At 37.7% G+C, this 60948-nt stretch overlaps 1 protein-coding gene and 2 long non-coding RNA genes across 3 annotated transcripts; all 3 read left to right on the plus strand.

The window, feature by feature from the left end:
- The first annotated feature begins 8750 nt into the window (after nucleotides 1-8750).
- On the plus strand, nucleotides 8751-10462 carry LOC124880067. The gene is made up of 6 exons (XM_047384959.1): nucleotides 8751-8875; nucleotides 8964-9107; nucleotides 9224-9274; nucleotides 9379-9456; nucleotides 9577-9630; nucleotides 9743-10462. The coding sequence occupies exons 2-6, from the start codon at nucleotides 8985-8987 to the stop codon at nucleotides 10085-10087; spliced, it is 651 nt and encodes a 216-aa protein (XP_047240915.1). The 5' UTR covers nucleotides 8751-8875; nucleotides 8964-8984; the 3' UTR covers nucleotides 10088-10462.
- Nucleotides 10463-34213: 23751 nt separating this feature from the next.
- LOC124880187 lies at nucleotides 34214-35360 on the plus strand. Its single transcript, XR_007041260.1, has 3 exons — nucleotides 34214-34311; nucleotides 34484-34537; nucleotides 34654-35360. It is a non-coding gene; the product is annotated as an uncharacterized LOC124880187 (long non-coding RNA).
- Nucleotides 35361-38419: 3059 nt separating this feature from the next.
- LOC124881374 lies at nucleotides 38420-39177 on the plus strand. Its single transcript, XR_007041636.1, has 3 exons — nucleotides 38420-38531; nucleotides 38679-38732; nucleotides 39088-39177. It is a non-coding gene; the product is annotated as an uncharacterized LOC124881374 (long non-coding RNA).
- The last annotated feature ends 21771 nt before the right edge of the window (nucleotides 39178-60948 follow it).

A 60948-nucleotide genomic window follows, 5' to 3' on the forward strand; every position in this document is an offset into this window, starting at 1 on the left:
TAGACCAGTTCATCCTGACAGAACTGGTGTAACTGAATCCAGTTTTGCTTTCTCTGAGTCTAGGATCAGGATTTTTTGTAATGGCCGCTCCAAAAGATTGACTTTATGGTCCTTGAGCCATTTTTTTGGCACTTACAAACTGTTGTCTGGCTTTTTTTGTTGTTGTGCTTGGAGTAATAGCTTTTTTCTCTCTAAGTGGGACATCGACCCTGTCTCCTTCTTAAATGTTTCAGTGTCTGGACATTTCCTTAGTGAGCTAGTGCATCTTATTACACTTCAATAATAATTATTTGAACATGGCAGCTTTGGGTGTCAGGACATTCTCCTCGGGGATAAACCAGATATATGGAGGTCCACAATTCAATTCTTTACCTGTATTCTTCTAATTGTCCATGTTGTCACACACACACACACAATGTTTGAAGTGTTGTGTTAAGATACATCCACAGGTATGCCTCTAGTCAACTCAAATGTTGTTATTACCTAGAAGATCACAAAACTTTCCCAATTTCCCAAAGGTTTTAGTGTATGTAAACTTTACACCTTGCAGAATGTAACTATACAAATGATCTCTCTCTCTCTCTCTCACTCTCACTCTCACGTATTTTGTAAATAGAAATTTTGTTAATCCTAACTTACTTAAAGCAGGAAAAGTCTTGTCTGGTTGGGCCATCTTTACAAGCATTTATCGCAAGAGCATAGAGCTCTTCCCTACTGGCTATACAGAAACTGCACAAAAAACAAGACTTTTTGATCCTCTGGTAAAATGGCAAAATAAAAATCTATGACAACAAAATGTCATCTTTGCATGAAAAAATAAATCCAAAAATATTTGTCTCAGTTGTTTCTGTTCCACATTTAGAAGACAGTAACTTGTTATAAAGTAATAAAGAAAATATGTGCAAATTTGGTGGAAGGTTTTGCAGCCAGTTTGTTGTGGTTTGTATCACAGCATCATCATGTGTCATTGCATGTTTACCACTTAAATTCCACTTAAATTCTAAAACCTCACTGAGTTACAGCGTTTTTCATTAGTTTGTAATGGAGCTTCCATCCTCTCATATACAGCTCTTTATATGCACATTTCAGAAAATAATTCAGGAATACTATGAGGGTGGACTGGAGGATGCAGCTGACAAGAAGGTTGGTTTTTAAGGTTGGTTTATGATTAAATGTTTTAACCCAAATCCTATTTAAAGTTTAATGATAGCTTGACTAATACTCTTAGAATTAGAAATGGTGACAGGATGCTGTGTAGATGGAGGGAAATTAAACATATAAACAAAGTGTAAGGATATCTAATAAAGATATTTATGTTTATTGTTTTTCCCAATAAAAGAAAGAATTTGAGAACAGGATTAAACTTGCCTCAATCATCTCTGAAGAAAACCTTAAGGAGTTCCATCCTGCATTGAAGCAACTGAAAGAAGCAACTTCAAACTCTTCATCACTAAAAAGATTCTCAAATGATGTCACAGATCTTTTGGTCAAAACAAGAAAAGACTTTGCTGAAAATGTAAAGGCACATCAGAAGGAAATTGATGATATCTGGTGTTTTTCTGATTTTTCCTATTATCTTTTTATTGTCTAAATATATCTTCAGACACACATATTTATTGTAATGGTTTCTCTAGGTATCAGTGTGTGTGCATGGCTGTATGTCCTTTGAGTCTCTATAGGCGAATTTTCAAGTCTAAAATTACAATTGATTAAATTATTTTCAGTCAATCAAGAAGTTTCTGATAAAACAACTAAACTTTAAGATTACATCCAGTCAGAAGAAACATTGCTAACATTAAATAATTACTTTAAACTTTATTCTGCCAGAGGTATTAACATTGGGCTTAATTTAAGGTATATGTCTATTCTTGTTTATTCTAAATCCATCACTTCCTCTTTTGAACATTTTAATAATAGAATGGGACATAAACGTTTGTATTTCATTCTGTAGAATTGATATTAGGCTAATATTGTGAGAAAATATTTACTCTTACAGATTTCTTAATATTTTTCTTATCACATTCACCAACTTGGCCATATGTGAAAAGCGCTTTCACTATAAAGCTAAAAACTGTTGCGGCAATCGCCATATACAATTTTTTACCAGCAGTGGTTTAGGCCCTGTTGTTTTCTCACTGTTAAATCATAAACACCAACATTAACAGAGGCGTGACCACCTGGATGAAGTTTTGTTCGTCCCTGGGAACGTTCACTGCTGTTTCATGTTTCCTCCATATGTAGAGAATGACTCTCAATGTGGTTCACTGGTAATTCAAAGCCTTAGAAATGACTTTGTAACCCCTTTCATTCAGGACAAATCACTTTTCACCCACTAGGGTCCTCTGGGATTATCCGCAGACGCTCCCAAGTAGACAAGAATAGAAAAATTTCATTCATTTACTGGTAAAAAATACCTTTATTCTTTCTTTATAGTTCTTTTATTCTCCTCCTCTGAGTACAGCTACCTTGGGTATCGGATGACATTCGGAAGTTAATGAAAAAGAGAGACTATGCCCTAAAATATTTTCTTAAAAACAAAAGGACCACAAATTGCCTGCTTTTTAAAAGTTTCAGGAACAGAGTAGTTAAAGAAATGTTAAAATTTAAAGCTAAATATTGCATAAATGTTTTGTTACAAGCAGGAGGGAATGGTAAGATGATCTGGAAACAATTAAAAAGTTTACTGAATCCCAATGCATGCACTAAGCACAAATATGAACTTGTGGTAGCAGGAAAAATCATAACTGATCCTGCTCAGCTAGCAACAATGTTTAATAATTTTTTCCTCTCTTCAGTTAAAGACTTGGCATCAAAGTTCTTACCACCTCCAATGGATATACATGGTACAAAACAAACAAAAAAGTGTTCTGATTTGTTTGAGATAAAGGAAATTAATTATTCTGATGTTCAAAAAGCTATCAATAGCTTAAGCAATTATTACGCAAAGGATATGTATAATTTAGATGCTATGTTTTAAAAGAAAATACAGTAATATTCTAGTAGAACCTTTAACTCACATAGTTAATATTTCCATCAGAACAGGGCAATTCCCCAATGCATGGAAAAAAGCTTTGGTGAAACCGATTTTTAAATCAGGAAGTCCCCAGGAAATCAGCAACTACAGGCCAATAAGTTTCGTTCTGGTCATGTCAAAAGTGCTGGAGAAAATTATTCTAGAACAACTATTATTGTATTTAGAAAGTAACAATCTTTTGCATCCTCTTCAGTTTGGCTTCAGACATAATCATTCAACAGAGACGGCTATAAGTCTGCTGCTTGAAAAGGTTAAACAATCACTTGACAGGGGACAAATTACTGGTGCAGTTTTCCTTGACCGGAAAAAGGCTTTTGATACGGTGAATCATAATTTACTGATCTCAAGGCTTTCATTATTTAATTTCTCAGAATGCTCATTGTCTTGGTTTCAATCATATTTGAAAGATTGTGAACAATGTGTTGTCATTAATAATAGTAAGTCTTCCTGAAATTTGTTCTGAAGTTAACCTGCAAATGTGTGCTGATGACACCATTGTTTACACATCGGACAAGAACAGTATTGTAGTTAGTGAAAAACTTCAGGACAGCCTGCGGAGATTATCATCATGGCTAAATGATTCTTGTTTAACTCTCAATACAAAGAAAACAAAGTCTATTTGCTTTTCAATCAAGAAAACGTCATTACAGTCCTTAAATATCCAGATCAATGGGGATCCTATCGAGCAAGTATCACAAGAAAAATATTTAGGAATAATTCTGGATGCTCAGTTAAATTTTAGGAGCCATGTTGATAAAATCAGCAAAACTGTTAGATCAAATATAAACTGTTACAAAATTATTAGAAATTGTTTAACACTTCACTGTGCAGAGATGTTTTTGAACTCAATGATTCTCTCACATTTTTCATATGGAGCTACTGTCTGGTCTCAGACTGGTTAAACTATACTCAAACCATTAGCAAGTCTCTATAATCGGGCTTTAAAGGTTTTGTATCAAAAGCCAATCAGATTCCATCATTGTCACATTTTGGTCAGTTTCAGTACATTAAAAAAACAAACAAAACTCTGGTTATGTCAAAGACAGAATTGTACCCATTTTTTGATGTTTTATGTTTCACTGTTTGTTTGTTTGTAGATGTTGTCAACATTATGTTGTGCTTTTTTAAATGATTATTACTTCAATTTTTAGAGGTACTTTTTAAAAAGCCCATCTAGGGACAAGAGCTGCAAATTAGCTGTTGCTATTGCACTATGATGTAAACATGGGACTGCTGTTTTGTTCAGTTGGTCTATGTCAATGCGTGTCTGTCCCTATCAAATAAACTTAAATAAATAAATAAATATTATCATAAAATGTACTCGTACTCATACTCGTACTCGTCGTCTTCTGCTTTATCTGGGACCCGGTCGTGGGGGCAGCAGACTCAGCAGAGACACCCAGACATCCCTCTCCCTCGGGCTCCCCCAGCGCCTCCGGGGGGAGCCCAAAGCATTCCCAGCCCAGCCAAGAGACATAGTCCCCCCCAGCGTGTCCTGGGCCGTCCCCTGGGCCTCCTTCCGGTGGGATGTGCCTGGAACACTTCCCGAGGAAGGTGTCCAGGAGGCATCCGGTATTGATGCCTGAGCCACCTCAACTGGCTCCTCTCGATGTGGAGGAGCAGCGGCTCTACGAGTTCCTCCCGGATGGCCAAGCTCCTCATCCTATCTCTAAGGGAGTGCCAGGCTCATTTCAGCTGCTTGTATCCGGGATCTCGTTCTTTCGGTCATGACCCAAAGTTCATGGCCATAGGTGATGGTAGGAATGTAGACTGACTGGTAAATCGAGAGCTTCACTTTTCGGCTCAGCTCTCTCTTCACCACAACGGACCGGCACAGCGCCCCCATTTCTGCAGCAGCCGCACCGATCCATCCGTCGATCTCCCGCTCCATTCTTCCCCTACTCGTGAACAAGACCCCGAGATACTTGAACTCCTCCACTTGAGGCAGGAACTCCACTCAAACCTGAAGAGGACATGCCACCCTTTTCCAGTCAAGAACGATGGCCTCGGACTAGGAGGAGCTGAACTGCATCCCAGCCACTTCAGGACAACGTCATCTGCAAAAACAAGAGACAAAATTCACTGGTCCCCAAACCAGGCCCCCTCTGGCCCTTGGCTGCGCCTAGAAATCCTGTCCATAAAAGTTATGAAAAGGACCGCCCTGCCACCACGAAGCTTTTTAACCACCTCAGTGACTTCAGCCTGGGTGATGAAAGAGTCTAACCCCGAGTCCCCAGCCTATGTTTCCACCAGGGAATGCATGATGGCAGGATTGAGGAAATCCTCGAAGTACTCCTTCCACCGCCAGATAATGACCAGTCGAGGTCAGCAGCCTCTCACCCCCACTGTAAACAGTGTTGGCGAAGCACTGCTTCCCCCTCCTGAGGTGTCGGACGGTTTGCCAGAATTGCTTTGAGGCCAACCGGTAGTCCTTCTCCATGGCCTCCTAGGCCCAAGTTTTTGCCTCTGCCACAGCCCGGGCCGCGGGACGCTTGGCCTGACGGTACCCATCAGCTGCCTCAAGATTCCCATAAGCCAACCACAGCCGATAGGACTTCTTCTTCAGCTGGACAGCGTCCCTTACTGCCGGGTGGTGTGACAACAACGGAGTTCGGGGATTGCCTGCCGCTACAGGCACCGCAGACCTTACAGCCACAGCTACGGGCAGCAGCATTGACAATAGAACATGGTCCACTTGGACTCTATGTCTCAAACATCCCCCGGAATCTGGTCAAAGCTCTTCTGGAGGTGGGAGTTGAATACATCCCTGGCCGAGGTCTCTGCCAGACGTTCCCAGCAGACCCTCACTATGCACTTGGTCCTGTCAAGTCTGTCCAGCTTTCTCCTCTTCCAGCGGATCCAACTCACCACCAGGTGGTGATCAGTGGACAGCTCAGCACCTCTCTTCACCCGAGTGTCCAAAACATGCGGCCGAAGGTCTGACGATACGACAACAAAGTTGCTCATCAACCTCCTGTCTATCATAAAATGTCATGTTTTAAAAACCCATAATAGTTCTAACATTATAATCACAAAAAGGCTCAGATATTTATTCCCAGCAATGACATTTTGTGTGGCAATAAAAAGACTGCAAAGCCTAATTCGCTTTGCTATCTTCTGATCATATATATAGGCACATAAACGAAAATGGCTAAAACTACAAACTAAGCGAACCATGTAAGATAAACCAGACGAATCCCTTCAACACTGAAGGAAATTGGAAATATAATAAAAAAAATAGGACAACAGATGTAATATGTTTTGATAATGTTGTCTTCTCTGGGTTTCTGCTCATTCTGTCTGATAAAGGTACTTGTACTCGTCATATTCCGCATATCTGGGACTGGGTCGTGGGGCAGCAGACTAAGCAAAGATGCCCAGACTTCCCCTTCCTCAGACACCTCCTCCAGCTCCTTTGGGGAAAAGCTTTCGGCTCAACTCTCTCTTCACCACAGAGACAAAATCCACTGGTCCCTAAAGCAGAGCCCCTCCGGCCCTTGGCTGCACCTTGAAATCCTGTTCATGAAGGTTATGAACAGGACTGGTGACAAAGGGCAGCCCCACCGGAGTCCAACTGGTCCAACTTAATGCCGGCAATGCAAACCAAACTCCTGTTCCACTTGTACCCAACCAGGATGATGAACGAATCCAGCTAACTTTTTTAAAGAGGCCAAAAGTAAAGTAGATGACTGGACAAAAAATTTTTGAAAAGGCAAGAAATTAACAATACAAAGCCGCAAAAAAGTCATACTCCCAGAAAGGAGAGAAATAGTAATTAGAGGTACTTCAAACTATATATTCCTTGTGCTTTCTGCTTCTTTTTTTGCTATTTTAATTTCACTGTCTCTTTACTCATCTGCTCTAACAGCAGTAAATGTTCATGGTTTTCATGCTGATGACAAAACCTCAGACCTCTTAAATGTTAAATGTTAAGTTAAAGCAGCTTAGGCTAGCTGTTAGTGCAGCGAGAAGGAAACCTTTTCTCCACCATCAGCCGCATCTCTGACGGACAAATAAAGCCCACTGATAATAACTTGACCAATGAGCCAAGACACTGAAAACAACAACGGACCCGCAGGTACTCGGTGTTGCGCACGTTGTGCCGCATTTGTGCATAATGGAGTTTTGACAAAAATTCAATCTGGAAGACTCAACCCCTCCTCTGCTTCGTCCAATGACTCCACCATGCGTCCCCGCTCCAGCCAATCACCATCGAGTCCACATTTCCTCTTCAGCCAATGACCGTCCAAGGCTCCGCTTTGAAGATCTTCACTCACGGACTTCCTCACTCTTCAAGCTGAGCTGCGACCCTCCTCCTCCCCTTCTCCATCATCTGGCTTCCTAGACCCTCCAGATTCCCCTACCTCCTCAGGCCTCCACTCCACCACCAGTCAGATCCCAGGGGGAAGACATCTCTAATTCCATTCATAGTCATGTCATTCTCAGCGTTCGTGTCTTCCTCTGGGTTCCGAGTGCCAAAGAAATAAATATTTGTAAATAAACTTATATAATCGCCACCTATGTGTCTTTTCATTGTGAGTCTTATAGCATTGAATTACCTGCTAAACAAACTTGCTTGCTTTCTTAAGTTAACATGTAGAATTTTAATGGTATTTTAGACACCTAGTGCGGGTCTTAATAGATATTTTAAATGTCTTCCCCAATGAGATAGACGACTATACAAAAAGCATCACGGGGCTTATGGCCTTCATGCCCAGTTCTACTATGCTTTAGGTTATAGAAAGATAAGATGTTTTCTTTGCTGTGTGATTTAATTTCCCTATTTTGCTGGTGTATAATGGTAATTTCAACCTGAAAAGACTCACAATAAGAAACACAAAGATAGCGATTAGAGAGGGTTTTTGACAAAAGTTGATATCTTTGGCGCTCGGACCCCGGAGGAGGACATGAATGCTGAGAATGACATGAGCTTGAATGAACGTCTTAGGCTTACAATTATATGAGTCTTCCCCCCCTTTGGGATCCGATAGTGGTGGTGGAGTGAAGGCCTAAGAAAGTAAGGGAGCCGGGAGGAGTATGGAAGGGAGATGGTGGAGGTGGGCCGGAGGAGGGTCGAAGCACAGCTGAAGAGCGGGAACTCCATGATTGAAGGTCCTTAAAAGCGAAGCCTTGGAGGATCATTGATTGAAGACACATGCATATCCGACACTGATTAGATGGAGGAGAGACGCACGGTGGAGTCACAGGACGGCCGAGGGGTGGAGGTGAGTCTTTCAGTTTGAATTTTCAGCAAAACTCTATTTCCTGACGGAGGAACAAATAAAGGATAATTTTATTGTATTATATGAGGAATAATTATTGGAAGGGGAAGGTGTGTGTGTGTGTTTACCATAAAATAACTCTGGAAATAAAAATAAATGCTCTCTTTGTGAGTTTATTGGTAATTTTCACTAGTGTGAATGTTATTTTGTGCTTTATCATTTTCATCGGCCAAAAACTGATGGTGACACTGATTTTTACTTTTTTCTTATTTATTTATTTATTCTTTTCTAATTATGGGATGTCCAATAAAACATTGTTAGTTATTATCTAAACGTCCTCTGTGTTTCCACCTGGTTAGTGGCCAGTCGGTGTTTTACACAAGTTTTGCTTTTGGTTTTGATTCTGGATCTTACATAAAATGAACCGTCAACATACTAAAATTTGTCTGTGTCAACACTAAATGTGACCAAGCTGGTTGTGGCTGTCAGTATTTGTTTTTTCACACTGAAAGCATTTCACACAAAGTGAGCTGTAACACGAGAAGGGGAAGCCATCTGGAAGAAAAACATTTGTGTTGTGTCTCCTTATCCACCCAGTTCATCTTTGATTCCTGCACAGGTAAGATATTTAAGACTGGAAAACTATCCATTTTAAGTAAGTTTTTAATTGTATCCATAATGGTTTGTAGTTTCTCTTGACCTTTCAGATTATTTTAATCACAGACATAATGACACAACCTGGAAGCAGAAGACCGGCTGCTCTGAGATGCAACAAAAACATTTTCTGTGTCGTCTCTCTGCTGCTTCTAGTTTACACTGGACAATCACTGGCTTTTGAAGATGAGCCACTGGTAAACTTTTTCACAAAAAAACCAAACATGTTCAAATGTGTAATTGGACTTCTTACATGCCTTAGTTTATTACAATACATATGTAATTGTGCTACTGTCGTTCTTGTAAATTTCAGAACCGTTTGGTGAAAGGCTTAACCCAAATAAAAGAAGGAGTCAGACTCCTGGTAAGACTCGTTTTTGTTTACATGCAGAATAATAAATTCTTCACATTCTACACACTAACAGTAAATAGAAATCAATTGCAAGAAAAGTTTCTTTTCTACATCAGAGAGATGACCAAACTGGTACCGAAATGATCTTATTGTTTTTGAGCATGGGAAACTCTACGGCAAACAAGAAGCAGCTTGTAAGTGATTCCTTTATTATGTCAGATGTTAAAAACTGACAATAATATTTACCATATGAACAGTCTTATATCAAATATCTTACCAGTTGTTACATTCACTATTTCTCTGGTGAATTACAGAAAATATTTCAGCAATATCTTCAAGAAGCTGTAGATGAAGCATATCGACAGAAGGTGGGTCTGCCCTTCATCATACTCAGATGCTAGTTAGTTGTAGGTGGTTGACAAGATACTTATTAAAATGTGAACTCTAAAACTATCTAAATGTTTTTATCTTTCCCTACAGGTAGAAAGGGCGTCTGAATTTGCAGTGGCAATGCAACAGTTTAACGTAATGATGTTGGAGAATTATCCTAAACTGCGACAGCTGGAAAGATCACCATATCCAAAGATTAAAAGGTTGCATGAAGTCTATGAGCAGATGATTGAGGTATTTAGGAGTTACATGGCACTGAAGAAGGAGGTGTTTACTGGAAAAACAAAGGAGACTGAAAGAAAGCTGGAGTATACTTTGAAGAATTTATGTTTCTGGCGGAAGTTTTATGCTCTAGTTGAAATAGCATCAGTTTTCATCACTATGTTGCTTTGTGCGGGAGCACTGTATTGGGTATGCTGTCCTATTTTTACTTAGATATGTTCACACTAACAAAATGTTTTATAATTAATACACACTGTTTATACTGTAATGATGGTGTCATAGGGTGTGGGTTGTTTGTAGGACCAAAGCACATAGAAGAGCCTGGAAGGGAAGTGGTGAGTCGAATGTCTTCTAAACACAACAATTGTGACAGTTTATATCTTTTTTAACTTAAATTATTTATTTTGTATGTCCGGGAACTGAGGAAGAAGGTTGGGTTTGTCTGTGTAGATTTTGTCATATGTGTTGCATCACTTTCCTACTGAAAAATCACCAACCTGCATTTTCATGTTTTCTGGAAGAGGTAAAGTTCATAAAATATATGCTTTATGTAAATTTTGTAGTGTCTGTTTCTTCTTATCTTTTAACATTATGAGCCTACAATTGAAATAACTCCAGCCATGAAGTTTTTCACCACCGGATTTTCCTCAGTCAACTGTTAGTCATATCACGAGGGTCAGGGGATCTAGAGATGCAGATAACCAAGTCTTGTTTTTTTGATCATGCCATTCCTGTCTTGCCTGCCCGTTTGTTTTGTTCCTGCCTCCTGCTGTGAGTGAGTTTTTGTTATTAAACCTTTTTTTTCATTTACAAAAAAAACAAAAACAAAACAAGACTTGGTTTGAGAATGTTTCCAACCAGAACAACTGAACAGGAGTGTTTATATGGAAAGTAAACCAGGTGGAGCTAGGAGACAGATTAGTTTGGGCAGGTGAACTGAATAAACTTCATTGACAGACAGAACGAAACGTGGCTGCGGCAAAAACAGACTCTTGAACACAAACTAACAGAAACTTTAAAAAACATAAAGCAAAAGCATAACCAGATCCAAAAACCAAACTTGACAAAACATGAACAAGATGACAAAACTAAAGCATGACCAGCAAAATAACAGAAGCATGATTCAAAATCTAAGAAGAATAATAAAAACAAAAGAATGAGTCAAAACCTTAACTGTGAAAAACATAAGAAAAAACCAGAAACCAAAAACCAAACAACCCCAAATCATAACATAGTAAGTGTGACCTCATTTTCCTTGATTTTCTTGGCTTCATTTTCAAAGTTTTTATTCATAAAATCCTGGCTTTCCACCAGAAATACCTTCATGTCCTTTAATTGCTGAAGGGGAAATGGACGATTTGGCGACATCCCCATTAGAATTTCAGTCACAATGTGTATAGCATATGTAACGTCTTCAAGCAGCACAAGAATTAAGGCCTGGTCCACCTTGTTGTCAAGCTGAAATAAATAAATGAATGAATGAATAAATAACCAATAAATAAAGAAATGAATCACTGAATTCCATGACTGCATAATGATCTGTGTTGTGAATCTTATTTACCCTTCTCATTGCTGCATCTTCTTGTAGCTTCTGAATGTTTTCCTTGATGTTTTGCTGGAAATCCCCCCAAAAAAAACTCAAGAAAAACTCAAGAATATTTATTGTCATTATGTCACCATAATGAAGTTTGTTGAGGTTCCAAAAATATACACGTATTGCACAAACAATTAAATAAAAACACTTGTGGAATTTAAAAACACAAAATTAAAAATTCTGTAACAAAAGAAAGAATATAGAACATTTTATGTTTGTGTTTCTGTTTCTAAACCTGCTCTACCTTACTAAATAGAGTAAGAGTTCAAAAAATCCTCTTGTATTCTTGAAAATTGCTAGCAGCATTAAATTTGTTGAACCCATGTCAAGTTTCCTGTTTTCTTAACCACAACTAAACAATCCCAATGCAACCATAACTCACTATAACCCACATGCTACAAAGTAGTATTTAAAGCTGAAACTTGCTTACAAATTGAGATGTCTGTAAGCAGGGTTTTTAGGGTCTCAAAGATTGGGTCTAAAATATTTGGATCCAATATTTGGATCCAAAATATTTAGATTTCAATAAGACAATTTATAGCTAATTTAAAATTAAAATAATAGAGGATATATTGTACCAGTTCTCTGTCTCGGCTGGTTTTAGACTGAATGTAAATTATTGTGAATCAAACAAAAAGGTTTGCAATAATTTTACTTTTTATTTTTGTTAGAAGCTGAATGAAGGACACGGAGAAACAGAGTTTAGGTCTGATGAAAAACCATTTTGCTGAAGCAAATAATGACACATTTTGAGGTATTTAGAAAATAACTTAATCTGAATTTTTGCTGACAAAGGTTTTTCTTAAACTCAGAGATGTTTACTTTGGGCCAGATAAATGTGCTTCTTTTGTCATCTGCATAAATTACCTTTTAAATGGTACATTCTCATCAAAGTGTTCCACTCCTGAGCCTCCATTGTCTTTATTCATATATTTCAAAAAAGGAAAGTGGTATAAAGTTGATTTTCCTAAATCTTAGTCAAATGGTAAAATCCTAAAACACATTTATTTTATTATGCCAAGAGCTTTGGAAACATTTTATTAAAATTGTTCCTTCTTTTATGAACCTGTTCTCTTTAATCGCCATCTTTTCAGTCCTTCATTCCACTTCTGAAGAAATCTGGCCTGCCAAAAATAATAAATGAAACATTTTACAACACAGTCTTTTGTTCGGCACTGAGCATGTGAGACATTAGTGCAGTTCTTACTATTAAACACTTTGAGAGGAAAGGGTGGTAAGTTGTAGTGTTTTAAATATAGCATAGAGCCTCATCCTGGACCTTATCAGTACTAATATTAGTTATTAATAACTGTATACATATGGTATGTATGTCTCACCCTCAGTAAAACTGTATCCTTGTTTAATTAGTTGAGTTTATATAATATTACATGTGTAATTCAGAAAAATAATATAGTTAACTAATCAATGGTCCACCTGTGATTAATTGCTATGATTTATTTCTTAATTTTACTGCATCTTTAAAGCCAGAGCTTTATGTTTAGAATCAGCACAGAAGATATGAAAGAGAAGAGGTAGGCTTACTTTTGAACTTTCTACGTCTTACTGGCACTATGAGATATTTTCCTGGTTTATTGAGCAACACTTTTTCTGTCTACATGTAGAACTAGAATATAAGACTGGCTGCAGCCATGAGATGCAATGTGATGATCTGAAGAACTTTTAATGTGTTCAGCTACGATAGGATTAAATGCTTTTATTTTGACTGAAGTAAAGGACCAGATATTTTCACATTATGATGCAAATCCAGCTAGAAGCTCACAGAGAAGGTTGCTACTGTTTTCTATCACAGATCATTTAACTTCACCTGTAGCTCAGGTGAAAGTCCCTCATCCTGACCCTGAAGATGGTCATTAGAGTGAACCTCCACCTCATGTCTTGCTGCGTCAATCAGTGATTAGCCGTAACTTACAATTAGCCCATTCTGAGCATTTAGGTTTTACCGCTATCTTCTTCTGGGTTATACCACTCGGCATCCACCTGTTCCTGAACACACACCCACCAGGCTCCCACTCTTTGTTTGCTCTGAAATAATCCCTGTTTGAGCCGCTCAGTGTAACTTTTCAGGTAATGAAGGAGGCAGGTCAACTGGTAGTAGCCTAAACTGGTGCTGTTTAGGCTGGTGCTGCGAGTGCGCAAATAGCTATTTTTTGTCTTCTCCTTTTAACTCATTGTCAGGTTAGGTGGAGCGGGATGTGATTATATGGAAAAAGTCTGATTGTTTTTAAATAAAAATATGAATTCATATACTATTTTGTGGCTGCATCTTTTTAATACTTCTAAATTTCTTCTATCAAGACGTCCGGGGCCATTCAGCCCCGCCCCGGATGTTTAACTACGCACCTGTCTGTAAGTTAGAAAAACTACAATTTTGTTCCTGTCTTGAAATTGGGAGATAAACAGAGTTATATTTTCAAATTTACATAAATACTTTTGGTTCTAAACATAAGGCCCTCTTCATATCAAACTAAAAATCAGACAACAAATCCATCAGTTTTGTACTCTAACATATGATGGTAGCTCAGCCAACATGTGAGCAAAATGAAGACCCACCTTCATTCTGACTGCGTCCTCTAATAATGCCTGAATACCTTCCTTCAGCATGTCCTTAAATGAGCCACAAAATACAAACATGTCACCTGAAGCATTACATATCAACACAATGGATAAAAAATTATTATGTGCATTTAAACTTTAGGAGGAAAAGCAAAAAGCTGTTTACCAGAGGGTTGTTAAATATAAGTAACTTTCCGATGTAAAGAAGAGAGAGCAGAGAATGGATGAAGAACAGGTGTTTGATGGCTCTTACAGCAGTCCTTCCTCTGCTTCTAGGTTCTGTCATGATTTCTGTTAAAAGACTCGATGATCATAAAAGAACTTATACACCACAATGTTTCAAATATGACTAAAGGTTTTGTGGCTTTTGTTAAACATATAATTGTACAGTTTTAAAGAGCTTACCTGTTGGTAGGTGATTGATAAGACATCCAGCACAGAAGTCAATCGATTAATAATTTAGTTAGCTATAACTATGTCTTTTCTTCTGTTACATGTCATGTATGATCTACTTGAGATCATCTATTCGTTTCTTTCTGTTCAGGATCTCATCTGTCAACGGGTAGTCTGACTCATATGCACATCTGACATCCACACCCTCACATCCACCTAATGTTGGCAGAAAAAACAAATTGTAACAGAAATTAAAACTACACAAACCAAGCATGACAGATCAGAAACATGAAGCACAATGCAGTTTCTCATGTTATTCTGGAAAATCCAGGAACAGAAACAAGTCCAACAAGCACATTAAAATTTGGTTAACTAGGGGCCCCACATAGCTCAGTGGCCCTTATTTCTGCCCTTATTAGTGTCCAGCTCCTAATGAATAAAGGCTAATAGTTCCACAAAAACCTTTTAACCAAATGTAAACACAATCTGAACCATTGGGGATTCTTGACAACAACCAGAAAACGAGAAATACTTTAGTATTATAGCCTCCTTTATGCACCATAAAAGAAGCAAAATAACATTTTACAAGCCCAAAATGCATCTTAGCGCAGTGGTTCAGCCTTTCTGATCAACTGTAAAGTGATGTGATGAGAGAGAGAAGTCAATAATTTTGATTTCTAACATGTTTGCAACGTAAAATTCATCCTTAGGATATCAAATTGGAAAGGCTACTCAGGGAAGAAATGATTTCCAAAGAAATTACAATTTATAAAGTACTATTTACTTAAACATTAATTAAAAGAGGGTAAAAGGACTGTCACTTTACCTGTTTCTAATTAGAATAAGCTAAGGAGAAGCAGAAGCAGGATAAAATTTACTGGTACCCTTGGACCACACAAAAGGAGGAGAGATAAGACACATACAGATGCGACACAAACTCACAACTCATACTCGTACTCGTACTCGTCGTACTCGTCGTCTTCCGCTTATCCGGGACCGGGTCGCAGGGGCAGCAGACTCAGCAGAGACGCCCAGACGTCAATCTCCCAAGACACCTCCTCCAGCTCCTCCGGGGGGAGCCCAAGGCGTTCCCAGGCCAGCCGAGAGACATAGTCCCTCAGCGTGTCCTGGTCCGTCCCCTGGGCCTCCTCCCGGTGGGACGTGCCTGGAACACCTCCCGAGGAAGGCGTCCAGGAGGCATCCGGTATAGATGCCCGAGCCACCTCAACTGGCTCCTCTCGATGTGGAGGAGCAGCGGCTCTACTCTGAGCTCCTCCCGGATGGCCGAGCTCTTCACCCTATCTCTAAGGGAGTGTCCGGCCACCCAACGGAGGAAGCTCATTTCAGCCGCTTGTATCCGGGATCTTGTTCTTTCGGTCATGACCCAAAGTTCATGGCCATAGGTGATGGTAGGAACGTAGACCGACCGGTAAATTGAGAGCTTCGCTTTTCGGCTCAGCTCTCTCTTCACCACAACGGACCGGCACAGTGCCCCCATTACTGCGGCAGCCGCACCGATCCATCTATTGATCTCTCGCTCCATTCTTCCCTCACTCGTGAACAAGACCCCGAGATACTTAAACTACTCCACTTGAGGCAGGAACTCCCCTCCAACCTGAAGAGGACAAGCCACCCTTTTCCGGTAGAGTACCATGGCCTCGGACTTGGAGGAGCTGATCTTCATCCCAGCCGCTTCACACTCGGCTGCGAACCACCCCAGCGCATGCTGTAGGTCTTGGCTAGAGGGGGCCAGCAGGACCACGCAGGGATACGACCCAAAGGTGCAGGGATACGACCCTCTCATCCACTGGGGTAAACCCCAACACGAGACGGCTGAGCTGGGGGACAACAACCACGGGGAGAGCCCGCCGCCTCTCCCCGTGGGCCACTCCAGAGTAGAAGAGAGTCCAACCCCTCTCAAGGAGATGGGTTCCAGAGCCCACGCTGTGCGTGGAGGCGAGCCCGACTATTTCTAGTCGATATCTCTTGACTTCCCGCACAAGCTCCGGCTCCTTCCCCCCCAGCGAGGTGACATTCCACGTCTCTAGAGCCAGCCTCAGCATCCGGGGATCGGGTCGCTGAGGTCTCCACCTTCGTCCGCCACCCAATCCTCTTTGCACCGGTCCCTCACGGTTCCCCTGCAGGTGGTGGGCCCACTGGGGGATGGCCTCGCGTCTCTCGTTCGGGTTTGGCCCAGCTGGGTCCCGCGAGGAGCGACCCGGCCACCAGGCGCTCTCCAGCGAGTCCCGACCCCAGGCCTGGCTCCAGGGTGGGACCCCGGCTCCGCCGTACCGGGCGACGTCACGTGCCTCGATATTTTGGTCCTCTTGAGAGATTCTTGAACCGCTCTTTGTCTGACCCATCACCTAGAGCCTGTTTGCCATGGGAGACCCTACCAGGGGCATTTAGGCCCCAGACAACATAGCCTCTAGGATCATTTGAGCACTCAAACCCCTCCACCACGTTAAGGTGGCAGTTCACAACCTAATAGACAAATTGTTAAATCCAGCAAAGACAGCCAGGCTCACCTATACTACGGCATATTAGGGCCATTCAAAGACGAGAAAATAAATAAAAATTGGAGATTACATTTTTGAGTTGAAAGTGGCAAATTTACCAGAATAAACACGCAAATTTGCTAGATTATAAACATGCAAATATACAAGACAAAAGTAGCAAATTCACAAGAAAAAACATGCACATTTCTAAGACTAAAAACACGCAATATTTACGAGATTAAAAACATGCCTATTTCTAAGATTAAAAACACGCAATATTTACGAGATTAAAAACATTCAAATATATCAGAAAAAAGGAGCATATTTGCATTTTTTTCCAATTTTCTTTATTATTATTATTATTATTTTTTTTTTTGTCTTTCAATGGCCCTAATATGCTGTCGTCTAAGATGTTCAAAAAAACAGCAATATTAATAGTTGCATTTGTGTGTTACGGCCGACAATGACTAAACTGGCGACTGCAGTCAAATAATTAGTTGTCTGAATGCTTTCTATAGTTAAACTTTAACAACGGTTTTGGTGGGTGAGTGTACAGGACATACTCTAAAGTAAAAACAAAATTATAGACTAATTTCCTAAGTCTAACAAAGTGATATTTTTTTTGACTTTATGACAAAAACAATTTAGAGGTTGTGTTTGTTCAGGTAATATGTTGCTCTGCCACTAAGGGCATTGGAATAAAACCACCAGCCTTCACAAACAGCTGTATTGTTCAAATGGATAGTCAAAGCACTGGTTTCCATGCTATATAGTTATTATACCAAGCTTATATACTCATGTGTGATATAGAAATACCTACAGCATTGATCAAGGATATCTGTAGGACAAATGGCACCAAGAATGTATCTTGCAAATGGCCTTAAAACCTGCTGTCAGTACCTGCTTATCATAACCTGTCACAATAAATCAGATATAGGTGTAATAAATCATCAGGCAAAAATAAAACATATGAACCCTTTAATTATTTATTTATTTATTTGTTTATTTATTTTTATTTTAGTGACAACAGCTGAATAAAAACTCATTGGAAAAAATAAACAGTTTTTTTTATCTCAATCAAAAGAGTGGGAAACAAATCTTGGTTCATTTTTCCCTTTTATTTCAAGAATTATTATTATGTTGTTATTGTTGTCGCCAGCTAAAGTAATGTATGTACTGCACATTATTATTGTTATTTTTTCTAAGACAAAGCTGGCCTTCCTATTGAGCTTATCTAACCTAGTCTTCGGTGCTGTTGAAAAGCTGCTCCTCCCACAGGAAAAAATGCCTCCACATGGACACAAGGCCAGACCACGGTCTTACAGGATCCAAGAACCAGCAACCCCTATAAACACAGTATTTGTCTCATTTGGTTTCACAATCCAGTTTTAGAAGAAAATACATCCCAACAACCTTTCTGGATCAGCTTTTGTGATGCAGGCATAAACTGTCAGACTATCAAAGCAGAACAAGAAAACAGCTGATGAGTTGTCACAGATTTATTCCAAAAGGTACAAATAAAGTTACAAATCTCTTCAAAGCTTTTTGTTTCATACAACAGAATGGCAAACAGAGGAGATAATATCAACCTTCCATGTGCTGCACTAGGATCTGAGGTTGGCATGCCTGGGTGATAATTGACAGGCAGGTGAACCTTAACTCGGAGTATCAACAGATGCACTGATGAGGAGACATAAATTTTTAAGGATTTAATGACAGACTTTTTTTTACATGTTTTAAGCCATCTGTAATGAGAAGAAAAATGTGGTTTGAAGGCTTGGTGTGCTAATTCAGTGTATAATATATATAGGAGGGATATATTTTCATTTCTAAATGAATGAAGAGAGAGTAATATTAATAATAACAAGTAAATGACCACACATGTACATTGTTTATATTAGAAAACTTAAGGTCAGATGTGAAATAGACTAACAAAAAGTAAAAATTTGACTTTTTTTCTTAGATAAATCCAGAAAAGACCGGCTTAGTCTTATACACAGATATGCACGTGGTGTGCAATTTTTTTTTTTTTTCAGACAAATACCATTTCAAAGTAATTTGTTTAAATCTTTTTTTAAAGATGGATGCATTTTCACAGTGACACTGTTTCCTGTTTTCATTTTACAGATATATATATATATATATATATATATATATATATATATACAGTAAATATATAGTGTTGTTGTAGCACTCAAAATTTTACCTTTTTGTAAGGTTGTGGACCTATTTTAGTCAACAAATATTTATTTTTTTGTACTTCACCAGCATTAACTGCCTGGTCCACCGAAAGGTGGATTACATTTTGAGTTTTGTTATAAAACAAAATCATTGAATCTTATTAGTCACCCCAGGAGAATAGGCAATGCATAACCATGCATACTTCAGCCAAATGGTAGAGATGGCTCAGTAAGTTTGAGTTAGTTTAGACACTCCTTTCTTTGAAATTTAGCAACTCTAAATGTGATCAACCATTTGGTTGACCAGGCAGTTAAAGGGTTAAGCATCCTTTGAGCACTTTGTGCAGTATTTCATTTATGTGTTCAACAGAGCAATAGTAGTTGCTAGTAAAAATAGTAGTTTTACATTCTGATGTGTTTTGTGATAGCACTAAATAAAGTTGTGTTACAGTAAAGTGAAAGTAAAAAGTACTGATCACATGTGAGTTGCTGCTTGGGATAGAATCAGACAGAAGCATTTACAGCATTGCTATCGAGGAGGCTTATCATTTCCTTATGCTTCATCCAGGCAGACACTCGTCCACCAGGTGAGGTTTTTACAACTGTGCAACAAAAATGCTTACACCAAATTCAGTTTTTCTTTTAAAGCTTGGCTCTATAGATCATAGACTCAACATCTACATGTCTGTTAGTGTTTAATTTGCAGAAATCATGGCAGAACCTGTGAGCAGAAGGGAGCCTTCTGTTAAACTCATCAAAGTCATATCCCTCATCGTCTCTCTGATGTTTCTGATCCACAATGTGAAGTCACTGAGTTTTGGAAATAACCTGGTAAATTGACTTTTACTACTATTTTTACTACCAAACATGTTCCAGTGCAAATTTTCTCTAACTTTTGCTTGCATGCTATATTTCAATAGACACGTTACTTACGTTATTGTTGCATTTCAGGAGCTGTACAAAGAAACCTTTCAGGCAATGTTGGAACAAGCTGTAGGATATCAGGTGGGTCTAAATGTTACTGACATTTTAGCTCAGAGATTTTGCAACAAATGAGTGCTTGTTGTCAAAGTTCCGTTTTATTTTTCTTCTCAGAAACAAAGACAAAATCGACTTGAAAACATCTCAAGACGTTTGAAAGAAGCAAAATCTATAACTAACAAGGAACAACTGGTAAATAATCCTTCATTAAACTTCTCTTGTGGAAAGTTAATAATTAATCTATTTGTTTGCAAAGTCCCACCCTTTACTGTAAGCCTCTTTGCAATCAAAGCACTTCATGCTAAATGTTCATTTAATTGGCTTACTCCCCTGTTTATTTTAGGAAAGATTTATGGAAAATCTTGAGGAAGCAGTGGATGAAGCATTTGAAAAAAAGGTGGGTTTGTCAACCTTTATAGGACATAAAAGTGCATCTCAGTAAATAAAATAAAATCATCCAAAGGTTTGTTTTATTTTATTTTCAATATATTTTATATTTTATTAGGGGCTGCACGGTAGCGCAGTTGGTAGCACTGTTGCCTTGCAGCAAGAAGGTCCTGGGTTCAATTCCCAGCTGGGGGTCTTTCTGCATGGAGTTTGCATGTTCTCCCCGTGCATGCGTGGGTTCTCACTGGGTACTCTGGCTTCCTCCCACAGTCCAAAGACATGCCTGTTAGGTTAATTGGTCACTCTAAATTGCCCTTAGGTGTATGAATGAGTGTGTGCTTGGTTGTTTGTGTGTTGCCCTGCGATGGACTGGCGACTTGTCCAGGGTGTACCCTGCCTCTCGCCCATAGACTGCTGGAGATAGGCACCAGCTCCCCCGCAACCCACTATGGAATAAGCGGTAGAAAATGACTGACTATATTTTATTAGTTCAATTCTAAACAACATTGGAATATTGGAATATTCTGAAAAATCACATCTGATGTTGTCTCTGGTTCATGAGTAGCTTAAGACAAGGAATGCTACAGTTGTAGTTCCTGTCCTGGATCTAGCTGTGGCTGGTAGTTATTTAACCACTGACTCCAACCGCAGTCCAAGCTTTAACATTAATTTCCCATACATTATTGAATAGGCTTTGTGTAATAATCCTCTCAAGGCTGCGGTTATCCTTGTTGCTTGTGTACCTTTTTCCATTTCTACTGTTTTTGCTTCCACTAAACTTTCCATTAATATACCTGCATACAGCCCTCTGAGGAGCCAGGTTGTTTAGGAATGACCTTCTCTGTCATGATCTTTGCCATGGTACTTTGATCAAGTGTAATTATCTCGGTTTGTTATGCATGGTGTTTCATATTTACTTTTTTTTTCTTATGTTTTCATCATGTACATCACTTTGAATTGTCTTGTTGCTGAAATGTGCGATAAAAATACAGATACCTTGAAATGTCACCCATCTGAATTCTTGTTCCTATCTCCAGATAGACGACATGAACAGAATTGCAGCTGCAGTTAAACTGTTCAACTTGAAGATGCATGAGCTGTCTCCTAAACTGCAACAAATGAAAATGGATCCAACTAAGAACCTAGTGGAAAGTCAAATGCTACATGCTGCAGAGCAAGTCATGGAAAGTAGCAGGACATATCTAACCCTAAAGACAAAGGTGTTAGCTGTAGAAGCAAATGACGTTGGAGAAAAACTGAAAGAGGTTTTGAATGTTCTGAAAAAATCACAACAGGAGCAGCATGAAGAGCTGTAAGAGTTTCTCTCTCTGTTGGTTTGTGCAGCTGTATTGTATTGAGCCAGGACAGATTCTGCGGTCTGATTACTTTCTGTTATTACTTTGATCTTGTATGATAAGTGTAATGAGGCAAGATGAACCTTAACATAAAGTGTGGAAACATATTTTATTTAATATTTATGCCTAAGTCTAAAATATGTTCTATCTTGTTTTTATCCTTATCAGCCTAAAATTCATAAAAAATTAAATTCCACAGCAAGATTGTTCCTGATTTGAAAAATATATTGCCTTAATTGTTTTCTTGGTAGATTTTGATTTTATTGCATTCTATTGGTCTGTTGCTGCACATGTCATATTAAAATGTTTACTTCAAAGAAGAATGTGCACACTGCAATATATTTATTTTTACAAATTATACTGTAAATGGGTCTACCAAAAGACACCCTTCAGAGATGAATACTGTATACGTAAAATAAATAATTTGGGATCAGGTGTAATTTTGCTTGTCTTATTTTTTTCACTCTTTAGTTTGAATGTATATTAAAATTGTTTTCACAGATTCATCCATCCTTTGTTTTCCACTAATTCAATGTAGGTTCATTAAAGTAAGACGGAGACTCAGATACCCCTCTCACAAGCAACCAGGGTGTACCCCGCCTTTCACCCATAGACTGCTGGAGATAGGCACCAGCTTCCCCGCAACCTACTATGGAATAAGTGGTAGAAAATGACTGACTGACATATTTAAATAATCATTATGTTAATGACTATGTTTTTCAAATGCAAGTGATAATTCTGGTCTTCCGTTGCTGCTGGTTGAGTAAATCCTGGGTGGATGGTGGCAAAATTTATATTTTTGGAATTTGCGAGATCTCTGCTTTCAGCAGACATGCTGGTTGTGTGTGTGTAGAAGCCATGTAGTGGACAGCTGAGGCTGAGGTTTGCGGTGATGGCATTTTGTGGAGTTTGGTGTTTATTTTCTGATTCAACTGCTTGTAGTTTTAACTGTGTTTGGTGTTCATAGAAATTATTTCTATCAGCTTTTAGCCAAGATTCTAAAGCTTCTGGATATGGAAGCAAATCGTTACCATATTTCAAATGAAAAAGCATTTTCAGAAATGCTTTTTCATTTTAAGAATGTGGCTGCATTGTTTGACTCATAAATGAAATTAGTTATCAATAATCCTATTTGCATTTTAATTTTCTTCTTCAAGACTGCTCATTCTTTCACTTAATTAAAATGAAAAAGACATTTGAGATTTATTTTTCAAAATATGCCCCAGCAAATAGATACCAGAATTCAATTTGAAATGTAAAATTTGAAAATGAAAAAGCATTTGCAGAAATGCTTTTTCATTTTAAGAATGTGGCTGCATTGTTTGACTCATAAATAAAATTAGTAATCAATCATCCTATTTGCATTTGCATTTTCTTCTTCACGCCTGCACATTTTATGCCATAATCAAAAAGAAAACAAAGCACACATTGCTTTTTCGTTTTTGTGGTCTGCCCGCAAAGTACTGGCCAGAACTCAAAAACAAAAAAGCATTCCGAGCGGCGGGCGCAGCAGAGTGACGTCAGCAGCCGCTCTTCCTCAGCTCCCTGCTGACCGAGCTACCCATCTTGTTCGGTGGGAGGCGCTGTGCACGTCTGCATTGCATTACATTGCAAACGTGCCGAGAAATTGATTGAATTGCAGCAGGGCCGAGCTCAATTTGTGGCAGTGGCAGGCAGAACTGGTAGTTCCGGTGTCAGGCTGTGGCGGAACTGCCACAGCCTGACACCGAAGCTGCCACCGGAACTGCCACAGCCTGCCGCAGGGTGGCACAAGATTCCGCGAGGATGCCAGAAGGTGCCAGACCGGCCGTAAAACTTGCCAATGCGGTTGCCGCTGTTTTTGTGGAAGCTGATGCTGATTATCGGCAAACGGGATGTCATTATTGTTATAGCCTGTTACCTTTAAATAATGATTTCATTATTGATTATTATTTAATAAACAGCTTTAGACCCATAACATAAGGTGATTGTATTTACTTGACATGGAAAATAAATAGCACTATCTGTATGTGTGACGTGTTGAAAGGATGACGAAGATTTATTGCACAAACAGCCGGTTTATTATAGAGCATGAGCGGCTATTCTGAATTGTCACTCACAGAAAAATATAAATAAATGCTTAAAAACACGCTGGATGTCCCAGGCCATGAGGCTGCCACAGCCTGCCACCGGAACTACCAGTTCTGCCTGCCACTGCCACAAATTGAGCTCGGCCCTGCTGCAATTCAACCAATTTCTCGGCACGTTTGCAATGTAATGCGATGCAGACGTGCACAGCGCCCCCTACTGAACAAGATGGGTAGCTCGGTCAGCAGGGAGCTGAGGAAGAGCGGCTGACGTCACTCTGCTGCGCCCGCAGCTCGGAATGCTTTTTCGTTTTCGAGTTCTGGGCAGTACTTTGCGGGCAGACCACGAAAACGAAAAAGCAATGTCTGCTTTGTGTTCTTTTTGATTATGGCATAAAATGTGCAGTCGTGAAGAAGAAAATGCAAATGCAAATAGGATGATTGATTACTAATTTTATTTATGGGTCAAATAATGCAGCCACATTCTTAAAATGAAAAAGCATTTCTGCAAGTGCTTTTTCATTTTCAAATTTTACATTTCAAATTGAATTCTGGTATCTATTTGCTGGGGCATATTTTGAAAAATAAATCTCAAAAGTCTTTTTCTTTTTCATTTTAATTAAGTGAAAGAATGAGCAGTCTTGAAGAAGAAAATTAAAATGCAAATAGGATTATTGATAATTAATTTTATTTATGAGTCAAACAATGCAGCCACATTCTTAAAATGAAAAAGCATTTCTGAAACTGCTTTTTCATTTGAAATATGGTAACGATTTGCTTCCATATCTGGATACCACACATGTTTATGATTAATTAAGGGAACTAATGAAAAAATTTAATTCTTCCCACAGTACCAGGGGTTGGGGCTTAAAAGATAAAAAATTATACATAGCCAAAAATAGAAATTTATAATTTTTTGCTGAAATTTCTGTAACATAAAAACAAGCTAAAGCTAATCAAGCTAAAAAAGTACTTGACTTTCTGAATGAAGACTTAACCCAAGTAAAAGGCAAAAAACATTACCATTTTATTATTTTAAAAAGGCTTTGGTGCACTAGAGCAGTATTTTGATTAAACTTCTTAAACGTCTTGTGTACTTCGCAACAACATACATATAAAAGATAGCCTCTGTGTCTGTACAAAGTTCAGTTTTTTAAATAATAGGCAAAAATTTACATCTTGACACATTTAAGGCATGTAAAGAGTACTTGCCATAAAGCATACTTAGAAGTGGAACAATATGCAGGCCCTAGTTTTGTGTCGTTATTGAATGATTCGTTCAAACTAATAAATCATTTGAGTGAACGAACTGAGTCGAATCACTTCAATAACTGATTCGTTCCTTTCTCAGTACGGTTGAGGTCAGCGCATTGCCTGTTGGGAGTGGAACATCTGCATTCTGTGACTCAGAGAGTGTGTTCGTAGATTTGAGAAACCTACTGCACACATGGATAACTTTCGCTGAAGAGTCATTCACCAGCTAGTACAGTCCTGGAAGTGGCACTGTGTCACCCTGCATGAATGAACTGCATGGACTGAATGATTGGGTGAACAAATCTTTTGAACAAATCATTTTAATGAACTGCTTCTAGGGACTCAATACACTCAAAAGAACTCCCATTCCCATCACTAATGGGCTGCTGCTTATGACATCAGCTGTACAGACAAGAACACCTGTTATTTAACTGCCATGCAGTGATTAATTTTAACTTTAACAATAGAAGGACTGCTGAGAGCAAGTATTATGCATTCTTTTTACAAACATTTGAAAGTTTAGAAATGAGTTTGCAACTGTTTAAATGTGCATCAGATACATTCGACCTGCTTTGTGTGGCCTGCAGCAGTTTTTCTTTCCTTAGCTGGCATTTGCTGGCATTTTTTTTTAATCCTTAGTTACAATAAATTATGTCGGCATATTCCAGTAATATGAAGCTTTAACATAGATAAGGACTGGGTCAAAGTCACATGTAAAACTTTCATGGAAGGCATCCAAAAAGCTCATGAAAGCATGCAGATAAGCTGATTTATGGGGGAGGTGACAATACAAACTACAGAAAGCATTTTGTGGTCCATTCTCTCACTGTTTGTCACGCCGAACCGGTGTATCGTCTTCCGATCCATTACAAGGTACGATAAGCAACATTATAGGTATTACTATGTTGGTTTTGGAATGGCATTTGCTTTTTATATAAATAAAAAAACAATCTCTTCTGATTTAACTCTGTGTTTTAAGATTGTATTGTTTGTGGCAGCGATGGTAGCAGCAGTTTCATGTAGGGGCAGAGGATTGGCTTGTGTCAGTAAAACTAAAGACCTTTTCTTCACTTTAACTCTGCTGAGTCTGCTCTGCCCTGCAAGTTCATGGATAGACGAGGACAAGCAGGTACCTTTGTTTCCATCTTATATTGAAATAACAAATAATGAGTTTGCTAAATGGGTTGTGATTACAGTCTAGATTTCTCCCTGCCCTTTTTCAATATGTGTTCAACCTGTTAGATCTGGTTGTAAATGTTTATGTACACTTTTGACAGAGAGGAATCAAAGAAAATATTCAGAAACTACATCAAGATGCAGTAATGAGAAGAGTGAGTAAAAACAAATAATCACTTCACATATTACTAATTCTTTCATTATAACCATTAAACAAACCAACAATTATTCCAACTAGGTAGACAACATGGTTGACAAGATCTTCATTCCAAGGGTCTTTGAGGAAATTTCCCAGCTAATGGAGACTTTGACTGAAATGATAAAGCACATGGTGTCAGAGTTTGGTCCACTACCTGAATTAATGAAGGAGTTAAAGAGCTACCTGAAGGAAAGCCGGAATTATATGATAAAATATCTTGAAAAGGAAGCTGCACAAAACCAAGAATATGAAGACAAGGTGAAACAACTGGAGAGGGTTATGGCAAAATTGGCAGAGGGAGAAGCTAATATGTGAATTGCACATTGGTGTCTCTGTCAATAAAGCTGTACTTTTCCCTCTGAAGAGATTCAGGTTAATTGAATTAGATTATAACGTTATAAACTGCATGATACATATCTGGCATATTTAATCACTGTTTTTTCATTCTCTTCTGCAGTCAGGCAAAGTCAATGCACACGTAATTAACAATAATGCTGTTACTTTCCTAATTAGACAGAATGTTGTAAACTGAAAACTGACTGCTTAATGTGTTGAGATGTCTGTTAATTAAAGTTATCCAGAAACTGGATTGGTCATACTGTCTTTTGTAGGTGTGCTCCACTGTCTTTAGGTATGCTGATGATGATCATAGGATTGCACATTAAACAAGAACACTAAGCGCTTCTTCTTTGTGTTCATAATTGTTCAGAATGTTTTCCACTTTGTCTTCATCTATGTTTATTACATAGTGACAAGTTAGAATCTACAGTGAATGGATTTGTATACTTGAGGCTAGATTAAAGTACTCTACCTGAAGGAAAGCCGGAATTATATAATAAAATATCTTGAAAAGGAAGCTGCACAAAACCAAGAATATGAAGACAAGGTGAAACAACTGGAGAGGGTTATGGCAAAATTGGCAGAGGGAGAAGCTAATATGTGAATTGCACATTGGTGTCTCTGTCAAAAACGTTGTGCCTTTTCCTATGAAGAGATTCAGTTAAAGTAGATTATAATGTTAAAAACTGCATGAAGAATATCTGGCACATTTAACCACTGTTTTCTCATCTGCAAAGTAATTGCAAACTTAAATAATTAACAATAATACTGTTACTTTACTAATTAGACAGGATTTTGTAAACAGAAAACTGACTGTTTAATGTGTTGAGATGTCTGTTAAATAAAGATATCCAGAAACTGGACTGGTCATACTGTCTTTTATAGATGTGCTTACTGTCTTTAGGTATGCCAATGATGGTGATAGGATTGCACATTAAACAAGAACAGTAAGCGCTTTTTCTTTGTGTTCTTAATGTTTTCCGTTTTTGCTTCATCTATTTTTTTATACAGAAGGACATGTTAGAATCTTCAGTGTATGCTTTTGCACACTTGAGGCCAGATTAAAGTAATGGATAAGCATTTATAGACTGGATTCTTTAATACACTATGGGCCTGATCTTCAAAGATCCCAAACAGGGGGCGCTAATTTGCGTGTACAAAAAATAAGTTGCACATGCAATGAGTGGGCATATTGCATGCGATTTTCAAAGATTGCGTGTGCTGTGGATTACAGGTGCAAAACAGGTGCAGACCGCCCTATTTAAATGAGGAAATTGTGTGTGCTACTGGCGGGCAGCTGCAGAGGAACACGAGGAAAAGCCAACAGATCCTCTCTGCTGTGCTGGTTGAAATACGCAGGGATTGTTACGCTGCATTAAATGATCCAGTTGCTGATTTTTTTTCCTTCTGTTCCATTCTGCTCCTGCTTTTCTGGACTTTTACAGTTAGTTAACTTTTGTTGTCGCTATTTAGCAGCAGGTTTGTCATCTCAGCCTCTGCCCTGACGAGATTATTTCTCTTATCTTGCTTGACGTAACTCGCAACAAATTGTCCAATCAATATTAACAATATTGAAAGCAAACATGTCTGTTAATTAATTTATTACAGGTTTGCCTCCCTTGATTTTTAAGTCTTTTCAGAGACTCACAGAGTTCTGTTTTTTTGTTTTTTGAGAGTATTTGTTTGAAGATTTCAGAGTTTATGATAAACAGCCACAACATTTAGGCCTAAACGTAAAATTAGCAACTTAAAAATAGTTTGTTGTAAGAGTTGGCAATGTGTATGATATAGCTTTGCTAATTTTAAAACATAAAGCCACATACCTGTCCCGCAAAGAATTTAAATCGAACATTTATATACATAAAAATAAATTGTTTTCCAATTAATTTTCCAATGAATTTGTTTTGTTTGTTTTGTCAATATTTTAACGATATACAATGTGTTTGATTGTTTAAATTGTTTGTTGTTGACACAAAATCTTTTTTTACTGTATAAACAAAACCCTCCCCTGGCATATATTCACATTTAAACAACATAAATAAACTGATCCAGCTCCAATTTTTGTGTAATGACACAACGTTACTGTCAATAGTGCAATGTGTTTTATTTAGTGACAAGGTTAAAGCATACATAGTCTTTTTCACCACATGTAAACGCTGCCTTTGAATGGTGATTTTTAACCTGCTAAGAAGGGAAACAGGTTTGCGTGCAGTTTTGTACATCAGGCCCTAAATGGTCAAAAGTATTTAGTCACACCAACAAATTAATGAATTCTGGTGTTAAAATCACTTCAATGGCTGCAGGTATATAACTTTTGGTGTAGAGAACCTTGATTGGTCTACACAGAGTTCTGACCTTAACCTTCTTGATCACCTTTGGGATGATCCTGCAGATGCTGCAATTCTGGTTTTCTCATCCAACTAACACACTGCTAAACCTTGAGGAAGATGTTTACAGAGTAATTAAAGCTGCTATTGCTAGGAAGGGGGGGTCTATCAAGAAACTGGAGCTTATAGATTAAGAATAGGATAAATTAGTGCTGTTCCCACAGTAGCAAATGACTTTTCACATGTGCATGTGTGTGTGCTCTCTGTTTTTTACCAAAGCTGTCATGATTGTGGGTGTTCTTGGGTTTTTGTTAGTCTTATTTCTAGTTAGGATTTGAATCAATGCCTCTGTTTATTATTTTCCTGGTTATGCTTTAGTTTCTGTTTTCTAGTTTTGCAAAGTTATGTTTTTGGATCATGCTTCTGGTTATGCTTTAGTTTCATGTTTTACTAGTTATGTTTCTATTTAGTTTGTATCCTAGAATCTCTGTTTTGCTCCAGCCACGTTTTGTTCTCTCCCGTCTGTCAATCAACTTCCACCTGCACTAAGCAAATCTAAGCAGTTTACACCTCTTTTATGGGTGTTAACCCCCCCCATGCATTTCACAGCATGCCATGTAAAACTTATTACTGCTACTTTTCTGTGGAATGGATCTACCTAGTATCACTTCAGCTATAATTAAAAAGGCACGTTGCAGAGACCTTATTTATGTTCTATTATTTCATTGGTCGGCTACAAAACATCTGTCAACAGGAGGCACATTATTGCAATATGCCAGCATGCATGAACATTTGGGAATAGCGCAGCAACTTACAAACATTTTATTTCATTTTACCCATTTAAAGCTTTATCCACTCTGCTGGGTCCAACCCATAAGTTGTCCCTGTTTTTTTAATCAATTAGGCCTGGATCATTTCATATTTCAGTGAGGAGGGGGATCAGAAAATGAATGTAAATACAATGAACTGTTTTAACCAAGCAGTTTTTAGGGCATCTTAACCACACAACTCGAACTAAACAAAAAAATATATCCTGAGTTTGCATCTGTTATGCGTTAAATAGAAAACCTTTTCCTAAATCAGTGTAGGGATTTATATATAGACATGTTTCTTTATTTAAGATGAGCTATATGAGATGTGAGACTTGAATGTATTCTATGCCATATCACATGCTATGGGTGCTGATTTCCTGTGAAATGGTTCTGGCTACAATCACTTCTGTAAAAATGAAAGTAAAAACGTACCTTGAAAAGGCAAGTTGTGAAATTACAGGAGTGGCGAGCAAGAACCGCTTCTCTGAGCTGACTACGCCATGGCTCCTTTAAACACATTGAGATCTATTGAATGACGCCTCTGTTTGTTTCTTGTCTAACCCTCTGTTAAGGAGCAGAAACAGTGTCATGGTCTGGAAATGAAAGACACTGTAACGTAATAGCAGAATTCCACATTTTTAGGATAGAAATAGTATTTTTACATTTCTTCATTTTGTGGCAATCTTAATTTTGATGCCTAATGAATAGATCTGTGTGACACTAAAGAGTGGCAGTATGAATAATACAGATTAAGCCTTATTATAGTTACTAAATTGTGTCTAAACCTTGACTGTTTGCATACAGGTCCTTCTCAAAATATTAGCATATTGTGATAAAGTTCATTATTTTCCATAATGTCATGATGAAAATTTAACATTCATATATTTTAGATTCATTGCACACTAACTGAAATATTTCAGGTCTTTTATTGTCTTAATACGGATGATTTTGGCATACAGCTCATGAAAACCCAAAATTCCTATCTCACAAAATTAGCATATTTCATCCGACCAATAAAAGAAAAGTGTTTTTAATACAAAAAACGTCAACCTTCAAATAATCATGTACAGTTATGCACTCAATACTTGGTCGGGAATCCTTTGGCAGAAATGACTGCTTCAATGTGGCGTGGCATGGAGGCAATCAGCCTGTGGCACTGCTGAGGTCTTATGGAGGCCCAGGATGCTTCGATAGCGGCCTTTAACTCATCCAGAGTGTTGGGTCTTGAGTCTCTCAACGTTCTCTTCACAATATCCCACAGATTCTCTATGGGGTTCAGGTCAGGAGAGTTGGCAGGCCAATTGAGCACAGTGATACCATGGTCAGTAAACCATTTACCAGTGGTTTTGGCACTGTGAGCAGGTGCCAGGTCGTGCTGAAAAATGAAATCTTAATCTCCATAAAGCTTTTCAGCAGATGGAAGCATGAAGTGCTCCAAAATCTCCTGATAGCTAGCTGCATTGACCCTGCCCTTGATAAAACACAGTGGACCAACACCAGCAGCTGACACGGCACCCCAAACCATCACTGACTGTGGGTACTTGACACTGGACTTCTGGCATTTTGGCATTTCCTTCTCCCCAGTCTTCCTCCAGACTCTGGCACCTTGATTTCTGAATGACATGCAGAATTTGCTTTCATCCGAAAAAAGTACTTTGGACCACTGAGCAACAGTCCAGTGCTGCATCTCTGTAGCCCAGGTCAGGCGCTTCTGCCGCTGTTTCTGGTTCAAAAGTGGCTTGACCTGGGGAATGCGGCACCTGTAGCCCATTTCCTGCACACGCCTGTGCACGGTGGCTCTGGATGTTTCTACTCCAGACTCAGTCCACTGCTTCCGCAGGTCCCCCAAGGTCTGGAATCGGCCCTTCTCCACAATCTTCCTCAGGGTCCGGTCACCTCTTCTCGTTGTGCAGCGTTTTCTGCCACACTTTTTCCTTCCCACAGACTTCCCACTGAGGTGCCTTGATACAGCACTCTGGGAAAAGCCTATTCGTTCAGAAATTTCTTTCTTTGTCTTACCCTCTTGCTTGAGGGTGTCAATAGTGGCCTTCTGGACAGCAGTCAGGTCGGCAGTCTTACCCATGATTGGGGTTTTGAGTGATGAACCAGGCTGGGAGTTTTAAAGGCCTCAAGAATCTTTTGCAGGTGTTTAGAGTTAACTCGTTGATTCAGATGATTAGGTTCATAGCTTGTTTAGAGACCCTTTTAATGATATGCTAATTTTGTGAGATAGGAATTTTGGGTTTTCATGAGCTGTATGCCAAAATAATCCGTATTAAGACAATAAAAGACCTGAAATATTTCAGTTAGTGTGCAATGAATCTAAAATATATGAATGTTAAATTTTCATCATGACATTATGGAAAATAATGAACTTTATCACAATATGCTAATATTTTGAGAAGGACCTGTATGTTCGTTTTAGCAAATTTGGGCATTTTCCATTGAAAAGAAACTAAAACTGCAAATCACAAAATGTAATATAATTCATACTTTCTGTTTACCTTACTGATGTCACATCGGTTTTTGACTGTCATTATAACTGTAAAAAACTGTTTTGCAAAAATTCAGAAACTGTAATTTGACATGTTTTTTTTAATAAATAAAATATTGTTTATATAAGTCAAGTATTGTCATGGTTTATAGCTGTTTTGAGTTTTGTTTAGAATTTTGCTTTGGATCATGAATATTTTTTCCAGTTGGTGCTTTAGTTTATGTTCTGTTACATTTGCAAGATTTTTTTTTTTTACTTAGATTGTGTCCTTGGATTTTTATTTAGTTCCAGTCATGTTTTAGTTACTACTCCCTGCTACACTGTTAACCTGAAAGCTCTTTTTATGCAAACAGTTTGAGCAAATATTACTTGATAAAAAAAAAGTTCTGTTGCAGTACTTAAACAGTTTGAGTATGTGGAGAGCTAGTGGACAGTCATTAGATCAACTCATTTTTTTTTTAAGTTTAACAAACTTAAAATATAATATGGTTAACACACAACATGCTCATGGCTGTCCAGACTACCACACCCTGTTGGCAGTTAGACGGCTCGGAGTCCCTCCGGCTCTTGGTCACCAGAAGCGATCACACTGTATATAACATCTCTTAAAGGAGCAAATCTCAAACAGAACTAAACTTTTACCAGTTTTAATCAAAATAAGGCAGCGAAATGTTTACAGAGATCAGCGCTCAAGCTCCCATCAGGGACCGTCGCCAGCAGAAATAATGAAGAAGAGCCCCAAAGGAAGGTCATGTGTAGTTTTATATCTGGGACTCCCATGCAATGGAAGTACACTCCCTCAGTATTTATAAGTAGACTATGTATCACATTTTGGTGTCTATCTGATAGGCTGTGGAATAGCAGTTGTCAATTGTGAATTTAAGTGTTGCTGCAGCATTGTAATCAACCCAGTTACAGACTGTTCCACTATCAACCCGAACGTAATACACCTTAGGTCATTTATGACAAACCTTAGGTCATTTATCCTTGTAATATATATCAATGAGGATTCTTATCCATATCCTAACAAAAATGAAAACTTTAGAACTTATACTTTATATCATTGTGGTACAAGTGGGAAAAACTATCTATAACTGGCATGTTTTGACTTTGACTGTGGGTGGTGACTTTGGCTGTTTATTTAAAGTAAAAGTAAAAGGGCACATCCCACATGAAGAAGGTAAAACTATCCGCATGTAAAACATTTCCCATATTTGTGCAGCTCGTCTTCTACCTGCAGGTAAGTTTTATTAACACCAAAGGAATGACAGATTCAGGTTTTTTTCCAATTCAGTTAACTTCTTTTAGTCCTAATGGTTAATACATAAGCTTTTATCTCTTTGAGGGTTATTGGAATCATAGTAAACTGTGAAAGAAAAAGTGGGGCTGTTGTCACACTCGCCGGACTCCTTATCTGCGTTCTCTCTCTGCTGAGTCTGATTGACATGGGAGAAACATCGTTTTTGGATGAACTACTGGTAAACTGACTCTCAAATGCACATTTGGAGGTATTGTGTGTGTTTTTCTTTACACACAATGTCTGAAGGAGTGCTTATTTTCCTGGAAAATTTTAGGAAATATCCCCGGAAAAGTTTCAGGAAATATTAAATGTGCCCGTCAGAAGAAAGGTGAGTCTCCTTATTGCTGACTTGTTGTTGGCTGAGGGACTATAATTAATATTTTGATACATAATTTAAGTGTCTTTTGTGACCTGATTTTTCCTCCATCAGAAAGCAGAACAAAGTAGAGATGAAGCCATTTCAAGACTTTTGGATGAGGCCAGATCTCTGACAAACAAGGAGCAACTGGTAAGCAACCTTCTTTATCCTTCTTTTGTGAACCATCACATATACAAATGAAAAATAAATATTTGTATAGACAATCTGTGCAATGTTCACAACTGTATTATGCACGCAAAGTGTTTCATAACTGATATCTGATCACCTGTTCTTCTCACATGGTTTGTCTGTTGAATTTCAGGAAATATTCAAGCAGAATCTTCAGAAAGCCGTGGATGAAGCATTCATACTGAAGGTAGGTCAGTCAGAACTCACTTTCTTCCAGAAACTACTCATATAGGTGTGGTTGGTTAACTGCTTATAAAAGTGAGAATTCTAAGATGATCATACAGCTTTTATTCCTCCTTCCAGACTGAAGACAAGCTTGGCATGGCAAATGTCTTAACGCCGTTCAGTGACACGTTGCTCAAACATTGGCTTCAGCTACAATCATTGAAGGAAATGTCAAAATTTGACCCATTAGTGACGCAACTGCTGCATTTAACAGAAAGCCTCATTGGAAAAGTCCTTGCATACATTCTCCAAAAGGAAAAGGTGTATGCTGGGCATGCAGGAGACACTGAAAGTAACCTGAACGGGAGGTCAAATGCTCAAAGGGATCTTCATACTGAACTGTGATAGTTTCTTCTCCATAACTTTACTACAATATTGTGTTCTGCAGCTTTTTTCCAGATTTATTTTAATTTTAATGTAATTTAGAAAGACTAACAGTGGAATAAGATCAACTTGTTTTATGCTACGGAAAGCTAAAATAATAATATATGTTTAACTTTTCTGATATTCTGTTTTGCAATGTCAAACAAATGAAACATAACTGTGTCATGAATTCAAAAATGACTTTTTTCTCTATGCTGCTTTTCTTCATTCCTCAGTGATTTAGAGAACTGCATCCTCCTTTCTGTAGAAATGCAGGGATTTGATGAAGCTCATAAACTTGCTCCTCCTTATGCTGCTAGTTGAGCTTGTCATGTTTTCCTCTGTACTTATGAGTCTACAATCAGTGATATTTCTGCACAGAAGTGCTCAGTAATGTGAACTTTCAGATTGCTCAATTACAAAGAAGCCATGCATCTTACTTTTATTTTTATTAAATGGTATCTCCTTCTTTATTACGGCACATCTTAGAGAACAATCATTCAAACTTTAAATAAAGATAATTTCACAAACAAAAGTCTTGTGTCATATGTGTTCTGCATCTTGCATTAAATGCAAATGTTTTAAATGTAGAATTGGCAAATAGCATCATGAAAAGCAAAGGACATCAGAAGGTCAGGGGGAAGGTTCTTGAGACGTTTAAAAATGAATTAGGTTATATTAACATCCCTATGAAGGAACTGTTCCTCCATCATTCAGAAATGTAAAAACTATGGCAGAATGGCAAAATTTGTTCACATAACCTGGCAGTTGAGGGAAAGACAGCATAAATAAGAGAAGCAGCCAAAAGACTCATGATAATTTTGGAGGAGCTGCAGAGATCCACAGCTGAAGTGGTGTAACATATCGACAGGATGACTATTTGTTATGTGCTTAACAATCAAGCCTTTATGGAAGAGTGGCAAGAATAAATCCACGGTAAAAAGAAAGACATAAGAAGGCACTTAAGAGCTCCGGTTCAAATCCGCCACAACTTATGACGGGGACTTGGCAGAAAATACAGTATGAAGAAAGATGCTTTGGTCCCATGGGGCCGAAATGTAACTTTGTTGCCTGCATGCAGAACTTCATGAAAAGTGAACCAGTTTCACTTTGACTTAATTCGTTTATGTTACAATAATTGCATATTCCTGTAAAATGAAACTGTAAATAAAAACAGTTGGGTTAAAGTCAGTTGGAACTGAACTGAGGTTATGAATCAATCCAATGGCAAACACTAAAAAAGGCGTGCCCCAGGGGAGGTTACAACAAGAGTGTAAAAGCATGAAGCGGTGCTTCATTCCACCATTTCTATCACTCATCACCTTCACAGCAGCTCCAGCTCCAGTAAAAGGTATGATAAGGAACAATATGGCTATATTAAATTCAATGCAACTTCCACAATGTTTTCGGTTTAAGAACAACCATAATTATTTTTATTTAGCTACTATAATGTATTATAGAAACTCAGAGCAGTGATGGCAAGAGGAGCACTGTCCAGAAGCGGAAGACTCGCTGGTGTTGATCTTCTCCTAATTTTTACTCTGCTGAGCTTGCTCTGGCCTGCAAGTTCATTAACAGACAAAAAAGACCTGGTACTTTTATTTTACTTCTTTTTTTAAATCAGACTTACTTTGAAATTATTAAAGAATCACAATTTCAATTGAAAGCTCTAAATGTGATCCCAGTTTAGTTTAACGTGCATTTTGTTGTTTTTACGTTGCATCTGATGCATGGATCAGGTGCTCCAACTGTTGATGTTTGATATTTTCTATGGATTTCCAGGTGGAGATCAAAGAAAATATCCAGAAGCTACAACATGATGCAGAAAGGAGAAAGGTAAGTGAAAGACTTAATTTGGATTACGCTGTATTTTACTAATACATGGTGGACCATGCATTAATTGCAGAACTGATGGAAGATGCTCCAAAACTAATAGACCTCTTAAGAAAATTTATCAAGAAAGTAGTGCCAAAATGTTTGCCATTTCATGAAGCCTTTTATGTCTTTCATGAAGACATAAAGGGCGCACTGGGAGAAATTCATGTTTACATGAACAAAGGGTCTGAAAAGGAAATAGGAAAAATCAAGGACTACGAAGACAAACTGACACAGCTGGATATGATAACAAACTTAGCAGGAAGAGAAGCTGACCTGTAAAGTTTTAATCACTGTCTCGGTCAACTAAGCTGCTGTATATCAAAAGTGTGTTTTCATAAAATTGTCATTACATGTTGAATAAAGCTGCACACAATAAAAACTTGAATCTCATTTAACTGTTGTTCTTAACTGCAATAGTAAATCAAACATTTCTCTAAATTTTAACAGCTGAGGCTGATTGTTTGACAAACTGTTGTGAGGAACATCTCAGAAATCAGGAAGTTTTTCTTTTTTTACTTTCTGTTTGCACATCTGCATTCCCTGCGACCCTGAGATGTGGATAAGTGTTACTTTACACCTTTTTAGGCTGACTTGTGACAGAGCTTCCAGTAAAAAAGAAAGATTTGTCCCAATGACCGTCTGTAACGGTGAAAAATTATTAATTCATTCATCCTACTTTGTTGTTGCTTTCAAAAAACATATTTGTACCAACTATTTGCTCTCTTTGATCAGCAAATTAGATTTTTGGAAAGATTGGAATGATTTACTTCTATACTGTACAGTAGAAATCAACTTGGCCCTATGTGAAAAACTAGTTGTCCCCTAAATCTAATAACTGGTGTCATCATTGGCTGCAACCACTGCCATCAAGGAGTAGCAATAACTGACAATGAGTCTTTTAGATTGCTGGAAAAAAAAAAATTCTGGCCCGCTTCTGTTTGCAGAATTAATTTGTTTCAGTCACAGAGGAGTTTGCAGCATTAAAGACCTGTTTAAAGGTGATGCCGCAGCATGTTGACTGGATTTAAGCCAAGATATTGTTTGGTTTCCCTGCTAAACATGTGGTTACATGTCCTGCTTTACAAGGATGTGACCAATCACATTTGACTGAACTACAAATTCAATCAAATTTGTTTCAAATTAGTCAAATCAGAAAAATGAAAAACTGTGAAGCAAACTCCATTAAACAGTTTGGGGGAGATTCACACGGACTGCAGCTGAGGTCCAGAGCATCAAGAGCCACCACACACAATCATAACTGGTATACAGGCTATATCCTGCCTCTGCTCTCAAAACAGTTCAAATAATACATCAACAGTGGTTATTAGTTACTGTTTAGGTGTTCAGAATTGCAGTAGCAAGGTGCTTTGACATAAGTGGGGTGGAGTCATCATCAATAAACATAAGAAGCATGGGGAGTGGTTACCAGCATATAAACACTCAGTGTCAGTGCCACCGATCCAGTTTTTCTTTGTGTTTTTTTTTTTCACATCTCCAGTAAGCTCTGACACAACATCTAAATTCTGAATACTTTTCTGTAATTGTAACATTTCCTTTAATAACGAACTTTCTATCTTCCTACAGCAGTCATGGCAGCAATACCCAGGGACAGAAGGAGAGGAGTCAGTGGTAGAAACCCAAATTGCCTGCTCTTCATTTTAACTCTGCTGAGTCTGGTCTGTTTCATAAGAGCCCAGTCTGACAGGGAGATGCCTGTAAGTTAATTAACAGCATTTCTCAGATGGAACAATATGATTTTTAGCTGTTCACAGCTGCTTCACATTAAAAACATATATCGTATCACAGCTGCTTCTTTGGTGTCCTTGTGTAACTGAATGTCCATTTTCAATGTGGATGTGCAGGCAATGATGAAGGAAGAGTATCAGAGGCTCGGAAAAAATCTGGAAAGGCAAATGGTGAGTGTTTATTGATAATGTTTGGGATAGTATGACAATGCAAAATGTCAGTTAAACATGTTAAACACATCTAAACACATGCTGTGAAGTTGTAAATGGGACTGTTTTTATAAAACAGTAAATATTAGAATTTCACAGGAACAAATGTGGATAAGGTTTCTGTAGATACCGACACTGAGATTGTTCCAGTTCAGATAAATGACATGTTACCCTTTGTGGTTGAGCAACACTCATAAAAGCTTTATAAAGTGAAACTATACAACTTGCCTCTGCTGGATTCCATGAGATGATGAGATTTTTATTGCATCTCATATAATTTAGGTCAATACATACTTTTATTATGGTTCTTTTGCAGAGAGATCTTCACCAGTTTATGCCTGACATCATTTTTGACACTGATCTGACCCACATGCAGAAAGAACACAAGTAGAGAGCATCAAACGGTGAAAAGAAGTTTATTATTTCTAAATTCTACACAGGGATGACAGGGATCTGGTCTCTCCAACTGTGCGAGAAAAAAGAACTGATAAGAAAACAGGACGGCAATGTATATATAAATATATAAATATAAATATCATGAATATAAATAAATGCTGTTACTAGAGAGTGAACGGAATCCGCCAGGGGAGACGGGGTTTAGGAGAACTGAAGTAGAGCTCACAGCGAAACGTGCTTTCTGTGGAAAGCGAGCGGAAGGTGAAGCAGGAGTTACGTAGGAGGGTGGACAGGTCTGCAGGAGAAGTACGCTTGTCGTAATGTAGCACAGATCCAGTAAAAGGTGAAGATTGCTCAGTCCAGGAGTGTACGTAGAATTCCAGACAGGTAATCCAAAAGGCTCCAAGCGCTCGAGGAATAGTTAAGGGATCGATGGACATCAAGGTTACTGATACCACAGAGGCTCAACACTCAGGCGACGAGTAGCAGGCAGCCACGGCTTAAGTATCGTACACGGCGATCAGAAGATGGGAAACACCTGTCCACATTCCTCCTGTAGCTCGACACCCTCTGCTGGACGAATAAGGTTAGCAGCAAGCAGAAAACAGACAGGCTCCCAGAACCCGACAATGCCCTGTCACAAAGAAGTCTTATTTTTCTCCTTTCAGGAAAAGTTTTTTTTTTCAATGACTGCAATGGTGAAGAAAACTACAGCTGAATTTCCTGATGCCCCCCCCATGGAAAAAATTCTGGAGGCAACAAAAGTGTTTTTAGAGAAAGCTGTGGTTTATTTTGACAAGAAGTTTGAGGAGACTGATGAAATCCTAAAGAAACGTGAAGAGGACCTGAGAGAATTTAATGACTTATTCAATTCTACTGAGATGAAAATCCAAAGGGAGCCCGAAAGTGAAGAAGATTTTGGGAGTGAGGAGGAAGATGATTGGGACACTAAATATGAATTAGTTTTTTAACTGCATCTGACTTACTCTGTTTCATTTTAAAGCTTCCACAACTTCATAAAACCTTGCAGCTGCTTGAGAGAACCAACAGAAACATGTTAGAGGGATTAAATCATCTTGCATGTAAACTGTGTAAACACATGAATGATTAAAGAAAATGCTTCTGGCAGAAATGCAGAAAATGGAAAAAGTTAAACTATTACGTAAAATAACATTGTTGCATTTATTAACTGTCTCTTGTTATCTCAAGATGACTAATTAACAAAGGTCCTGATCTGTACTTTTATGTTTATTATAGAGTTAAAACACTCAGGAGGAAAACGTGTCTAATGATGATGTATAAATGATGTGAAACCAAATAAAATTGCTACCTGATATAATACCTAGAATGAAATAAGTACTTGTTTACTGATGATTAGAATTACATTTTTAAATAAAGTCAGTCAGTCAGTCATTTTCTACCACTTCTTCCATAGTGGGTCGCGGGGAAGCTGGTGCCTATCTCCAGCAGTCTATGGGCGAGAAGCGGGGTACAACCTGGACAGGTCACCAGTCAATTCGCAGGGCAACACACAAACAACCATGCACACATTCATTCATACACCTAAGGGCAATTTAGAGTGACCAATTAACCTAACAGGCATGTCTTTGGACTGTGGGAGGAAATTTTTAAATAAAATTATACAAAATTAATTTCCCATGATTTAGGTCAGTTAAGATTATTTCTATTTGCTAAATGTCAAAATAATGACAGAGAGTTTTTTAAAGTTTCTCATTTTTTACAGTCAAAAGTTTATATACATTAAGATTCTTATTCTTTTAAAGAATTTGGGAAACCCCATGTTGTCTGACTTTGCTAGCTCCTGATTATAAACCTTGGGTTAAATTGAGGCACACTTTTAAGGCAGCACCTCAGACACATTGCTTCCTTGTGTGACATCATGGGAGACAAAAAGGAAACAGCGAAGATATCAGGAAGAGAATTGTGGATCTTGACAAGTCAAATTTATCCTTGATTATCCTGAAAAAGTCGCATTTATCTGTTCTCTTCAATAATACACAAATATAAACACCCTGGGAATAGTCAGCAATCATTCCAGTCAGGAAGCAGATTGGTTATGTGTCCCAGAGACAATCATGTTTTGGTATTAAACTGGCAAGAATGTGTCACCATCCAGCGTGAATCCTACACTGACATGGGCTGAAAGGCCACTCAGAGAGGAAGAAGCCGTCACTCCAAACACAATATCAAAAGTCCGACTACACTACTACTAAATTGAAGTATTTAATCAGAATAACCATTATATTTAGGAGGAAAAGGGGGAAGCTTACAAGTTTGAATGTAAAGGAACATAAAGCTTGGTTCCAAATTGGTCTTCTAAATGGTCAGTCACCCTAAACATAGTGTCAAAATAGTTACCATCATAGTTACCAAATAGTGGCCTGAAGTCCTGATCTTAGTCACGTTAAAAAAGTTGTGGACATAGCTGAAAAGCTTAACGAGTTGTTTTAGGGGCTTTAACACAAAAAGAGGAGAGACAAAAAAATATTGATGGGATTATAATCCCAAGAAATATTGAGATTTATTTGATATTGCAACTAATTATCAGCATTGCCTTACATTAAGATAGCAATAACAGTTAAAAAACATTAAATCAAAATTCCTTAAAGATTTTAGCTATATTTCTATAAGTATGCAACATTGGAGAGTAGTGTGAGAATGTAGCAAAGAGGGTGAAAGTGGTCATTATGTCCAGCAGTCTAAGCCTATAGCAGCATAACTGCACAGATAGTTTCAGTTCAGATTATTTAGTTAAACGGTCCTTATTTACAACAATGTCGTCACAAGGAACCCCACAAAGGGTCCCACTGATGGTCATTGTTATAATAAAAACCACAATGATTGGGATACCTCTCTCTGTCAGACTGATTATAACCATTGGAAAAGAGAAGGGGTCATAGAGGTAGCAGAAATGGAGGGTGTGTTTGCACCTCAACCATAACTGAGCCGGTTTAAGCTAAACCTGACTCCCCCTTACTCCATCCAACAGGGAGGGATGAAGGCAAACATCTCTCAGGATGTGTTTTGATTAGTGAGATAACATCCACAATAGGTCTGACTCTGACCTTCCCATTTATACTTCTCAGAAAACACCTATGGATGTTCCACCTTACTGTAAATTAGCAAGGTTTACAGTAACTCCATTCAGGTGAATATTAGGAAAGGAAACCTATGTGAGCTCAACACAAATAGCTAATTGTGTCTTTTATGTTGTGGAGTACTTAAATCATAATCCTAGAAAAGATAAGAAGAGAATCAGTTTCATGATGCATTTCGTGACTTCAGATGATCTAGGATCCCTTTTTCTGTCTATGAAATCCTCTGTGTTTAAGGGAAGAAACAATAAAACCCAACAGTTAAGGAGGTTTACTTCAGATATTATTTCTTTGGACCTTTAAAGAAAGGCTGAACGATTGATTTGGTTGAAAATGTGGGTATTAGATACTGATATTTGAAATCAGACATTATCTTGGTATACTGTGCCATCTACATGGTCAGTAATCATTTAAAGTGAATAGTATTTAAAGTTAGATCAAAACTTTGTAGCTTCTAATACGTATTTACTGGAATGGGAGCTTCTTAGCAGGTGATAAGAAACAGAAGAGATGGATTGAATTCTTGTGTCTCCTCTCACATGCCAAACATCTTTCATATTGTGCTTTGATTAGTGAGATAACATGCACAATAGGTCTGACTCTGACCTTCCCATTTATACTTCTCAGAAAACACCTTTGGATGTTCCACCTTACTGTAAATTAGCAAGGTTTACAGTAACTCCATTCAGGAGAATATTAGAGAAAAGAAACCTATGTGAGCTCGACAAAACAAGCTGATTGTGTTTGTTAAATGTTGTTCTACTCAAAGTTTAATTCTAGAAAAGATAGGAAGTGGAAGTAAAGATTATACACATGAATTATTGTAGACATTGTATTTCTATGTAAAGACAAATCATTTTTATTTGAAGGAAAATCATTAAAAACTCAACAATTAAACTGGTTTACTCCTGGCAATTTTCCTTTGGACCTTCAAATAGAAGCTGTATGAAACATTTTGTGAACTAAAATGTGTCAATTAGCCATCTATACTTTTGTCCTTACCTGCTTGTCCTTGCAGGGTTACAGGGGGTCAGGTGCAAATCTCTAGCAGTCATTGGACAAGTGGCCGGGCACACCCTGGACAGGTCGACACTCACAGGGCAACACAGAGACAGACAGGGCAAACAACCATACAAGCACACACTAATACCTAAGGGCAATTCAGAGAGACCAATTAACCTAACAGCAGAGTTTTTGCACTTTGGAAGGAAACCAGAGTACCCAAAGAGAGCCCACACATGCAGAGGGAGAACATGCAAACCCAGACCCTTCTGCTACAAGTGCGGTGCAGTTGGTATGGTACTGTGCCATCCACATAGTCAGTAAATGTGTAAACATAGATGTGAAGCACCGTTATAAAGATCCTTTAGCTTTACTCAAGAATAGAATAGCCCTTTATTTGTCCCTCAGTAGAAAAAAAAATCCCAATGTAGTGCAATAAAAGGGATAGGCAAATAGAAGCACACAGATATACACATTCGAAACAATATGCTGTAATTGATTTGTACACAGATGTGTGATCTATAATTAATAATTCAATATTTCTTCAATGTTCTGAAAGATCTTGTAGCTGCTGGTTGTGTGGGAGCACTTGCTTGTATTCATGTTGCCATCTCAGATGGAAGAATTGATCATTTAATACATTATTAACATAATCATGTTAAATTATAGTGAGAAAGACACCAAATTGTGAGTTTTTGCACCAACACCCTGACTCTCAAAATCTTGCCTCAACTTCTTCTGTTTCAAATCTGCATAAAGGTAACTGGAAACAAAGCAGCTGGAGCTGGGCGGGATTGTTGACTTTAATGCAGTGTTTGTTTCTGTTGAGTTTTGTGTCACAGCTCTAGTTGATAATGTTATGAACCAAAAGTGAAAGATGGTTTCTATGTAAATGACAGCTGTACCATATGACAGGTAGCCTGAGGAGTATTTAAAGCATCTGTGGTGTATCATTTAGTCATTTCTTCTGTTGGCATCTGAAAAGCAGCCCTTCTTTCACTAATCCAGTAGGTAAGATTTGTAACATTATATACTAAGATTCTTTAAAACTGCAACATTACACCTCTGCCCTTTATTGCTTTATTAATTTTACAAAACTGTGTAGTGTTTTAATTCCCAGAATAATGGCTGCAGCAAACGTATCTGGAAGCCTGGCTAGTGTCAGATCCACCAAACGACTGCTTCTCGTCTTCACTCTGCTGAGTCTGGTTTATGCGGCACACTCACTGGAAGATGCAAATAATCTGGTAAAAAATAAATAAAGTTTATTGCTCAGCTTTTCTTTTAAAGCTGGGTCATTATCATAAAAGGAATGATGAAAAAATATTTTCAGCAAAATGTCAGAACATATACAAAACTTCAAAAAAGGGAAATTGTCTAATTTTAAATGTTTTTTTAATACTTTTTAAGTCAGTAAAGTAAAGTAAGTAGTCACCATCAAGTTTACTTATTTTTGCAAATAATTTTTTAATTTTTTAGAGTCTGCATAGTATCTCTGTCTGATAATAATGATTCAAATTCTCTTTGTATTTTAGCCTGTTATAAGCAAAGTCTTACCAAGTATTATAAACTGTGAATTTTCAGGAAATTCTAACAAAATACTATCAGGTTGGATGGAAAGAAGCAGCCAAAAAGAAGGTGGGTCACTGGTCCCATAGTGACCTATAGCTGTGTAAATATGTGATCAGTTCATACTAATTATTTAATGAAGAGAAAAAGAGGAAATAATAAGTCTGCATTATACATGGAAATATTTCTATTGACCAACAGCCTAAGAAAAACGACTTGTAAGGAAGGCCTAAATAATTTTAGCTAATTTAAAGTGTTGTTTTTCTCAACAGGCACAACAGGAGACTGGACTTGCAATTTTTGCAAACTCTTTTCAGGAACAAATTGACAAGCTTTTTTCTGTTGTAAAGCAACTGAAAACCATAACAGAGGGGTCTTCTTATCTGAGAGAACTGCCTACAATCATGGAAAACTATTTACATGAAAAGATTAAAGAGGTCAATGATGACATAAAGGCTTACAGAAAGGAAATAAAGGATGTCTGGGCCGTCATAGAACTAGAAGAAGACAAGTGGAGCGAGCTATAAAAAAGCTTATGTTTAATTAAAGCTATTTCTCTTTGGTTTGGTTTTTCTGTAAAAATCAAGAATAAATGATCAAGTGAAGACAAGATGATATGTTGTATGTTAGATGATCAGGGTGTTTCTGACTGTTTTGGTGATTCTATTTCTTTGTGATGAAACTAAATATTTAGCTTTTAAATGAAGTTGAAGGATACTGATCTGAAATGTTGGCATGACTGCAACGTCCTCAGAAGCAAACTGGTGAAGTGATTCCTATTTTTACTGGTGCAGTCTTCAGTACAGGAAGATCAGAAATCAAAACCAGGTCAACTTAATTCATTCGGTTCTTTGTGTTAAAATGTGATTTTGGGAAACTTATATGCAATGCAATAATGTGATGTTGTTCTTGATTAGTTGTATTTGTCTGATAACCAAATAAATAAATCAGATTTGACTCAAGCCTAATCTCACAGCCATTTATTTTTTGTGTGATGCCTTATTATGTTGAAGATGCAAAACAAGACGTTAAAATTTCAACATCAGATAGAACATTTTATCTCGGCCACCATTTAAAGTTGAAGGATGAATGTCACCTCATTAAATAACCTCATTAAAATGTAGGTATGCAATGCAACCATTTTAGAGTATTAAGGAAAATGTATTCAAATAATTTAATTTCACAAGAAAGGTTAAAATGTAATAATGATTACAATTTTGTGAGGTGTAATTTAGCTTAGCAAGCTACAAGTCAAGCAAAATTAAGGAACAGCTCAATATTCAACTGATGTAGACCTTTAATTTCGGTGATAAATATGATAGGATGTGTTGTAATTATTAATCTGAGAATATTATTTAATATTAAGATTTTAATATTTTATCAAATAATATTTCGGTCTGTTAAGGATTGTCCTGTGAATACCAGCCCAGTAAGGCGATGGTATTAGGACAGAATAGAAAGGTGTGAGATGAGCTCTGACATTATTGAACAGCATAAACTCTGCACACATGGAATGAATTCACACAATTTCTTAAAATACAAGAATTTATTAACAAAAATAAGTCAACTCAAAGTCAACATATTTCAATCAACAAACTCTTTACTATGCTAAAACAATCCAACTAAACTACCAAGCAGAATTAAAGAATAACAAAGACTAATGGGCTATGTACAATATAAACAAGTTGATTAAAGATGATTGGAAATTATGACCAAGAGTGATGCAACATTACCATGCAATGTTTATGTTTGAGAACCAAGGATTATCTTGATGAATCTGGAAGTGAAGTTAAGTTAGTCTTGGAACCAACTTGGGAAATAATCAGCAACATTTAGACAACCATTCACAATGCAAGAACAGATAAAATATTATTTTAATAAAATAATGTTTTAAATAATGATCTGCTGAATAAAACCAACCTCCTGGATGACTAATTCTCAACGGTGTCTAATTAGCTTCCTTTATTTATTGAAATAATATTCTAAGAAATATTATTAAGAGAGTATTTTGGAAAAGAGCCAAATCTTTCTGGAGAAATGGGCTTAATGGTGTTTACTTAGTTATCAAATCTAGTCAATGATGTTCAGGTACTATTATTCACTAGCTTGAAAACTAACAAGCTTTCTGTTAAATACTCCTTAGTAGCAAGAACGTGTTCTCACCGGTTAGCAGTTGAGCTAACAAAAAGAAGCTAATAGCTTAGCATCAGAACAAACACATACCTTTAAAATACCGTTAATTTAAGGGTTAAATGCATAAGCGCGGATTATGATCAATGTTCTGTTAAAAATCACCCTTTAAATAAAGTTTGTCTTAACTTTAAAAACATACAATGAACACAAACGTATGCTGCAAATAGCCTGCTAGCACTAAAATAGTCGAGTTTCACCCAAAACCAAACTTCATAGAAATGAAAAACGTTCAGATCATTTAATTCTAAACCTGTCTCTGCCCAAAGCCCTTAACCTCATGAACCGTGGTGAGGAAACGTTGTCCAAGGGCGAAGTTTGAAGAAGGTATCCACAGTGAACAAAGGGTTAGCTTCCCGCTAACCTCCTCAGCTTCTCCCGATCAGAAGGTGCGTTCGTTCTGGGAACAAAAGGGTTATCTCCGGAGCTGTAGCTGGGCGGCTCGTCCTGTCCGCTGCGGTGTCTTCCTTCCAGACTGGGAGGCCGCGTCTTTGCAGGTGGTTTCTCTCGAACACCGTTTGCGTCTGCGGGGGGCTCGGAGAGACAGTCAAGCAATGCTTATACCTTAATTACCCCCGTTCATGAATGAAATCACCGGGTACACAAGCAGTGCTCCACTCATACTTATCTTGTGCATATGATCGATGATCGTATGACACTCTTGGATCCAGTTTGAAGAGTTGATGTCTGTTTGCCAACAAAGAGACATCAGCGCGCTTTGTTCCCCTCCTATCCCGATGGTCACCGGTGTGGAAGAGGCCGGATGTTGCAACAGCTGTGCTTTTATTTGGGTAGTGGCGTCACAGGAAGTCCGCAGTTATCCTGTTTCCTGGCTGTGCCGGAAGAAGGTTAATGCACTTTATTTTGAAAAGTTCCAGAAGAGTTCGTACCGGAGTTTAATGTTGAAATCCATGGCTGTGGGTCCCAACAGATGACAGCTCAGTGGAAGGATGTAATTTTGGGAATTATTTGTAATCAATGCAAAATAATGTATGAAGCTTAACAACAATCAAATTATATGAAAAGGCCACCAAGCTTCAGGCTTACTACCACATTAGGTTAAACTACATGTAAAAAAATAACAATAAAAATAGCTTTTTACCACTTAAAAAATAAAAATGCTGAGGATTAAAATGTGTTTAAATTTACAGTCCCCTCAAAATAACTCAACACAGCCATTAATGTCTAAACTACTGGCAACAAAAGTGATTTTGAATTTACAGTTATACTACTTTACAATGTATCAAAGTGTCAAACTGTACCTTCATTGTTGTCCCTTGAAAAGATATAATGAAATCTTACAAATGTACTCACTTTTGTGAGATACTGTTTATTAGACTGACATTTGGTCCCAGTACTGAAACTGTTGTGGGCCAGTACAGGGCCACCATTATGTGTTAAGCTGTCATTGTGCTGGCCCATGTGTGGGTGATCCAGGCCACCAAAGGGCAGTCATTCTTTAGGATGGGCTGGCCGACTGCATGGTAAGGGCCAGAACTAGGCCTGATCTCTTCTGCTACGTGGATCTGTGAAATCTAATCCTGTGTACTGGGAATAATTTTGTGGTTAGATCTTTTTGGTTCTGGAGAACTGTTGTATTTGAGATATCTAGTTTTAGATGGGAAGTCTCTGCCATCTTCTTTCAGCTAGTTTTCTCCTGTTTTGTGGCCAGCCAGGGAGGCATTTTATACTTTTATTTTGTTAGATAAGAAATGTTTTTATTTTCAGTCAGAAGTTTTTTTATTGTTGCTGTTTTGTTCTTGGAGCACCTGAAGTTTATCGCTTTCTTTAAGTCATGTGTAAAAATCCTGAACCCTGTTGTTTGTCAGATTTATTTTATACATTTTTGTGTTTCACCTATTGATCCCTAGACTTTCATTCTAAGAGTTGTAACAGGAGAAACAAATCCTAGTTATTTGAGGAAAAACACTAAAAACCAACAGTTAAGGTGCTTTTCTGGTAATATTCTGTTGGTCCTTTAAATAGAGGCTGCTTGAAGGATTACTTTGTTTAAATATGCGTATTAGATATTGATATTTTGTATGAGATATATGTTTTTGTCATGAACTTACCACATGATCAGACATTGTGTTGACTAAATGGGACTTAAAGTTAGATCAGAGATTTTCTGTAGCTTGATGTTCCTTTTAGTATCTTTTTTATGGGCGTGGCAGCTTCTTGGAAGTTCTTGAGGGACAGAAGAGATGGAGTGAATTCTTCTGCCCGTTCTTCTGTAAACATCTTTCAGATTGCTTTTTGATTAGTGAGATAACATGCCCAACAGGTCTGACTCTGACCCTCCCATTTATACTTCTCAGAAAACACCTTTGAAAGTTTCACTTTACTGTACAGTAGCATGTTTTACAATAACTCCATACAGGAGAATATTAGGAAAGGAAACCTATGTGAGATGATCTAGGATCCATTTTTCTGCCTATGAAATCCTCTGTGTTTAAGGAAAGAAACAATAAAACCCAACAGTTAAGGAGGTTTACTTCAGATATTATTTCTTTGGACCTTTAAATAAAGGCTGAACGATTGATTTGGTTGAAAATGTGGGTATTAGATACTGATATTTGAAATCAGACATTATCTTGGTATTCTGTGCCATCTACATGGTCAGTAATCATTTAAAGTGAATAGTATTTAAAGTTAAATCAAAACTTTGTAGCTTCTAATACGTATTTACTGGAATGGGAGCTTCTTAGCAGGTGATAAGAGACAGAAGAGATGGAGTGAATTCTTGTGTCTCCTCTCACATGCCAAACATCTTTCATATTGTGCTTTGATTAGTGAGATAACATGCACAATAGGTCTGACTCTGACCTTCCCATTTATACTTCTCAGAAAACACCTTTGAAAGTTTCACTTTGCTGTACAGTAGCATGTTTTACAATAACTCCATACAGGAGAATATTAGGAAAGGAAACCTATGTGAGCTCAACACAAATAGCTAATTGTGTCTTTTATGTTGTGGTCTACTTAAATTATAATCCTAGAAAAGATAAGAAGTGAATCAGTTTCATGATGCATTTCCTGACTTCAGATGATCTAGGATGAATGATGGTAGGCAGATGGTTGGCAGAATCCTGTCTGCCTACTTGGAAAAATAACAAAAATAAATAATACGAATGATGGATAGAACAACAGCTTATTCATTCATTCCATAGTGGGTCACAGGGAAGCTGGTGCCTCTCCCCAGCAGGTGAGAGGCACCAGGTGAGAGGTGGGGTACACCCTGGACAGGTCTCCAGTCCATCGCAGGGCAAAACAGAGGCATACAGGACCGACAACTGTGCACACACTCATTCACACCTAATGGCAATTTAGAGAGACCAATAAACCTAACAGTCATGTGTTTGGACTTTGGGAAGAAGCCAGAGTACCCAGTGAAAACCCACACATGCACAAGGAGAACAGGCAAACTCCATTCAGAAAGACCCCTGGTCGGGAGTTGAACCCAGGACCTGCTTGCTTCTGGGCTCATAAAGCCATTAACATTAAAAGTAAAGATATTTCATAATAATTTAAAAATTAAAGAAGTTTAATAAAAGAACAGTTTGTATTTTAAACTTTTGCTGCTGGTTGAGTGAGCACACTGGGTTCTGGCATATATTCAAGTCGCCATCTAAGACACAAAAACTTTGCGTTTTGTTTGTCTGTTTATTTGTTCCATTAGCAAAGTTATATTCAATCACCATGATATTGGCACCAAAGTCAAGAAAAGAACAAGTGTTGCCTCTAACTCTAACAGATAATTGTGCAAAGAATGTATTTATGTGGCACATTGTCATAATATAGATAATATTTTTCACATTTTCTATACTTTCATGAACAAAAACAGGCCAAAGATAATGTAGTTTGTTTAGGAATCACCATTGGTACTTTTTGCACCAATAAAGGTAATCTTAAATTATTGTCTCAGCTGCTTCTGTTTCAAATGTTTCAAAGAGAGTAGCTGGATTTTCATGCCGTGTTTGTTTCTGTTGCGTTTTGTGTCAGAATACTAGTTGATATTATTATGAACCAAAAGTGAAAGACAGGTTCTGTGTAAATGATATGTGAGGATCACCTGTAATGTGACAGGTAGACTGAGGATTTAAAGCATCTGTGGTGTATCATTTAGTCATTTCTTCAGTTGGCATCTGAAAAGCAGCTCTTCTTTCACTGATTCAGTAGTTAAGATGTGTAACATTACTTTGAATAAACAACGTTCAACTTCTTAGCTTTATTGGTTTATTAACTTTGAAAAACTGTGTACAGTGTTTTAATTCCCAGAACAATGGCTGCAGCAGACAAGTTTGTAAATTGTTGAAAAAAAAATCACAAAAGCAAATGCTTTAAGCTCAAAAACGTACAAGAAGTTTTTCTAATTTTTTAAGAATTAAATTTTTTCATCTTCTTAAGTCAGCATCAAGTTCACAAATTAATTTTTCGGCTTTTAGAGTCTGCCTAGTATTTCTTTTTATTGCCCAATAATGATAATTGAAAATCCCCCTTAAGACTTATTAGCTATTATAAATATATATAAGAGAATTTAAGTGCACCCTTCCATCAAACATTTTGACAGGTGGGCGGGACTTCCGGTGAGGGCGGGACTTCCGGTGGGGGGCATATGGGCGCCATGTGGTTGCCATGTGGGCAGGGGGGGTGTGTCCAAGGGGCGTAACAGTGGATGTTGATTGGTTGTCGTCATTAGGGGCGATACCTTAAATGAGTCAATTAAAACACAGGGGTGTGTTTAAGGGTGTTATTAATAATCTGTATGTTTTTTCAGGCGTTAATACATCTAAAAAACAAAACAATAAAAAAAAGACATGCATCCTTTTATATTTTTAAAGGTATAATCAACTTAATGTTGACCTATCACGTGAAATCCTAATAAAGGAACTGTGTAACCTGACAGAATTGTAAGTAAATTTTGCTTTACAGCAGGACCTATTTGTTGAATATATGAGCCAGTCTAAATCCGTTCAAAATAGAAAAGACCTAAAAAAAAGTAAATAAAAAAAAAATTGTGCTTCACTACATCGATGGAACGAGAAAAACCTTCAGCTTCTGCGTCAACATACTGGAAAAGCAGCTGAAAATAGGTAAGACGAATATCAGATTAACAGAAAAAAAAAGAACATCAGTATACTGTTTCCAAGTTACAAATTGACTAGCAATGATGTGTTTGTTTTTGAATCATGAGAGACTCCATTTTAGGAAAAAAAAAAAAAAAGGAATGATAATTTAAGTTACCTGTAGCTTTTCTAAAAAACATTTTTACTTTTTCATCTTAGAGTTACAGGGTTACAACTGTTAGGCGCGATGTCAGGAAAGGGGCAGTTACGTCTGTTTCTTAGATAACATATCACCTTTGAACTCAAGAAGGGTTTTGGTCTTAAAAACATAGGCAGCTGAAATAGGTAAGACGAATATCAGATTAACAGAAAAAAAAAGAACATCAGTATACTGTTTCCAAGTTACAAATTGACTAGCAATGATGTGTTTGTTTTTTGAATCATGAGAGACTCCATTTTTAGGAAAAAGGAATGATAATTTTAGTTACCTGTAGCTTTTCTAAAACATTTTACTTTTTCATCTTAGAGTTACAGGGTTACAGTTATACCATATCCAACTGTTAGGGCGATGTCAGGAAGGGGCAGTTACGTCTGTTTCTTAGATAACATATCACCTTTGAACTCAAGAAGGGTTTTGGTCTTAAAAACATAGTCTTTGCAGTTGAGATAACACTGTCATGTTCTGGTATAAATACTGTGTGTAAATGTTGGGGCTCTGTTTCACTGGTTAACCTCAGTGTCAGGGTCTTCAAATGCTGAATGTCATTGAACCATAACACTTGTTACATTGAAAAATACCAGTACTGACAAGAAAAAATGTCGGTAAATATTTCAGGAAACCCGGAAATTGTGGCTTCTACTTCTGATAATTCACAAAAGCACAATGACATCTTAAAACGTAAGTAAGTAAGTAAGTATCATTAAATGCATGTGAATGTTCTCAAATTTTGTTTATATATATTGTTTATATATATATATATATATATATATATTTGTTTCTTTGTCATAGAACCCACCGCTGATGACCTTGATGATTTCATCTTGACACAATCAGATTATGGTAAGTAAATGTTAAATGCAATAAAATATATATATATATATATTATAGTTAACGCAATCCAGCCGAGCCATTGAATGGACGCGCTGGAGAACGTTTTACTGCTACGTCTGTAGTCCAGAGGTGATGGAATGGCTAAGGTTTGAGGAGGAAGGAAATTGGTTACAAAAACCTTCATGCAGGCTGATGCTATTGTGATACTTTTAAACGGATCCACACTTGTCTCCTTAAAGAACTCGTCTCTGAATTTTAAGCATCCTTGAAAAAGAATTTCAACGTCATTTTTACAATAACGAATTGCTTCTTTCTTAAAGTCAAAGACCTCTTTGCTCGCTTCTCTGTACCAGCTGCTAAACACCTGTTGTTCTTGAAGACTCATGCGTTCTACAGCGTAGCAGGATGGAGGAGGAAAAGCCCCTACATACTGGAGATGTTGTTCAGAGGAAAATAGGTGGGGGAAAAAACCCTTGCTTTGATCGGTAAAGCCTAACGCTTTCGGCATGGCACTAAGCTTCATGCACATGAAGGACAGGCTATCAATGTATTTTAACCTGTAATCAGGGTCGGTTAAACAGAGAACTTTACTCCCTACCATGACGATATGTGGTTTAATGCCTAACTGCAGCATTGCTGTGAGAATCAGGTAACCATCGTACCCCCGCGCATTGTGCGCTATTAAGGTGTAACCTTTGTACATTGGCCTCCTGAAATGCAGGAGAAATTTTTGGGTGCAATTCAGTCCATAAGCGTACCATTCATCACCTTTCAACGTTTTAGCACAGACCAGAAAGGGGGTATGCACGCCCCTCTCATTGACGAGGCATTCGAAATCATAAAAAATCAGTTTATCATCAAGCTGATTAATTGCACTGCAAGGCAGAATGTAACACTTATGATCATCGCATGTAATGTCTAGGCTGGGGGGTACATTTTCACCGCAAATACTGCATTTTACATGACACACGTGTGGTTTATTCGGTTTACTGATTGGAATAACGTATATCCGTTTGCATACTTTACAGAGTTTTACCAACTCACAGTCACTCATAGGCCTTTCAGCACTATTTCTGATGCGCGGTTCCCTGTGTCTGCTGAAACATGAAGAATTACGACAGATTCTTTGACAGCCTGCACAGCTTACAGGATTGCTAATCTCTTGCATACATTTATATGTTCGACACACTGGACAATAACCTTCACAATGGTGTGTATTGGCATTCTGATAGCTGGCGTAACAGTAATTACAAATATATCTGCACCCCATAAAACCTTTGAGATTTTTTATCCCATAGTAATGACCTTGAAATAACAGCAAAAACAGAGGGTTTGAACGATCGGGGAAACTGGTCTCAAATTTACACAGAGCAGTAGAGCCCGTGGTTCTGTGAAACACTACAATTTTTCTCTTCAGAATGGTTTCAAATTTACCAATATCACTAAAAGTAACTGCTGTTTGCTCGTCAAGGCCTGCCTGATGGTGCCATCTCCTCCCCAGTTCTACAGCACGGTGATCCGTGAGCTCAGGGTCAGAGACGTGTGCGAGGCTGATTGCAAAACATAACTGATTACCGGTATTGTTTATAATATACAAATGACGCATTTTCTTATTAAACAGTTCACAGTCTAACGTTCCTGCAGCTTTACGCTTAGAACCTCCTGCTGGGTCATTAACAACCTGAAGAACAAATTCCATGTTATTATCTACAGGTATATTTGCATTCGATTGTACTAAATCGTCGAGGAAGTTTTCGAAAGCAGGCAGGATCATATTTCCATCATCTGTAACAGTAAATGTGATGTGACGATTGAGATTTTCACCCACTAATTCCAGCTGCACAACGTCGTTACGTCTGGTTAACGATCTCGCAGCGTCGGCTAATTCAATTATAATACGCATGATGTCTGTATAGAATGCTGCTAAATCTGGAACGTCACTTGGACAGGGCGGCGGTATGGTAAAAGGTCTCCTTATTTCATGGTTATTAAAATGTTCACGTTCAACCACAGCTGGAGGATCTCGCTCTATTTGATCAGAACTAACCGCTACTCCCGTATTGAAATTACCCCCGTGATGATCTGCGGAGTGTGACGTAGAAGGATTCTGATGAGTGTCAGGTGGATCATTTTCCTCAATGCTGCTGCTGTGTGGAGACGGTTCGCTGTTCAAATCGGAAAGAGCCTGATTGATTACGTTTAAAACGTCACCGTGCCGATCTGCGGCGTGTGCAGGTGAATCATTTTCCTCAATGCTGCTGTGTGGAGACGGTTCGCTGTTCAAATCGGAAAGAGCCTGATTGATTACGTTTAAAACGTCACCGTGCTGATGTTCATTTATTAAATTTTCACTGTTAGCAGGAGATGCATTAACGGGGATTTCGTTAAGTTCATTAACTAAATTTCTTATTTCATCCAGGGCAAGTCTGATTACTTGATCAGAACTAACCGCTACTCCCGTATTGAAATGACCCCCGTGATGATCTGCGGAGTGTGTCGTAGAGGGGTTATGATGAGTGTCAGGTGGATCATTTTGCTCAATGCTGTGTGGAGACGGTGTGCTATTTTCTTCTGCATTAACGGGAATTTCGTTAAGTTCATTAACTAAATTTCTTATTTCATCCAGGGCAAGTCTGATTCGGTTATCCATTTTCTATGAACATAAGAAACGAAAATAAAAAAAAAACTAACCTACAGAAAAAAAAAAAAAAAAAAAAAAAAAAAAAAAAACACAGTGATCAGTTCAGTTTAAAATCACCTTGATGTCACCAAAATGCTTCTTTAACAGAATCTGACATGCAGCCAGAAGCGTTAACGATGAGGTCTTATTACGAAGATTCCGTGAGGCTGTAGAGACTGTCTTCCTGCGTTGTCCAGGTCTCGATGAAATCTGCTCCACCATCAACGTTGCCTCTGGAAAGATAAAGAAAAAAAAATAAATAAATAGATAATAAATATATATATATATATATATATATATATATTGAAATAATCACATTAAAGCTGAAAAAAAAAAAAAAAAAAAAAAAAAAAAAGGGGAATTAAAATTAATTCAGTATGTATGTATGAATTAAAACGTACCGTTCATTAAACCACTCACTAGCGTTGCTCGGGTTTGTAGCGCAAAGAGTCGCTGTCTTTTGGCCGGGGTTAAATATTCTGTAAAAACAGAAGACAATAAAAAGTTATCTTACGCTGCGCAGCACAGCGTTCATAAATAAAACGAAAATAGTTTTTAAAATACACAAGTTTTTTTTTAAATCTTACTCCGATTCTTTGCGGTAAAACCTCCAGATTTCACTTCTTGTTGGACTGAAACTGTGCCGTTCTGCTGAAAGCTGTCTTGATCTTTGAAAAGCGACCTTCTGGTGGGCGGATTTAATGTAGCATCTTTGGATGTATCTGTAAACAGGTTTATATGACATTTTTATTGAACTATGCTTAAAATACATATATATATATATATATATTGTTTTTATTTAATTTTTATTTCCTTACCTTGCTCCTGCTCGACAACTATGTCTTCCACAGAGCTCTCAGTCGAATCTGTAAAAAGTTTTATCTGAGGTTTAAAACAAAAGTCTCTAATAACACATAAATAAAATACATTCACTCTCAAAGAAAAACAGATAGTTCTTAGGACTTACTTTCTGGAGGTGCCGGTAACTTATCCGGTGTGTCTTCAGGGGAAATGATGATAATTGGCGGAGGAGTATTCAAAGAATCAATTTTAATTTCTGTGTTAGAAGAAAGTTCAGATGTAGTTGGGAGTTTTTCTTGTTTGGAAATAATTCGCCTTCTCAATTTAGAGTATGGATTCCAGCCGCTGAACCCTCCAACTTGATCATTCGGGTTTACCTCTCTCATCAAATCTATAAATTGAAACATTGTCAAGGGTTAACTATAATATATATATATATATATTTTATTGCATTTAACATTTACTTACCATAATCTGATTGTGTCAAGATGAAATCATCAAGGTCATCAGCGGTGGGTTCTATGACAAAGAAACAAATATATTTATATATATATATATATATAAACAATATATATAAACAAAATTTGAGAACATTCACATGCATTTAATGATACTTACTTACTTACTTACTTACGTTTTAAGATGTCATTGTGCTTTTGTGAATTATCAGAAGTAGAAGCCACAATTTCCGGGTTTCCTGAAATATTTACCGACATTTTTTCTTGTCAGTACTGGTATTTTTCAATGTAACAAGTGTTATGGTTCAATGACATTCAGCATTTGAAGACCCTGACACTGAGGTTAACCAGTGAAACAGAGCCCCAACATTTACACACAGTATTTATACCAGAACATGACAGTGTTATCTCAACTGCAAAGACTATGTTTTTAAGACCAAAACCCTTCTTGAGTTCAAAGGTGATATGTTATCTAAGAAACAGACGTAACTGCCCCTTCCTGACATCGCCCTAACAGTTGGATATGGTATAACTGTAACCCTGTAACTCTAAGATGAAAAAGTAAAATGTTTTAGAAAAGCTACAGGTAACTAAAATTATCATTCCTTTTTCCTAAAAATGGAGTCTCTCATGATTCAAAAAACAAACACATCATTGCTAGTCAATTTGTAACTTGGAAACAGTATACTGATGTTCTTTTTTTTTCTGTTAATCTGATATTCGTCTTACCTATTTCAGCTGCCTATGTTTTTAAGACCAAAACCCTTCTTGAGTTCAAAGGTGATATGTTATCTAAGAAACAGACGTAACTGCCCCTTTCCTGACATCGCGCCTAACAGTTGTAACCCTGTAACTCTAAGATGAAAAAGTAAAAATGTTTTTTAGAAAAGCTACAGGTAACTTAAATTATCATTCCTTTTTTTTTTTTTTTCCTAAAATGGAGTCTCTCATGATTCAAAAACAAACACATCATTGCTAGTCAATTTGTAACTTGGAAACAGTATACTGATGTTCTTTTTTTTTCTGTTAATCTGATATTCGTCTTACCTATTTTCAGCTGCTTTTCCAGTATGTTGACGCAGAAGCTGAAGGTTTTTCTCATTCCATCGATGTAGTGAAGCACAATTTTTTTTTTATTTACTTTTTTTTAGGTCTTTTCTATTTTGAACGGATTTAGACTGGCTCATATATTCAACAAATAGGTCCTGCTGTAAAGCAAAATTAACTTACAATTCTGTCAGGTTACACAGTTCCTTTATTAGGATTTCACGTGATAGGTCAACATTAAGTTGATTATACCTTTAAAAATATAAAAGGATGCATGTCTTTTTTTTATTGTTTTGTTTTTTAGATGTATTAATGCCTGAAAAAACTTACAGATTATTAATAACACCCTTAAACACACCCCTGTGTTTTAATTGACTCATTTAAGGTATCGCCCCTAATGACGACAACCAATCAACATCCACTGTTACGCCCCTTGGACACACCCCCCCTGCCCACATGGCAACCACATGGCGCCCATATGCCCCCCACCGGAAGTCCCGCCCTCACCGGAAGTCCCGCCCACCTGTCAAAATGTTTGATGGAAGGGTGCACTTAAATTCTCTTTATATATCACCCTTTTGTTCTATGCATTTTCAGGAAATTCTCACAAAATACCATCAGGGTGGATTGAAAGAAGCAGCCAAAAAGAAGGTAGGTCATTAATACACTTAATAACCTGTCAACAAGTGTGTTTGTTACCAGTTAATAATACTTATTTAATAAAGAATAAACAAATGAAGAATGTATTTCAAAACAGTTTTACACTAAATCAAAGTCTGTCATTTTCAATACCACTTCTTCCATAGCGGGTCGCGGGGAAGCTGGTGCCTATCTCCAGCAGTCTGTGGGCGAGAGGCGGGGTACACCCTGGACAGGTCGCCAGTCCATTGCAGGGGAACATACAAACAACCATGCACACACTCAGACACACCTAAGGGCAGTTTAGAGAGATCAATTAACTTAACAGGTATGTCTCTGGACTGTGGGAGGAAGCCGAGTACCCGGAGAGAACTCACGCATGCACGCGGAGAACATGTAAACTCTATGCAGAAAGACCCTTGGCCGGGAGTCGAACCCAGGACCTTCTTTTGAGGAACAGATTCAGAATCTTGATCCTTTTGTGAAGTACCTAAAAGCCATGACAGAGAGGATTTATTTCCTGAGCGATCTCACAACTGTCATCAACGACTTTTTTGATGAAAAGAGACAAACGGTGGTTGGAGTCATAGAGTGTTACAAAAAAGGAGATGGAGATCAGGGCCTTCATAGAACTCAGAGAACACAAACAAGATGAGCTGTAATCGTTTATTAATGCCGATTCCTGTTACTGCATTGTCTGCTTAAGCTTATGTTTCAGTGAAATTCTTCCTGTTTTGTTTTGTTTGTTTTTATGTAAAAATCCAGAATAAATAACGATAAGTTGTATGTTAGGTGACTGCATTGTGTTTTACAGTTGCATGTTTTGTGAACTGATGTCTTGTTATTTTGAAAGGTCAGACATCCAGATCTGGGTGGCACTCCTCTCTGCAGCTTCTGTACTGCTACCCACCCATTACCCTATTAAGACAGTGTCTCGCCCACGGCCAAAATTGAATAGATTAAAAAATTATCTAAAAGGAGGAAATCATTAAAATTTTATAAAAATAAACACAACTCAGACTAAAAAGAAAAATAAAACAATAAGATATCTCTCTTCAAAGACTTTGCTAGTTAGTGACCTGATTTGTGACAATCAGATTGATTTATTTTGCCTCACAGAATCCTGGCTGCAGCAAGAGGATTATGTTACTATAAATGAGTCAACTCCTACTAATTATTTAAATTTTCACATTCCTCGAAATACTGGGTGAGGAGGAGTAGCAACCATCTTTCAGTCGGATTTATTGATTAGTCCCAGACCAATCAATAGCTACAACTCTTTTGAATATTTAATCCTTAGTTTTCCTCATCCAAATTGCAAAGCACTAAAACCATTTCTGTTGGTTGTTTTGTACCGTCCACCAGGCCCTTACTCTCAATTTTTAGATCAGTTTTCAGACCTTTTATCTGATTTAGTGTTAAATACAGATAAGGTTATTATAGTGGAGGATTTAAATAGCCTAAATATAGCGTTTAATGCTATCTTAGACTCAATTGGCTTTGCTCAAAATATTAACAAACCTACCCACCTTTGTCTTCATTCTCTGGACCTTGTGCTGACATATGGTATTGAGCGTAAAGACATAACAATATTTTCTCATAACCCTGTCCTGTCTGACCATTTTTTAATAACCTTTGAGTTTAATTTAACTCCACACCTGAAAGGAAATTTCATTATAGTAAATCATTATCAGACAATGCTGTAACAACCTTTAAACAATCTGTTCCACTTTTAATTTCCTCTTTGTCACAGAAAAACACAGTGGAGGACAATAACTTTTTCTTTCTCTTTTCAATTTGATTCTTTTGTTCATAGTGTTACTTCACCATTGCGTGATGCATTAGACATTGCAGCCCCCTTGAAAAAGAAGGTAATTATTCATAGGAGGCTGGCTCCCTGGTTTAATTCAGATCTGTGTACTTTAAAGCACAATGTTAGAAAATTGGAGAGAAAAGGGCGCTCTACACACCTAGAGGATTCCAACTTAATCTGGAAAAATAGCCTACTGTTGTATAAAAAGACACTTCGCCAAGCCAGAACAGCTTATTCTCATCATTAATAGAAGAGAATGATTAATCTATCCTTAGAAAATGGATATGTACCACAAGCTTTAAGGTAGCTGTAATTAAACCTTTACTTAAGAAACCTTCACTTGATCGAG

The sequence above is a fragment of the Girardinichthys multiradiatus genome, chromosome 14 (genome assembly GCF_021462225.1).
Source record: "Girardinichthys multiradiatus isolate DD_20200921_A chromosome 14, DD_fGirMul_XY1, whole genome shotgun sequence".
NCBI classification, from domain to species: domain Eukaryota; kingdom Metazoa; phylum Chordata; class Actinopteri; order Cyprinodontiformes; family Goodeidae; genus Girardinichthys; species Girardinichthys multiradiatus.

Coding starts and splice junctions, on each gene's coding strand:
- LOC124880067 (XM_047384959.1), top strand. CDS start 8,985: ATGACACAACCTGGAAGCAGAAGACCGGCTGCTCTGAGATGCAACAAA. Junction 9,108..9,223: donor CTTTTGAAGATGAGCCACTG/GTAAACTTTTTC, acceptor TGTAAATTTCAG/AACCGTTTGGTGAAAGGCTT. Junction 9,275..9,378: donor AAGAAGGAGTCAGACTCCTG/GTAAGACTCGTT, acceptor TTTCTACATCAG/AGAGATGACCAAACTGGTAC.